This window comes from Talpa occidentalis, unplaced genomic scaffold (assembly GCF_014898055.3).
Source record: "Talpa occidentalis isolate TD23 unplaced genomic scaffold, MPIMG_talOcc4v2.1 talOcc4.17, whole genome shotgun sequence".
In the NCBI taxonomy this organism is placed as follows: domain Eukaryota; kingdom Metazoa; phylum Chordata; class Mammalia; order Eulipotyphla; family Talpidae; genus Talpa; species Talpa occidentalis.
Window position 1 is genome coordinate 22,018,305 of NW_023601754.1, and position 60,948 is coordinate 22,079,252.

Below are 60,948 nucleotides of genomic sequence, written 5' to 3' on the forward strand. Positions count from 1 at the left end.
CTGCCAAGAGAGAAAGACCTTCCTTCTGCTCTGTGTCCTGCAACCCTGGGAGGTGGACAGAGGTGTGTGTGTCTCTTGTCCTAGAAATTTCTAGGTCAAGAAAGCCCAGTTATTGGTCCTGGGCAGTCACCGAAATAACATGGTACAAATTTCAGTGTGAACAGACAAAGGGGACAGAAGACATGGCCCCCTCCCCCCATCCAGGTTCTGTGGGGAAGTCTTCTTACCGTAGGATAAGGAGAGACTAGCTAGACTAGTCCCAGCTCTACTCTTTCCTAGTGGTGGGGATTTCAGACAAGTCACTTAAGCTCCCTAAGTTTCAATCTCCTCATCTGTAAAATGGGTGTTTTTACAGATGCCTCTGCATAGAGCTGTTTCTAAGGATTAAATAAAATCATTCGTGCAGTCAGTCAATCAATAATTTGCAGAACACCTAATGTTCTAAGCACTAGGTGCACGGCCTAGTCGGTGGCATAAGGTATGCGTGCAAGGAGTGTTTGGAAAGCAATAATATAATACATAATATATGTGTGTACATTTATATAGCTTCCATGCTACAGCAATTCCATCTAATCCCCTTCTTATGTGTGGTCTCAGCATCTTCTGACAGCCCCTTATCTCTTGATTATAGCCCCTTGTGGTGGTAATAGCACTTGATCTTCTGTGATGGAGACATAGACCACCTAAGTCATCCGTGCCCCGCCCTCCTACCCCGACTCACCTCTATAGGCTGTAAAAACAGTCATGTTTGCTGTCGGCACTCCCAGTGCCCAGCTGGCTCAGACCAGATCCCACCAGGTGGATGCTTTTTGTTTGGCCATTTTGTTCTGAAAGCATCTGTAAGCATTCTGGGATTGGACCTCACTGCAGTACAGGTAGCAGATCACCTGGAGCCTCGTGGCCTGTTTGGAGGCCTCACCACTTACAGGCACCCTGCAGCCCCTTCACTCTGGTTCATGCATGCTTCCCACAAACAGGAAGCTGAGGCCCTTGCAGCTCTGTGATTTGGTGAATCTATTAATCAAAGAGCATCCATCACTTCGAATGACTTTCTATCACATGTAAAATAAAGCCCAACATCCCTCACAGGCCTCCAAGGCCCCCAAGTGTGGGACACTGCTCACATCTCAACCTTAGTCCTTCTCCTCCTGTCCTTGTTCACCCACCTTAAGGCAGGCAGGCTTCCTTGCTGCTCTGCCGACAACCAGGCCTTTTTCCTAACTGCTCTGACTAATAACCCTTGTCAGGATATCCCCATGGCTCCTAACTCCTTCCAGATTCCTGTCCAGATGTCAACTTTTTAGATTTCAGCTCCTCAAATGACAGCCTTCCCTGTCTTACCTATGCAAAGTAGCTTGCACCTTCCCCATTTCAGAATCCCTGTCACTGTTGGGGAATACTTTTTCCTCATTCTTCATATAGAGGAGCCAGGTCGGACCATCTCCTTGGACGCTCCACCATCACTCCCTCTCCCCTATGGCTCCACTAAGTTGTCAGGTTGACGATTTCAGGAGAATTGGGGAGCCAGCCTGCCCAGAAGAGTGTGTTCCTGTCCATGTCTGCTGTCTGTCTCACAGGAAGGGGCCTCCCCACCTGCGGGTGGGGGAAGAGGGAAATAGAAGGCCTGAGGGTGTCTGGCTGTGCCAGTCACTGGAATCTGTCTTGTACATGAGTAAAGCAATTAACTAACCACATCCTCCAAACAACTCAATCACGTATAAGTTCAAATATCTGTCTGGCTCCTATGGTTGACTGCCAATTGGCTATGAATTTAGATGTGCTTTTTTTTTTTTAATCTATCACTGCATAACAATTCACCCAGAATTGTGCAATGTTCTAAATTAATAATTTACTATTTCTTGTGAGTCTGTGGTTGACCAGATGGTTCTATTGCTTGTCATTTGGAATGCTTGGTAGCTGGAAGTCCCAAGCTGGACTCATTTACATTTGGTGTTGGTCACTAGCTGGGGTTGGGGGAAGAATTGGTTCTCCTCCACAGAGCTACTTGGGCTTCCTCCTGGTATGGCAGCTAGGTTCCAAATTGGACTATCCCACAAAAAATCAATCCAAGAAGAAGAAAGTAGAAGCTAAGAGTCTTAAGAATTTATCTTGGAAGTCCTGGAATAATGCTTCTACTGAATTCTATTGGTCAATGCAGTCAGAGTCGGCCCAGATTCCTGATGTAAAGAACAATATGGGGGATACAGTAGGGAAAGACTGTTGAAGGCTATCTTTAGAGACTGTCTATGACAAAAAGGGATTAGAAAATTGAGCCCTCTTAATTCCTGCAGTCATTTTCTGACACTATATCATGCATTCATTCATTTGTTCATTCATTGTCCTCTCCCTCTGGTGAATTCATAAGAACGGATACTTTGCTTTGTAAATTGTTATATCCCAACACTCAGAACAATGCTTGACACATGGTAAATATCTGCTGAATGAATGAATTCACATTCATTTGCCCTTAACAGTCACAGGAAGTTGAACGGGCCAACAAGATCTCATGGGAAAAAAAAAACTTAAGCTGAGCTTTAAAGACAGGAAGGTCTGGCAAGAATGTGTTTATAGACAAGCAGATGGAAGCAGTGATGGGTAATGAGTGGTGAGCTGCTGTCACTTACTTGGTGAACACACTATTGATCAGGACCCTCTCACACTGTCCACACGAGAGACTCAGGGGCTTCCACTACATTTGATATGAGTGCAGCTCACAGGAGCATGAGAAGGGAGGAGGAGACTGAATTCCCACTTGCTCAGTTCCAGAATCAGGGCTTTCTTTGAATTTGTGTAGACCAATGGTTCTGCGTGTGTGTGTGTGCGCGCGCGCACACGCGCGCGAGCGCGCGCACGTGTGTGTGCAATTTTGCCCTCCAGGGGACATTCGACACTATCCGGAGACATTTTTGCTGCCCTCCCCAGTAAAGTGTGAGGGTACTACTGAGGAAAGCCCAGAGATTCAGTCAAACATCCCATAACTCACAGGTCAGGCTGCACAAACAGAGAAAATTTTCTGGCTCAGTATGTCAATGTATTGTTGAGATGCTATGAATTCAGGTCACAGGCGCTGGCAGGAGCAATTTTCGTGGTAGTGCTTGGCCCTCTGTGCTCCCACCTGAGATGACTGAGTTTCATAAATAGCTCTTTTTAACACTGTAGCACTGGTAGCCCTTTGAGTTATTGTTAGAGCAGTTTCAATACCATGGATGCTACAATTGCAAAGGAGTGATAATGGGAGAAAAGGGGGACTAGCAGCATCAGAAGTACCCAGGCTTTCCTGCAGCCAAGGGAATAGACACCCCCTGCACTTCCAGGTGGAGACTCTCCCTGAAAATATTCTTGACTTCTTCTCTGTCCCCACTCCGGCCTCCCAGGACATTATCTCTCCTGGACCAACTTCTCCCAAGTGTTCTTCCTAGGCACACCCTGGCCCTTTTAGGCTTCTTCCCCTGGGGAGGAAGAGAGATCTCAGAGCACAGATTAAATGCTGCCCTTGCTGCTTTCAGACCTGGGGAAGGGCCTCCCTGGTGGTGCAAGGGTTAAAAACACAGCACTATGAAGCTATTGCCAGCCACTGCAGCACGGAGTTCAATCCCCTGTCAGGAAGCTGACCCACATGGTGCAGCAGACCTCTCCTGAATCGCCCACTGCTCCCCTCAGCAGTGTATTTCAGTAGATCTGCTTGTTCTGCTTCCCATTCTGTCTCTGGTGAATCCTCTCACTCCCCATACCTTCACTTTATACCCCAGTTCTTGTCTGCATAAATAAATAAATCTTAAAAAAAAAGGGGGGGGGAACCTCCTGGTGGCACAGGGGGTTGAGTCTCAGCCCTATCAAGCTATCAGCAGCCACTGCAGCATGAGTTCCATCCCTGGCCAGAGAGTTGACCCACATGGCACATCACCCTCTGCTCACCCTCTGTTCCCCTCAGCAGTGTATTTCAATGGATCTGCCTGTTCTGCTCCCCACTCTGTCTCTGGTGAACTCTCTCACCCTCTGCACCTCTGGCCTACACCAAAGTTCTTGTGTGCATAAATAAATAAATCTTAAAAAAAAAAAAAAAAAAAAAAAACCTGGGAGGTTTCTGTGAAAAGAGAGACCACAAGTCCAAAATGGAGTCACTGGTGCTAATGGAGTCATTTGTTAAATAGCTGCGACTTATGACCTCATTTAATCACAGTCTCAGCCTCTCCTAGGAATGTAATCTTAACCAGTTAGTCTGGAATTTCCTGGTCAACTTGAGCATGGTAATCTGACAGATTGGCCCCTTCTATCACCTGCCCCCCCCCCAAGGACCTGGCCTGAAACAATTCCCTCTTTCCTCATCTCACCCCACTCCCCTTCTGCCTATAAAAATCTTACACTGGTGTGATTCTTCAGAGCACCTTTCTATTTGTTAGAGGGAATGCTGACTGATTTGTGAAATTTGAATAAAACCACTAAGATCTTTAAATTTACCCAGATGGGGCCTCCCTGGTGGCACAAGGGGTTAAGCACAGCTCTATGAAGCTATCCACAGCCTCTGCAGCAGTTCGATCCCCGGCCAGGGAGCTGCCCACATGGCACAGCAGACCTCTCCTGTCTCCCCACTGTTCCCCTCAGAAGTGCATTTCAGTCAGTCTGCCTGTTCTGTTCCCCACTCTTTCTCTGGTGAATCCTCCAGCCCCCACACCTCTGGCCTGTACCCCAGTTCTTGTATGCATAAATAAATAACTCTTAAAAAAATAAAATAAATTTACTCAGCTGAATTTTGTTTAACACTTCCCTCTGCACATAAGATAAAATACAAAATCTGTAACTGGCTCACTAGGTTCTGGAGACTCCAGTCTCCTGCCACCTTGGGGTGCTGTCCCCCCTTAACATACCCAATTATGAAAGGCTGCAAGCTAGCCAGCTCCCCCATTCCTGGAATACAAAGCTCCATCCAGCCTCATGCCATGGTCCTCAAAGAGCTGATGGGCTGATAACATCTGGAAAGGTACTGGATCAGTGTTATCACACCAGCACACATAAGACCAGCCCTGCTGTGCATGAAAGGTGCTGGTATCCCCACCAGCCTGTCACAAGGGGACTTGAGTCACCAGTGGCCAGTGAATGAAGTCCTGAACAAGTTGCTCTTGAACTCAGATCTGCTTGTTGAGCTGGATTTAACTAAATGAAACGAAGGCAAGGAGGAACAGCACATGCAAATGCCCTGAGGCAAGCAAGCTAAACCTGGTGAACAAAGTCTTATAGCCAGAGTAGGCAGGAAACAGATCTTTGCAAGAGCTGCAACTCTAAGTTAGGAGTTTATGTGATATTTGTAAATAATTTCTCCCAATCTTATAGCAGTTACTCCTGACATTTAAAGAGAGGCCAGGGAAAATGTATGAGACCCCACAAGTGTGCAAGGAAGAGATGGTGGCTTGAACTAGTGACAAGCAAGATAAGAGAAACAAACAGCTTGCAAATTTATTTAAACTTGTGTGCAGCTGAAACACAATTGGATTCCTAGCTCTCATGTGAAAGCCCTAGATATTATTACACCAATGAAAGCCCTAGATGTTATGACCCCAAAACCAAAGAATCCAGGAAGACACACTAACCTACAGACTGCAGGCAATGCCAGGGACACCTGGTGTCTATCAGCCTGGCTCGGTGTGCCTAAGGTCCTTGACAGAACCTTAGGCAAGCAGGGGCCATTTATCAGGGGTTGCTCAGAGGATGTATTCTCCGCTTTTGCTTACTTTTGCACAAGGCCAGGAGGGGGTGGAGGCAGATACAGCTTTGTTGTCTTAAAGGCATAACATATGAGATCAGCAGCAGAGAATCATATTGCCTAAATTCAAATCCCTATTCCTAACACTTCATTTTCCAGCTCTGTGGAAGATTCCAGAACCTAGCTAAGCTTCTATTTCCTCATCTTTGAATAGGAATGATAACAATAGCAACCACAACTGGAGTTTGAGGAGGCCAATACACACTGGTTCTGCCCCTCCTGCGTTCAGAACTGAGAAATAAAAGCAGGCATCACACAGGTAAAGATCAAAATGTCATCTTTATTACCGCCAAACCTGGTCTAGAGGATGTGGCTGAGGTGAAAATAATTCACTCAGTCACTGACATAGTGGGCAACCTCAGAGAGCAGATATGGGGGCAGGGCAGTGCAACCCAGGGCTCAGGCTTCCTAAAAGTTAAAAAAGTGTTCAACACAGTGGCTGCTGGGGTTAGTCTGGCGAATGGGGACTAAGGACAGCGTGGGGAATGCACTCTGCAGGTCCCACCCTCGCATAAACTGTTCTGGGCTGGCAGGCAAGGCTGGACAGCTAAGGGAAGTTGTGGTTCAAAAGTGCAGGCAGCAAGGGAGTTTCTTAAAAGGGGATTTCTCTCTCCTTGTTCCCTACACTCAGGAAACCTTGAGAGTTCCCTAAAGGGAAATGGTGACCAGATTTGAACTGGCAAGACTTTTAAAAAGGGTGAAAAACCCAAAAGCTGTATCTCTGATTCACCAACCCAGTGACATCTGAGTAAAGTATAATAGTCCAACTTTCTTTTCTGGGGGTGAGAATGTGCTGCTTGGGTTGTTCAAGGACAGGGTTTTTGTGGGGAGGAGCAGGGGCTGTTGTGTGCTTTTCCTGCAGCCTCTCCTCATTGCTTATAATTAAGCAATGAAGACTCTCTGGCCAGGAAGTCACTGGGAGCAAACAGGAACCATCCAGGAGGAAGCTCTGTCCGATCACTGAACAATAGCAATTCCATGCAAGATGAGTGCAAGGAAAAGGCAGGAAATAACATGGGCTAACACCAGCTCCAGGTGCAATCTATCAGCAAGGCCACGCTCACCACCTGACTCATCCCAAGTCATCTACCTGAAGCTTGCTGATTGTGTGGATACCAAGGGAAAAGCCCAGGGGGAGCAGGAAGTTGACGGTCTGTGTGGTTCTTTTCCCTGTGCTGAGTCATCTCTTGGTGGGACCACACCTGCTGAGTGTCTTCAGCACATGGAAAACCCCCCCACAGCTGGGATCCCAGGCAGGTTTTACCTTGGGCAATCCCTCTTACCAAGCCCATTCCCTCACGTCATTTCCAAGAGCAAATATCCTTAGATTCCCCTTCTTTCTCCTCAGGGGGAAATTGACACAGATGGAGGGGGCTCCTGGGCTTACAAGTTCACTATGGCTGCAGAATTCACACTTTTTCCATGAAAATGGAGTTTTAATTATATCCCTAATTTAGCGATAATAGCTAATTTTTAGTGATCACTTACTGTGTCCAGGTAGTGTATTAGTTTTCACAATAGGAAGTACTATTGTTAGCTTTTTATAGATGAGGAATTTAAGACCTAGAAAGGTTAAGTAATATCCTTGCAGTCCCTATTGGCTATATCCAAAACATTTAGCCCAGAGGAAGGAAATAACACTTTTCGCCCACAATCTGTTTTCAAGGACTCAGGACTTAGATATGGGAAAGACCTTAGACACACTTGAGAGCAAACTTTGTTTTTACCGTTAGGAAAACAGACTTGGAGAGGGGTTAAGGGTGTGTATTCGCCCATGCCCCACAGTTAAGATCACAGGTGAGACTTTAATTCCCCACGTTTTGTAACTTTCCTATAGCAACTGTCCTCCTATCGTCCCTGAAGAAATCATTCTCTTCGTTTGTTCTTCATGGCTTTTTTGCTTTTCAATTTTACATAATTATTATCTCCATTTTCTTCCTGATGCCATTTTCACAGAGAGATCAAGGGGGTAAAGACTGGGAAGAGAAAGGAAAGGAAGGAAGAGAGGTGGTGAAGGGTACGAGGGGAGAGAAAAAGTTGGGGGAGAGGAGGAGGGAGAAAATAGGGAGGAGGGAGAGAAAAAGGGAAGCAGGGAGGGAGAAGAGGAGAGAGCAAGCCGGACGGAGACCTATTTGCCAATCGATGAATTGCTGGAGCCCGAGTTTGGACTTGAAGATCTGTAAAGTCAAATCCCTCGCGTGACAAGGGATCGGCTTCGCCTCCTGGCTCTGAGCCTCAGTTTCCTTCTCCGTCACGCCAGAAATTCACGCGTTTATCCGTCACACGAAAGCCCTGTGCCCTCACCAAAGAAGGCCACCCAGGCGCCTCCGGATCCGTCGCTTTGCCCACAACAAACATGGCGATCGCACGTGACGTCAACTTCTGGCGCCCCGCCCTTCCAGGGGGGCGGTGAGTAGCAACGACGGCGACGAGTAGGCGCATGCGCGGCGGCGGGGCCCGGCCCGCGGCGGCGGCGGCGCGAGCACCGAGGGGTTCTCAGCCCGCAGTTGCCAAGCTGCGGCGGCCGCGGCGGGATGGTGTAACGGGCCTGCGGGCGGGCGGCGGGGCGGCGCGGGTCGGGGCAGGGCGGCCGGAAGGGCCGGCGACGCGTGACGGGCCTGACGGGCGCGGGTGGCGGCCGCACGCTGAGGGGGCGTCGCCGCCTTCGGCCCCCGGCGCCGCCGCGGGAGGCCGCGCCCGCCATGGCGGCCCTGGCGGTGCTGGACGAGTTCACGGCGCCCGCCGAGAAGGCGGCGCTGCTGGAGCGGAACCGGGGCCGCATCGAAGGCCTGTTCGGTGTGAACCTGGCGGTGCTGGGCGCGCTCGGCGCCGAGGAGCCGCTGCCCGCCCGCATCTGGCTGCAGCTCCACGGGGCGCAGGAGGCGGTGCACAGCGCCAAGGTGAGTCCGGCCGCCGCCCCCGCGCGCCTGCCCTCCCCGGCCCGCGCCCGGCGCTCGGTTGTGGTCCTGGGGCGCCCCCCGCTCCCTCCTTCCTGCCCTGGGAGCGGGCCGAGAGCGCAGCCTCGGGAGCCACTGGACCTGCGTTCTCGGCGGGCGAGCCATGTGACCTTGGCTAGCGGTTCGCTCTGCGGCGCCTCAGTTTCCCCGTTTGTAAAGTGGCGCTGACGAAAGCACCCAGGTCGGCGTGCTGTGGTGAAGGTTCGCGTGGGGGATGTGATGGGTGCCAGGCGCGGGGCCCGGGGGCTGGCCGGGAGTGTGCGCGCAGCGAGGGTTGCCTGTTGTCGTGCCCCCTGCACCCCCGAGATGGTGCGCGGGGCCAGACGCCTGGCCGGGCGCGCAGCCTCCTCGCCCACCCCCTCAGCCGCGTTTCTCTCCCCAGGTCTCGGCTGCAGGCGTTCTCAACCTTTTGGGGATGTCCGTCCCCTTCGAAAATGTGATCAAGCCGTAATAGTAAAATAGTGAGGGGCTGTCATGGAGATAGGGGGTTTAGGAATAGTGTTGAAAATGGCATCATTGCTTGTGTTGACGTGAACAACTAAAACTGTTGGTGGCCATATACCATCGGATGTTGTTATACTCAATACGTCAGAAGGATTGTCAAATGGAGTCCTACAATCCAATGAGATCGATTTCATTATCCTCTTTCTCCTCTCTCCCTCCCTCTCCCTCCCTCCCTTCCTCCCTCCCTCCCTCTCCCTCTCTGTCTCTTTATCTCTCTCTCTTTGTCTCTGTCTCTCTGTCTCTCTCTCAACAGCTGGGGAAACTGAAACTGAAAAAAGGTGATGCGCTTTCTGTCTAAATCAGCATTTCAGGCTTACACCCATTCTACACCTTCAACTACTCTCCTGCCCCAAGCCAAAAAGGCAGCAATTGAGGTACCCCCCCCCCAATCTAAGTTTCACCTTGAGTTGGTGGGTGTGGGGTGGGAGAGGAGCCAGGCTTCAAACACAGGAAACTTGTTTCCAGAGCCCAAATTCTTGATACCTGCCTCGGGAATGATGAACGTTCTTGGAGTTCAACTTTGGGAGGGTGCATATTTGGCATCCTACTTCAGATATTTCTGTGCCCTTGAATCTGATTCGCCTGAATTCCTAACTTTCTTAGATAACAAAGAAGCCTGGATGCTTGCTCTTCACTTATTTAGAGGCGATTGGACACTTAACTGTATGTTTTTTCCTCCACACCTTAAATTAAAATAGTGTAGTTGTTGAATCAAATTTACTTTCCTGCTCTTAATTTTTAAAATCAGCTGTCTGATTTTGGACAACTTCTTCTGGGGCTCCTTCTTTTTTTCCTCCCCAGCTAGGCAATTTCTTCCCACTCACCAGGGCTAAAAAGCTTGTTGTGACAGTGACTAAGTCCTGTTATTTCTTCAGAAAGTCTCTTAGATGCATTCATTCCTCTCCATTATCTTCGTTGCTATTAAGACCTTCATTCTTGGTGTGTGTCCGTCCCTTCATTACCTGCACTGTACTCCTTCCTCCTCTTATTAGACTAATCCTCCCCTCAAAAAGTTGTTCTGCTCTTAGACCTACTGGGCTTCCTGTTGGCCTACCTCAGACTAAACTAAATCATGAGTTCTGTGATTTACAAAATGTTGATTAGTTCAACCCCACCTTATTTTCCCAATTCTGTTTCTTAGTATCTCTCAGCTTAAACCTTTGCTGTCATCTTTAACTAATCTCACTGAACCTTGCTGTGTGCTCTGTCTGCTCCCTGTTCAGCTTTCCTCTAGTCTCATTCCAAGCATGAAAGTTCTCCCTTTGCAATACAGAACGTCACTGCTCATTCTGCCAGACCCTCCCAGCTCCACTTCTCTTGCCAGTGCCTGCTGCAGAGTTTAGCATAAGCTACTTGGAAAAGGTGTGGCTTACAGTATCTTGGTGGTATGTGTCACCTGCCCATTGATCTGTGTGATATGTGTTACTCATAATCCAACCCTCCCACCTCTAAGAGATCTAAGAGATCCTTCTCACCTCCCCACCCCCCTTGAGACTCATCGGTAGAAGTGATACACACTTAAGGTCTCTTTAAGTTCTTGTTAATTCATTTTGGAGTTTGTTTTATATTTTTTTGAGGAAAAGAAAACTATTAAGAACAGGAATGCAGACTTTAACATCTACAGTTTTAAGTTAAGCTGTAAAGGCGGGAAGGGAAGGTTTGGGAGAAGGAAAGTTTAAAGAGTTTTTCAGTAACTGGTAGAATCTGACTAGAATAAGATGAGTTCAGCTCTTCTAAGTCCCATTTAGTAGTTTATTTTGGTTTCCTCCTATAAAAATGTTTCACCGCCCTTTAGCAAATGCTAGAGTAAGGAGAATGTACAGAGTTTGTTAAATCTCCATTGGCTAGAAAGAGATGAGATGGGGCTGCTTGGTAGACAGTGATAATGTCCTGTGGTTAAAAAAAGGTCACACGCTCTGTAAGAGTGGTCTGCAAGTTTGTCAAAGGGAACATTTGTTGAAAGCAGCAGCACGTAAGTTGGACTTTGAAAAGCTAGGAGAAGAGTTCCAGGTGGAGGTCGTCGTGAAAAAAAGAACTGAAGCTAGAAAACATGAAGTAACTTAGTGGGAAGTGTCACAGTCCCTTGTGAGAGATGATTCCTCCAGGGACCCAAATGCCTTATAAGAAAAAGTCAGTGAGGAATTTTGAGAAGGGAAGGGTTTGTTTGAAGCTCTTCATGGAGGCCGGAAGACCCAACTGTAGCAGGGACTTTGTATCATGTTAGAACTGGACGTGGTGGAGTGACCAGGTTTTTACTGGGACTTGGCAGCTGAGCAGATGCAGGAATGATGGAGAGGTTTTAAGCCCTGCTGGCAGAAAGGGTGGTGGGTATATCGCACGTGCTATTGGTTGATAGGGCCAGGTAGCCTACATTTAAAGAAAACTTGTCAGGAAGTAAACTAGTTGTTGCTTCTTGACCTCAAGAATGCCAGGCCTAGTAGAGGAGACAGATTGGGAAACAATAGGGTATGATACATTTAGTATTTTTTTGAAGTATGTGTACAGTGTGCAGATGTTTAAAAAAAAAAACAGGTGAACATGACTTTAAAGATTATACTGCTTTTACTCAAGCTTTATGAATGAACAACATCCCATCCAGTAGGTAGGAAGGAGCCATAAGGAGCTATGCACACTGAAGACTTTCATGGGCAGAGGGATCTGAGACAAGAAAGTTTAGTTAGTAAACAGTGGTTGTGGCAAGGTTACTTTCCTCTAGGGGATTATAGAAGTCTTTCAGGCCAGTGCTGATGAGGTTATTCCCAAATGACTGGTTTTTGGTTCCATTTCTGGAACAGCGGAAACTAACTTTCAGTTTGGTGATGTGGGGCTTAGCATAAGTGATTCCATTTGGGGGCCTGCTTCTTTTTAACACAATAATACAGGAATGGAAGGGTTGCCCACTGGCAACCACTGGGTGCTAGTGGATGAATAAGAGATTCCCAGAGGAAAGCACATTTGCAGAATCAGAGGGATATGAAATCATACCATTTTATTACAGACTCCTCACGTGTAGGAAGGGAATGGAGGAAATGGACAGAGGTAGAAAGTGGCCTGGTCACAGAGCCCTTGAGGCCTATTGAAGAACATGGATTTACCAGGAAGGCAAGCAGTGGGCAGTTATGGAAGGGGTATAACAACTTGAGTGATGCCGTCAGATTTACGTGTCTAAGAAGTGCCTCCATTGTCGGCATTTACACCTCCAGACTTGAGCTACTCAGAGTGGCTCATTGCTGGTTTGTAAAGATAGAAGTAAAGAAATTGGGGGTGAGTGTTTAGCAGCTGTTACCATGATGTGACATTACTTCAGGGCTAGAGAGGCAATGTCTGAAAATGCAAGGGAAGCCAGAAGAAGGCACTGTGTACTATCTGTAGCCTGGAGAAACCCACAGCATAGCAGAGGAGACAAACTTGGAAACTGTATCTCACTATATACTTAACTATCAGAGTTGGTGCAAGGTGTTACAAATGTAACCAGGATGGGACTGGGCCACTGGTGGATGACTTAAGGAAACAAGGGGGTTGAGGGTTGAATTTCAGAGAGGAAGGGGTGATACTGAATATATGTTGCCTTATACACACAGAGAAAAAAGGTACAAAGCAGGGGTGATATTCTTGGAGTCTGGCAGTGGTGGGAAAGAAAGAGATTAAAAAGATCTCGCCCTGGGGAGTGAGGAGAATTAGGAGGCTTCCTTTGGATCAAAAAACCACGAATTCAAAATGCTCCCTGGGACCAGGTAGGCAGACTGCACAGGGAATGGCTGGTTGGTAGGGGAGGAGCTGGTGGACTACCGGCCTGTGCCATCTCAGGACAATGCCTGTGCCCAGCCAGACAGTCCAGTGATGTCTGACCTTCTCATCCACAAGAAACCAGTCGCCTGGGCTTCATAATGTAAAATCTGTCTTTTTTAAAAAAACAGGCAACTAATTTATGTTTTAACAAACGTGTGCTGTGAATTATATCTTAATAATTTTCCATTAATGTATTCTTTAAAATATATATGTTCAAAAAAACAAATAAAAAGCTACCAAGGATGCACAACAAAACTTGTCAGATTGAGGTTCTGAATTGCCTGTTCAGGACCTCTGCTTCCATAGTAAGAGACAGGATGAGTGGAGATGCCAATTTCTCAGTTTGGAGAAGGCAGTGAAAAACCTCGGTGGCTTACAGTACTGTCTGAGTAAAATAAGATGCCAGTTCATTTAGGGGAGGGATGAGAACTTGAAGATGGGGATGTGCATGGACTGTTGGAAATACACTGGAAAAGATAACCAAAAAAAAAAAAAAAAAAAAAAACAGCAAAAAACTATTGAACTAAAAAGGGCCAGGGAAGGTGTTAATTTATCACGATCCAGAAATTCTCTAGCAGGTGATGATTTCCCCCCAGAATGGAGATTGGTGGAGCCAACACACAAGGACTGAGGGAACTAAGCTGCCCTTGAGCACGGTAAAGTGAGACCCAGGAAATGGCTAGTACAAACAAAATATACACAAAACTGACTTTCTGTTTTCAGGGAACTAACATCCTGGAGGGGTTTTGACTGGGGAGGCGGCAGATGAAAGCAGAAGGGGCTTACTGAACTGTGAGAAAAGTGAAGGGACGAGACCTCAGTAGACTCTGGCAATCCTGCAGACAGAGGACAAGTTCACTAACATTTGGAGAATTCTAGAGTTTGTGAGAAAAGATTTGCAGAAATCATAATGTTGGGTATAGAGGAATCCTGAGGATGACTCTGAGAATGACTCTGAGGACTAAAGGGTCACAGCGGTGGGAGGGTAAAGTGGAAGTATTTCTTTCAACTTAGGGAAGTGAGAAGATAGACAAGATGAAAGTGTGAGGCATCTGGAGATGATGCACTGCTGAGGCCACCAAGGTCACCATAGGAAATTGGGTGCTGCAGTTAGTTGTGAGCCAGGAGCTTGTCTCGGGAGGTTAACCAATGAAAGAGCAGAAACTGGCATGGCTGCTTGTTATACACTTTCTTCTTTCGGGTGAGGAATTTGGGAGCCCCAGCTGTTCATCAGTTGTCGTTTTATTCAGGCATCATCTCACAGCAGTGAGCAACCGCCATGAGGCACAGCCAGTCACCTCCAGGAACACCAGACTGAAGGGCTTATAGGGAAGTTAATTGGAGGACTAATGAATCCTCCATATTGAAATTATAGTACACCAGAGAAAACGCTACTGTAGGCTAACATCCAGTCCATTTTTCATTTGTGATCTATTACCGCACTGACTTCAGAGGGGTAAGATAAAGCCTGTGTTGTTTCATTTCCTTTTGTCAGACCCCAGTATACCATGTTTCGTGAATGAGCTCTTGGACAGTAGATTGCTTGTGAAGGAAATCATTCGTCAATGTAATACTAGGTAGTGACATGGAGTTTTTGTTTTGATTTTACCAGAAAGGAGGTTGGTGGCCTTCCTGCATTTCCTAGAATTTTTAACTCATTATGGTTATGAACATCTTCTTAAGAAACAATGGTTCAGTCTTTTCTCATTGTTGATATTTTTTGGGGGTATACCAGAATGTTGAAATAAGGGGTAATTGACACGGATGATGCTGGGGTCAGATTGCCCACAGCTTAGTTTTGCTTCCCTGTCTGTCTCCAGCCAGTGCGGTTGTGTTTTAATGAAATCAAGCACACCATCTTGTTCTGTGGCATTTTACTAAATTAATTATTTAAAGTTAGCAGTCATGCATTTCAAAAACAAAGTGGGGGGAATCTTTACAGTATAAAAAAGTTACGTCATACGGTAACAACATAGGAAAGTCCTTTTGTTCAAGGAAACAATTACTTATTTTAATTGTTACTCTTTTAAGAGGTTCTTTTCGACTTGGAGGCTTTGTTCAGTCTTAGCGCTGACCAAATTAGTAATTTTATATTAGTTGATGAATAAAGCTGTGTGAATTTACATGTGAATTTTCTATATGAGTTGGTTGTGATTTTGGCATATTTTGGTAGAAACTCCTTATCTGCTAATCTGCTCCCTATGTACTAATCACTTACATCTTTATCAATTCTTTAAAAAAAATTTTTTTAATCGTGTTTATTATACTACAATACTTGTGTTTTAGGATATCAGCCCACAGCTCTACAGATGTATGTTATCACACCACACCCACCACCAGAGCACCAATTTCTCTTCCACTATAGTCCCTACTTTGCTGCCATTCCCACCCCCTCACCCTGCCCCCTCCCACAGCCTTAGTTCTGCAGTCAGATATCAAGTGTTTATTTTTGCATGGTCCTTTACTTTGTTTCTTTATATTCCACATGAGTAAAATCATCTGGTACTTGTCTTCCTCCTAATTCTCTTCCAGTTCCATCTGTGTTATTGCAAAGGGTAAGAGTTCATTTTTTTATTGCTGAATAGTATTCCATTGTTTTGTTGTACACACACAGACACACACACACACACACACACGCATACACAGAGCGTATCTTTATCCACTCATCTGTTGTTTGTTCCTATAGCTTGGCTGTTTAAATAGTGCTGTAGTGAACATAGGAGTGCATATATCCCTTCAAATTAGTGTTTTTGTATTCTTTGAGTAAATAACTAGGAGGAGGGTTGCTGGATGGTAAATGTATTTTTAATGTTTTGAGAACTCACCATAATGTTTTCCTTAGAGACTGGACTAGTCTACATCCCCACCAAAGCATACCGTGGTGCCTTTTCCTCCACCCCCTTGCCAATACTTGTTTCCAGTCTTTTTCCGGCCATTCTCTCTGGTTTGGGGTGGTAGCTCATTGTGGTTTTGATTTACCATTTTGTCTGTGTCCATCTTGAACCAACACGGTTAATTCACAGTGTTATTATTATTTTTTAAATGAAAATAATGAAGTTATTGCTTTGGTGTAATCTAATGAGGCATCAGTTAGGTAATGGATTTGGCTGCAGTAACAGAAGCCTGTACAAAACGGGAGTTTCGTTTTCTTTCTGAAGAAGGCTAAAGAAACAACAGTCCAGGACTCAGTAGTGGTTGGGGTTGTTGGAGTGAAAGTCTGCAGTTCTCTCAGCCTTCTCTTCATAGTCACAAGAGAACTTAGAGCTCCAGCTCTGATTTGGAAAGGAGGAAAAGGGGGAATAACTCATTAATGAGGCATGAGCTGGGTAGGAAAAGTAGTTCGGGAGCATTAGAGGAAATAAATGTAATGTTAAGGAATTTTGAAGTAAGATTGCTAGTTTGGGTATAAAACTGGTTCATGTCCTGCAAGGTAATGAAACTGTAGTGTTTGGGTTTATCTTTTGTTTTAGACAAAAAACATCTGTGTACTGGACAAAAAATCTGCAAATAACTGTAATTTTCACAGATACTGGCACTTAATATATGTTAATATAAACAGTATGTCAAACAAAAAGCACCATACCTTAGAACATACACTGGCAAACTTTTTCTATAAAGAGCCAGGTAATAAATACTTTAAACTTTGTGGATCGCACAAGGTCGTTTTCTCAGAATTTTTTTCATAATCCTTTAAAATGTGAATACTGTTCTTTCCTAGGGTTTGTATGAAAATACTCTGAAGACTGAATTAGCACTGTCCAGAAATAGTCATTGCCACAGATGGCTGTTTAACTTAAATAAAATAGAATGAAATTAAATACTCAGCTCCATGATTACAAATGCTCAATGCCCTGGTGTAACTAGTGACTACTGATGTGAACAGTGTAAATAATAGACCGTTTCTGTCACTGAAGAACGTTCTTTTGGACAGATAATAAATAATTGTTGGTTTGGCCTTCTGATCAGTTCTCCAGTATGACATTGAAAGAATGTATAGCCATTCCTTTACTTCCAAAGTTTCTGTAATTTTTGTTAATTGTGACCCTTTTTGATCATCTCCAAGGATCACTGTTGATCATATACATGCATACAGATGAGCCTCATTGTATTTGGAGGTACTTTAACTAGTAAGACTGGAGAATTAGTCTCTCTGGAAATTTCATAAGGAACTTTAGGTTGCATTTTCAATAACTAATTGGTTTATTGATTTTATTTTTAATTATCTTTTTTTTTTTTTACTTTTCTGGGCTTTTTTATTTTTTTATTTTATTTTTTAAGATTTATTTATTTATACAAGCATTGGGTACAGTCAGAAGCACTGGAGGGTGAGAGAATTCACCAGAGCGGGGAACAGAACAGGCAGACTGACGAAATACACTGCTGAGGGGAGCAGCAGGCGGCAGGAGAGGTCTGCTGCGCCATGTGGGACCCTCACCCGGAGGCCAGGAATCGAACTGGCGCTGCAGAGGCTGCGGGCAGCTTTGCAACCCAGCGCTCAACCACTGCACCACCCCGGGGAGGTCCTTACTTTTCTGTTTTTAAGCTAGGAAATCTCCAAAACAAAAAAATCAAGAAAATCATCTTTACATATTTCACCTGTAGTATTTATACTTGTCGATGTTTCTGCCTCTCCTCAGGGTTCCCAAAATCTGATAAAATTTCCAACCTGACAGAAAGTGACTTGATATATCATTTAAGTCTGGGGACCCTCAAGGCCGCAGACCAGGCACCAAACTAGTACCCTAGTCTTTGTTCCTATGTGAACTACAGATCTTGATTTGTCATGGTGACTTTGCCATGCCTTCTTAAATGAGATTTGTTCTTAAATATGAAGTTACAGTTATGGCCTGTATTGCACTATGAATTTGTTTAATTTTATAAAGGGAGGATGGATTCTTAATGAACCATGACTCTGTCATGAAGAGTAAAGAGACTCAATAAAAGTAGATCCACTTTCCCTTTCAATTTGATACAGCTTAATGTTGTTAATATTCTTAATAATATTCTTAATATTGTTAAAATTCTATTTAATAGAATATACTCCAGAGGAATTAATCAGTTTTAGAATTCTCATTTTAAGGTGACTGATTGCCCATGGACCTTTGGGAAACCCCCAAATGGTTTAGGTGTAAAAGACTTTCAGAAGTATACTACTCAGAAATAGAGAACAGATTACCGATAAATGCAGTAACATGGGTGAATCTCAAAAAAATGTGTTGAGTGAAAGAAGCTTTACACAGAAGAGCATAATCTGTATGAGACTGTGTATGTGATGAATTAGACTAGGAAACTTAACTGTGTAATTATGGTGAAAAGAAAATCAGAATAGTTAAAACAGTTGGAAAAAGACATATAGAGACTGGGTTATCCAATGATACTAAGGAAATTGTTGTTGATTTTGTTGGATGCAGCATCACATTGTGGTTACATAAGAAAGAAAATATGTCTCTGTGTGTTTATGCTTGGTGTCTCTCTCACTTGGGAATTTACCATGTATCCAAAGAGTATCCATTTATCAGCCATTTACTGTTAGTACTACCAAGGTCTTAAAGTTAAGTAAAAATATTGGAAATTGTGTTTCAGCTGACAACTCTGAGCAACATAGAACTTCTGATAGCAAAAAAATTGTCAGCATTATATTTCAACTTGATTTACTTTAATTTTGTATTTTTCATAATCATAAATACTGTTTATGATTCATATTAGTTTATCTGACCAGTAATCCCACAAGATTTGGGAAATTCAGATTACTGTTTTTGTGAAAAAACATCTTATGTATGTGTTGTACTCTATACTGATAAATTCAGGTTAAGAATTTTTAAACAGAATTTAGTATTAAGTGGTCATATTTGTCTAAGGATTATTTTTGTTATATGAATTTGGATTCTGAAAAATGCTTTTGAAATCAGTTTCTGTAGTTTGGGTTTTGTGGTTTTTTGTTCTTACCAGGCTATCACATTATAGATTTATATAAAAGCTTATTATTTGCTGCAAACCAGTTAGAACAGAGATTAGTTGTAAAACTTTATGCACATGGTCTCTGGCTTAACAATTTTGATTACAAAATTGATAGTGCAGAAGTGCCGCGTACCTGGTGGGACCAATGTACTGTGTGATTCCTTTGGGATGCTGGCTGTCGGCTGCGAAGTGCAGCTCCCAGTAAGCACCGTGATCATGAGAGTAGACAGCCTTCTGCCTGTTACTTCCACCCCCCCTTTTTTTTTTAAAAGATTTATTTATTCATGCATGCATGCATAGAAGAACTGGGGTGTAGGCCAGAGGTGGAGTCGGGGTGAGAGGATTCACCACAGACAGAGTGGGGAGCAGAACAGGTGAATCTACTGAAACACACTGCTGAGGGGAGCAGCGGGTGAGACAGGAGAAGTCTGCTGCACCACGTGGGTTAGCTCCCTGGCCGGGAATCCAACTCAGGCCCAGGCCACAGTAGTGGTAGCACTGAGACTTATCCCCTAGGCCACCAGGGAGGTCCCTTCCTGTTGTTCTTGAGTTGCATCAGAAGAAAGAGAAATTAATGACCTTATCACTGAAACATCCCCAGTTTTTTAATTCAATACCTGAAACATTCTTCAGGCCCAGGTATTTTCAGCTGTGTACATTAATGGAGAGAACCCAGACACTACAGTACAGTATTCAATAAATTACATGCGACATTCAGCATTTAATGAACTGCATGCTAGTGTAAACATTAAACCCATTTTTAAATGACAGTATTTTCAACTTCGAAAGGATTCATTGGAAATTTGGAAGCGAAGGAAGTTTGTAATCTAATTTATTCACACTCCTGGAAGTAGAAGTATATTACATATTCATATCATACAAAATACCAGCTTTTCTGATTTACCGACACAAATAGCACAAAGCTTTCAACTTTGGACTACACTGTTAGCCACAAGTCAAAGGTAATTAAAAAACAAACAACTGTCCAGATTTTAAAAAGACTGCTCTCGTTTCAGTGGTCCTGAAACATGCTCTTGCACAGACATAATAGACTAAAACCAGATTTTTTTGTAATCTCTTATCCAGCAGAAAACAGATCACTGTTGTCTACTGACGCATCACCACATGGCTAGACCATAAAACCAGATTCCTGTGGTCTAGATTCATGCAAGTAAAGTATACAGCTGACACTGACCTGGTGGCTTGTAACTACTGATCCCTGAACCATTGTGGAAAGGGACCAGTGGCCAAGAATCATTAAAGCAAAAACACACAATCAGGGGCCTTCCCGGTGGCGCAGCGGTTGAGCGCTGGGTTGCGAAGCTGCCCGCAGCCTCAGTGGCACCGGTTCAATCCCCGGCTGCTCCCCGGCCACCGGAGGAGGGTCCCACATGGTGCGCAGACCTCTCCTGCCACCCGCTGCTCCCCTCAGCAGTGTACTTCGGTCCTTCTGCCTGCTCTGTTCTCCGCTCTGGCTCTGGTGAATTCTCTCACCCTCCCGTGCTTCTGACTGTACCCAGTGCATGTATAAACAAAACAAACAAACAAATAAATAAACATGCCTCTATAAAAAAAAAAAAAAAAAACACAATCAGAATGAAAGAGATGGCGCAGGTAAAATTCTCTCCTTGCTGATATTCACTCTGGAACTGAAATGAGCTTGGAGTTACACAGCCCTTTTTGGTTACTCAGCTTGATAACTCCAAGCAGGTGCCCCTGCACATCTCCGTGGGTCCTACAAAACTGCTGAAGTTAATTTTTTTTAAGTTATAAATCTGATTTTAAGATAGGTAACTCATGAGTGTGGCAACCAGCAAGAATGTGAAAGTTGTTTAAAGAGCATTGAGGATCTGCATATTTGTCAGCACTAAAAAAGAATGTTGGAATAAAATTGCTTCATTAGAAACAAATTGGTTAATTTCATAGAGTATTGAAATCATGATTTTTAAGGATATCTTTTTGACCAGACTGAGATAGATCTCTCTGAAGACAAACATCTTCATTTTAAAGAGAGGATTCCATTATGATTGGAAGTACATATTTTTGCCTTATTCAGAAGTGTTTGGCAAATTTAATTAATGTTATATAAAATATTAAAATGGAATAATACCTCCCCCTGCCCCTTTTGTCATTTTAGCCACTTTCTTGCACTGTTATTCATGCTACTGATACCAGACTGGATGTCAATCTGTGTTCACAAACTTCCCACTCCTGGTTTGACATGTTATTTATTAGGCATTTATGGATTGGTGCAGGGTTTCTCAACAGTTGAACTATTGACATTTTAGACCAGTTTGTTGTGAATGGCTTTAATGTGCATTGTAGGATGTTCAGTGGCATCCCTGGCCTCTCCTTCAATATGCCAGGAACATACCTTCAGTTATAACAGAAAAATCTCTTGACTTTGCCAGTGCCTGCAGCAAGAGCAAAGTCACCCCTGGTTGAGAACATCTGTGCTAAATGACTAAGCCCAGTCTCTGTATTGGCCAGTAGAGTTGTTAAAAACGATAGCGTTTAAAATAGTAAAAAAGCTGTTGCGTGTAGAGAACAAATTAATGTGTGCCTGCCCACCCTCCCACCCCCATTCTTGGGAGACGTTTTTGGGTAAGATGTTTTTGGGAAGGGAAGGTTAAAATTAGGCTTCAAAAATAAGAAAACATGCTAAAGTCCAAACCACAGTGGACTTTTGAATATGATTCTGTGGCTTTGGACGTGAATCCTGTGATGAGAAGCTTTAGGAAGTTTTTGAGTAAGGAAGTGAAATGGGTATACTTCCAGACACAACTTTGATACTGTTGACAAGGCAAATGTGCAGGACTGGCAGCAGAAAGAAGAGTTTAGAATTGGTTGCAGTGTTCACTTGAGAAGAGCTTGTGAAGAATTGCGTGCGGTGAGAAGGAGGAAAGCAGAAGCTTGGAATCTGGGTTACTGTTTCCTTGAAAGAGAACTGGGACCATAGAGGGAGTGAAGGAAAGCTTTGAGCTGACTCAGGCCTGTTAAGTTTGAGCTACTTGTGGGATAGTGGGGTGGAAATGCCCAGGGGAGAGTCTGCAGCCTGACTGTAGTAACAGTTAGAAGTTGAGACTTGGTGTTATCCCCATAGAAGGAGAAGTTAAGCTTGGAACTTGAAGAGTCTGTGGGGATACAGTTGAGAGAGAGACCAGTACGAAACCCTGGGCAATATCTGCAGTCAGCGTCTGGTGGGAAAGATGGCATAGGACTTTGGAGACATTAGAACGGCTGGAAGTGAAGACTGCTTGCGGTATCTCAGAAATGTGAAGAGAAGGGATCTTCTCAAGAAGTTGATCAATAGTAGCATGCTGCAGAGAAGCCAAGTAGGAAATACAGGGGAGACCCTTAGGCTTGTTTGGTGGTAGTTGTCTTTGTTGGCATTCAAGAAGTGGTTTTGGTTTGATAGATGGCAGAATCTAGATTTCAGGAGGTAAGAGTGAAATGGAGTTTTAGGCTGTTTTTTAAAAAAGTGAAGATGAAAAAAGAAGGAATGGTCATCCCACATATGGACAGAGGGGCTGAAGGAAATGTTCTCTAGCACCCAGGAAACCCACACATGTGCAGGGATGGACAAAAGTGAAATGATGACTCGAGACCTGGGAAAAGAGTGACTGAAACAGAAGCAAGGAGAAAGAATTTATGGCAGGTAGAATTTTTAAATGAAAAGGGAGAGACAGTTGAAGGGATTCATGTGTGTTGACCTCTGGACTCTCCTAAAATGTGGATGAGATGAGAATGACAGTGGATGAGAACAGTGACAGAAGTGGAACCTGAAAATTGTATTTGGGTAAGAATGGAGAATAAAATCATTGAGAGCTGTAGAGGCTATAGAATTGAAGAGCTTTCCAGGTGAAGTCGATGGTAGATAGTGAATGTAGGCCCTGATCCTGTTTCAGGAATCATACTCAGCTATCTATTGCAGGAAAGTCCTTTCCTGTGGGGCAGTTACCACATCACGCTCTTGGGAAAGAACTTGAGAGGCATTTTAGAAATGAGATTGAAGAAAAAGAGGGAGCAGGAAGCAAATGTTTGAATTGAATTGTTTTGGAGAAATTGGCTAATCTAGTTATTATTAATTGCATAGGAGTACAGATGGTCAGATAGAGGCCTAAAATGGAGTTGATGTAGATTTGTAGATTAAGGTACAGTTATGCTCCTCGCAGCCTCCCAGCTATGAGCTGCATTCTGATCATGAACCTCCAGCCTCCTGTACTGTATTACCTATACTTTCCTTTGGCTCCACTTTTGCTTTTTCTTGGATTTATTTGCCCTGTTTTCATCTACTTGCAAAATTTGCTTTATACATATCCCCAGTATTTTCCAAGCATTCCTTTGTATCATCTATTCATTGAGCCTTCTTTCCTTGGAGAACCCCTTTGGACAAGTCTTTCCTTCAATCAGGTGGTTATTTAGCTTGTCTGATGCACAGGTAAAATCCTTGTACTTCAACTTTCCAGTCTTGGAGTGAATGTACCAAATATTTTATCTCCCGGTGTTTGGTGACCTTCATCATCAAATAGTTTCTCAGAAGTCCATGGGAGTAATTTTCTAAAGTGTTAATGTATCTTCAAATGTCTTTATCTTCCCTTATTTTTTTTAAGATTTATTTATTTATATAAGAACTGGGGTGCAGGCCAGATGTGTGGGAGGGGACGGTGAGAGGATTCACCAGAGACAGAGCAGGGAACAGAACAGGCAGACCGAAGAAATACACTGCTGAGGGGAGCAGCGGGCGAGATAGGAGAGGTCTTGCCGCGCCATGTGGGATTCTCCCCGGCCAGCTGGGATCAAACCCGTGCTGCAGAGGCTGCAGACAGCTTCACAGCACTGAACTCAACTGCCTGTGCCACCAGGGAGTTCCCTGTCTTCCCTTATTTTGATATGTAATATGAATAGTGTAGAATTATAGTTTGAAAATCATTTTCCCTTAGAACTCTGAATGCACTGCTCTTCCATATTCACTTGTCCAGCATTGCTGTTGAGATTTCTATTATTCTATTGTTAATTCTTTATACCAAGGTCCCACCCTACCCCCAGCAGTTTTTCTTGTGGATTTTTAAAAAGTAACCATGCTTAGGACCGTTTCAAATTGGGATCTTAGTGCTTTAGTTCCCAGGCAGAATTCAATTTCTTCACTAATTATGCATGGGATCGTGTGTAGTTTAGATCCCAGGAAATGATTTGTGTTATTTTTAATTGCCTTTCTATTTGGAATGCCACTTACCTGGATTTGGGATACCTTACATGGTCACTTAAAATCTTTGTTTCCCCCTCATTTTCTTGTTTCCTTGTTTTTGTGGTACTTTTGGAGAGTTTCTTTTAATGGTGAAAAAATTGTATTTAGAATTAGCCAGCTGGACTCAGTCTAAATGATCCTAGTGTTTCTTTGGCAATATCTAAAGCGCCATAGCCAGTGAGTTGAACATAGGCCTTCTCTCCATCAGGTCTGATCAGGGTGCTTGTCTGCCTTGGATATAAGTATGTTGTTGTCCTCTCTCTTCTTCTTGACTGACTAGGAGGTCAGGAGGCACATGATGATGTAGTGGTCAAGCTTTTTTCTCCTGGGTGTGATTTTTCAAGGATTTGGGCTGCCTTTGGAACAGCAGTGTCTTGGACTGCTGGGAAGGTGGGTGATGGTGCAGATCTTAGTTTTTTTTTCTAAAGATTTATTTATTTATGCATACAAGAACTGGGGTACAGGCCAGAGGTAGATGGGGGGTGAGCAGATTCACCAGAGACAGATTGGGGAGCAGAACAGGCAGACTGACTGAAATACACTGCTGAGGGGAGCAGCAGGCGAGACAGGAGGGGTCTGCTGCTCCATCTGGGTTTCTCCCTGCCCAGCTGGGGCCCGGGGATCGAACTCATGCAGCAGATAGCTTCACAGTGCTGTGCTTAACCCCTTGTGCCACCAGGGAGGCCCAGATCTTAATTTTTTTGTGACTGTGAACTCTTTACAGCACAGCTTTCTTGCCCTTCAAAGCTTTGGCTATGGTTTTGGGAGGTGCAGGCACTTCCTTCCTTACCCTGGGCACCATCATTGTGAAGGGTTTTCCATGGAGAGGTTTCTTCTACTTTGTCTTTGGCTCTTCTGTTGAGTCTTACTTTGGCCATCATTTTCTTAATTTACTCGTAGTGTTTTTCTTCTTTTGATCATTTTTCTTTTTAACTTTTTTGTTCTTCTCTTTGGAATCATTTTATATCTTCTGTCTGTTTGAAAGCACTAACTAAAATTTTGTTGAAGTTTTTGTACCCTGCCTGCATTACCTTGTTTCCGGCCATTTTGTCTTTTGCCTCATTGGTTTCTGGCTTTACATTTGAGCCTTTGTTTTGACATGGGGTTTTTGTTTTTATGTTTCATACTAAATCTGAAAAGTCAGCTGGAAGTTTTATGTCTGGGCATCATTGTTGATAGGTGAGTTTTACGTTGGATCAATTAGAGACTTAGCACTTGTGTTTTGAAGATCTTGCATTTGTAGAGGGATATCTATCTCTCCAGGTTAGCTAATTGTTGATGGCCATTCAGTAAGTAGTTGTAATCAGCTTTTCCTTGAACAGTGGCTGCATAGTAGTTGACCTGTGTGAATTCAACCATATGCTTACGTTAAACAGGAAGCATCACTTAATTATTAGCAGGCAACAAAGAGATTCCAGTTCTTGGTAATATAAGCGTAAACACATTTCACTCTGTTAGTCTCTCTAAATACAGTTGTAAAACCTGGGTAGAATGCATTGGAGCAGCTATTTGGGAACTTGGAAAAAAAAATAATTGCAGGCAGATTGGGAAAGAAGACCAGAGTTCAAAGTACTACTAAACCAATGGTAAATTTATCATTTGTTTCCCTGTTACTCCCTTGCCTGAACTCAAAACAACATAAACTGGGAGTAGGCACCAATACACAGAGCACAAGGAGAAGCCTCTAGTTCTGACTCAAGGGAAAATATTTGATGAAAAACTTTCTGCCAGAAAATTTCCTTTTGAGCAGAGAAGGGAGCACCTAGTAGTTTGAAAATCCATTTTTTTCCCATTCCATTGCATCCCAACTTCCAAACAAAACCACGGTGGGTGGTGGAATTGGAACTCTTGAGGGAGGAGCCAGAACTCTTGAGGGAGGAGAACCTTCCTCTCTGTGGGAGTTGTGATCCTAAGATTGGGTGGGACCACGCTGGTTGGTTTTACTCTCTCTGAATCCTTGGGATGAACCCAGGCACAGTTGAGAAATGCAAGGCAATGTGGGATAACAAGAGCACCAGCTTTCTAACTAAAGGACTGAAATGAAGAATGCCAGTGAAGCATTAGAAAGATGGGGGTGGTGGGGAGAGTGTGGGGAGAGAGAGAGCACTTAGGAAAGTGACTGGATTTCAGACTAGCCACTGGTTACCACACATGTGGACAGATAAAAATACCGTTGCAGAGACTTTAAGAACTATTGATAAATTGCTGTTGAAATCACAGCAGTTTCTAAGAGGGTAGGTTGCATCTTGCAGCCTGAACCTAACTAGGTCAATGACGTGCTAGGAAAAAAGTGTCGACATTCATCATGGGATTTAAACAAAACCCGGAGTCTCAAAATAGTCAAAATTTCTTGGCATGTAAGAGCTAGGAAAATGATCAACTCATGAAAAAAGAAAGTGAATATCAATGTGAAGATATGCAAATGTTGGAATTATCTAATCAAGACTTTAAAACATTTATTATAAAAATGTACCAGTGGACGATCACATATACTTTTCTTTTAATAAAGATTTATTTATTTTTTCATACGAGAGCTGGGGTGTAGAACAGAGGTGTGGGGTGGTGAGTTGATTCACCAGAGAGAGTGGGAAGCAGAACAGGCAGATCGACTAAAACACACTGCTGAGGGGAGCAGCAGGCGAGACTGGAGAGGTCTGCTGCACCATGTGGGTAGCTCCCTGGCCAGGGATTGAACCACGCTGCAGTGGCTGCCAATAGCTTCATAGTGCTGACACTTAACCCCTTGCGCCACCAGGGAGCCCCTCCATATACTCTTTAATAGAAAAGAAATAGACGATAATAAAGAAGGACCAGAGGGACAGTTGGAATTAAGAAATAGAATAACCTAAGTAAAAACAAATTGGGTGGGCTTGATTTTAAATTGGAGATGACAGGAATGAGTCAATGAGTTTTGAAGGTAGAGCAATAGAAGTTACATACTCTGAACAATGGGAGAGGTAAAGGGGAATGAGTGTGGTGCTAAAAAAAAATTAAATAATGACTGAGGACTCCCCAAATTTGGCAGAAGGTATGATTCAAAAAGCTGGGAAGGTGGGTGATGGTGCAGATCTTTATTTTTTTTCTAAAGATTTATTTATTTATGCATACAAGAACTGCATACAAGGCCAGAGGTGTGGGCGGGGGTGAGAGGATTCACCAGAGACAGAGTGGGGAATGGGACAAGCAGATCAACTGAAATACACTGCTGAGGGGAGCAGAGGGAGAGTCAGGAGAGGTCTGCTGCGCCATGTGGGTCACTTCCCTAGCCAGGGATTGAACTTCCTGCAGTGGCTGAGGACAGCTTCATAGGTTGCGTCCCAACCCCTTGCACCACCAGGAAGCCCCATTTAAATCAGTTTTAAGTGGTCTGCTAAGTATGTGTATTGTAATAGAGAACATGACGGATTTAAACACTATATAGTAAAAAATTAACATAAATTTTAATACGAGAAAATACTTGCATGACACAAAAGAGGGTTGGATAGGTAAAAAGAATTAAAAATAAGGAATAAGCAGAAAACAAGTGAAATTGTTGTCTTAAATCCAGACTTGACAATAATTTCATTAAATAGTCAAAAATACACCAATTACATTAAAAGATTGTCAGAGTGGATTTTAAAAGCATAACTAAATTATATGATGTCTTCAAGAAACTGATTTCCAGTATAATGGTATAGGTAGTTTTAAAGTGAAAGGAGGGAAAATGTATTTATGTGAATTAAAGAAAGCTGAAGTGATGAAATTACTGTCAGGTAAAGTAGTCTCTGAAGGATATTACATAAAAAAAGGATCAACTCACCAAGAGGGCACATAATAGTATTAAGTGTGTATATTCCTAGCAATAGAGATGTAAAACAGAAGCAAAAACTGATAGCACTGAAAGGAGCAATTGACAGAGCCATAATTATAGTTGTCATCTTCTCTCTGTCAACAATTGATGGAACCATTAGACAGAAAATCAAGGATATTAAAAAAAAAAATCAGTTATACCATCAGCTAACCAGGTATTTATAGAACACTGCCCAACAACAGGAGAATATACATGATTTGCAAGTGCCTACACATCATATATTAAGGTATGACATATTCTGGGCCATAAAATATCTCAGCAAATTTTAAAAAATCATATAGAGTGAGTTCTATGACCACAAAGGAACCAAACTAGAAAGAGAAGAGGGAAATCTCCAAATACTTAGAAACTAAACAACATGCTTTTGAATATTGAATAACTTTCAGGGAAATTTTAAAAATCATTGAACTGAATGGAAACAAAAATACAATGTATCAAAATTTATGGTGTTTAGGTAAAACAGTGCTGAAAAGGAAATTATAACATGTAGTACATTAAAAAAGAAGAAGAGTTTCAATCAATAATCTGTTTCTACCTCTAGAAACTAGGAAAAGACGAGCAAAGTAGTCTCAAAGCGAGCTGGAAGGAAATAGAGTAGAAGTTGTTGAAGTTGGAAACAGAAACTGGTGAAAATCAATGAAAAAACAAACTGGTTCTTTGGGGGGAAATCAATAAAATTGACAACTCTTAGCAACACTGAAGTGAAAAGATACAAATTAATGTTAGGAATGGAGAAGATATTAGCTGCAGACCTTGAAGACATCAAAAAAAAAAAAAATAGGGAAATACTATAAACAACTGTACACATAAAATTGACAATTTATATGAAATCAGAAAGAACAGGCAACCATAACTCCCTATGAAAGTGGTAATTTGAACAGACTTATAGTTACTAAGAAAATTGAATTAACAAGTTGAAATTCTCATAAATGAAATTCAAAATTGTTTCACTGGAGAAGTCTACAAAATGCTTAGAAAAGAACTAATGCCAATTCTACATGATCTCCTCTAGAACAATGTATGAGAACACTTCCTTTTGCCCTTATTTCATAAATGAATTATCCTTATAGGATAATAGTATTATCCTAATGCTAAAACCAGACAAAAAGAATACAGAAATGGAAAACTACAGACACAAAACTTCTTCAAGAACATAGATACAAAATATGCAGAAATGTCCTAACAAAATATTAACAAATAGACGTCACGAATATATAAAATAATTAAACATCTTGACCAAATGGCAACTATTCCAGGGATATAGGCTAATTTCACTATTTAAAAATCAGTCCATGTAACCTACCATATCAACAGACTGTCATAGTATATTAATTGGTATAACAAGTTTCAGTGCTCATTCATGTTCGTGTTCCTAGAAAAATAATAATATAGCATAACTTCCTCAATATGATAAAGGACATTTACCAAAAATCTAATATACTGAATGTGAAAGACTTTATTCACTGTTAAATTGTGAATAAAGCAGGCACACCAACTCTCCTCCTGCTCTTCAGTGCAGAGCTCACATATTAAGGCAAGAAATAAAAGCCATATTTGTCAGAGGGAGAAAAGCTATATTTGTAGATGACATAATTGTTTGCATAGAAAATGAGGACTTGACAGAAAGCATTCATAGAGCTAAATATGACTTCATTGTGATAACAGGATAAATGATCAATATCCAAAAGTGAATTGTATTTCTATATACAATGAACACAAACCAAAGTTAAAATACAGTGCCATATATGATAATCACTTAAAAAATGAAATACTTGGGTGTAAATTTAATAAAACATATGCAGAACTGATATGCTCAGAACTGTAAATACTTTTGAAAGAAAAAAAAGCAAAGATCTAGAGAACTGGAGAGACATACCGTGTTCGTGCATCAGAACTCAGCAGATGTCAGTTATCCTCAAATCAATATGCAAGGTTAACACCATGGCTAAAAGTAGATAGTTCTAAAATTTATATGGAAAAAGGCAAAGGAACTAACTAGAATAGCTTAAAAAAAATTTTAAACAGTGTGGGGAGTAATCACTATCCAATTTTAACATATAATTACTGTAATCAAGACTGTATGGTACAGGTAAAGGAACAGATCATTGATGGAATATAGCAAACCCAGAAACAAGCTCAACATAATTTTCCCAACATTAAAAAATTTAGATGTATTTTTGATAAAAATTGAATATACATGAAGTATGCAATTTTAATATACCAGCTGACTTTTTACAACAACACGAAAGCAATGCAGTAAAGAGGGTCTTTTAAGAAATGGTAATAGAGCAATTGGAGAGCCCTAAGCAAAAACATAAGCCAGAGCTTAAACCTCACATCTTTTTTAAAAACTAACTCAAAATGGATCCATAGATTTCAATGTGAAACTTTTAGAAGATACCATAGAAGAAAACTTTGGGACTTGCGACTTAATGAGAGGGGGAAATCAACGAATGGACTTCATTAAAATTAAAAACTTTTCTTGTCACAAAGACCCTGCTAAAGGTTGTAAAGACAAATAGACTAGGAGAAAATACTCTCAAGTCACACATCTGACAAAGTATTCATATCTAGAATATATTCTTTTTTTTTAAAGATTTATTTATTTATACAAGCACTGGGTACAATCAGAAGCACGGGAGGGTGAGAGAATTCACCAGAGCGGGGAGCAGAGCAGGCAGACTGACGAGGGGAGCAGCGGGCGGCAGGTGAGGCTTGTGTGCCATGTGGGACCCTTGCCCAGCGGCCAGGGATCGAACCGGCGCTGCAGAGGCTGCGGGCAGCTTCGCAACCCAGCACTTAACCGCGGTGCCACCGGGGAGGCCCTAGAATATATTCTTTATATATAAAGAACTCTTAAAATGCCACAGTAAAAACCAAGTAATCTTTTTAGAAATGGAGTCCAAAAACTAGGCAGACCTTTCACTAAAAAGGAAATATAGATGGAAAACAGCAAAAGGTGCTCAGTATCACTTCCATCCAGGAAATGTAAATGAAAGCCATGATGAGATATACTACATTCTTAATAGAACAGCCAAAAAAAAAGTGGCTGTATCAAATGCTGATGCAAGGCATTGGATTTTACATTGCTAGTAAAATATAAGTGTAAAATGGCATAGCCATTCTGAAGTCCTTGAAAAGCTAAACATGCATACCACATGATCCAGCATTTATCTCAGAGAAATTAAAACCTAGGTCCACACGGAAATCTGTACATGGTTGTTCATAACGACTTTATTTGTAATAGCCCCAAATAGTAACAACCGGAGTGTCTGTCCCTCAGTAGATCATGGAATAGTACTCAGTGGTAACAAGGAATGAACTGTTGATAGACGCAGCACCTCAAGCCCTGCCCAAGTTACTAGTTTCATTATTTGTGTGTGTGCACACAGGTATTTGCTTGATTCACACTCTGCCTTCAGTAGTAACCTAATTGCTAAGAGCCTAGTTCCCTTTCTACCTCATTCAGGCCTCCTTTAATACCATGTGTCACTAGAAACCCACCTTAGCTTTATATCTGAGAAAGGTAGTACTGTCTAGCTCTCTGATTTTTTTATGTTTAGGTCTGCAGTTAAATAGTCTGGTCTTTCTTGAAAACTAGCCGTAAAATTATAGGATATACACTTTCAGCCAGCTAGGAAATTTTTTGTTGAATTAATATTGTCGGGGTTTTTTTTTAAGATTTATTTATACAAGAACTGGGTGGGGTATAGTCAGAGGTGCGGGAGGGTGAGAGAATTCACCAGAGACAGAGTGGGGAACAGAACAGGCAGAAGGACCGAAGACACTGCTGAGGGTAGCAGTGGGCGAGGCAGCAGAGGTCTGCCACGCCATGTGGGTTTCTCCCTGGCCAACCGGAATCAAACCCACACTGCAGAGGCTGCAGACAGCTTCACAGCGCGCGGCGCTCAACCCGCTGCGCCACCAGGGAGGCCCTGAATTAATATTGTTATATTTGAGTGCCTCTAAGTGACCAATTTATTTTATCTGGGAGCCAAAGATAATAGTAGCAAATCAAAGTCAAGGTTTGTTTTCAAGTACTTTGACTTAATTATCTTACTTTTTTACTGTGTCACAGTAGTACACAAGCAAAGATATGTCTTTATTGATGTAAATAAATCCAATGTTGTCATTATCCACTGTGCGTCTGGGAAACCCCCTGAGATTGCATTGCAAGATACACTATTGGAAATGTTACAAATACCTGCACTTTAGATCTATATGCAAAGCTTTTGATTTCTCTGAAGATGATTAAGCAAGGTATATGTTATTTTAAATCTTTTATTTAAAACATAGCATTTTTCCCCCAGTTATTCTCATGCTTTTGATTTTTTGTACAGCTTGAACATTTAGTTACATGTGTAACATAATATGTGCTGTAAGGAGCTTTCATAAATTCATCTAATTTCTGTCTTCTTTACAGGAATACATTAAAGGGATCTGTGAGCCTGAACTGGAAGAAAGAGAATGTTACCCCAAGGCCATGCACTGCATTTTTGTTGGGGCAAAGAACCTATTTCTGAAAAGCTTGATTCAGGACACCTGTGCTGATCTCTGCATTCTAGACATTGGTCTTCTTGGCATCAGAGGAAGTGCTGAAGCTGTGGTTATGGCTAGAAGTCATATTCAACAGTTTGTAAAGCTCTTTGAGAATAATGAGAATCTCCCCAGCAGTCAGAAAGAATCAGAGGTGAAAAGGGAATTTAAACAGTTTGTTGAAGCTCGTGCAGACAATTATACAATGGACTTGTTGCTTTTGCCTACTTCCTTGAAAAAAGAACTTTTGACACTTACACAAGGTGAGGAGAATTTATGTGAAACAGGAGATGATGATGTTATTGAAATTGGAGATTCAAAACAAACAGAGTTTACACAGAACACTGTCACAGGACTGAATATTTCCAGAGATGAAACTGTTTTGCAAGAAGATGCAAGAAATAAAGCTGGGACTCCTGTTTCTGAGCTTACAAAACAAATGGACACAATCTTTTCTAGTTCACAAGATGTACTTTTTGTTCCAATAAATGGTCTAACCCCAGATGAAGAGGCGTTTTCCAAAGATAGAGTTTGTCACAAAAGGAGATTTTCTGATTCTGAAGAAAGGCATACAAAGAAACAATTTTCTTTGGAAAATGTTCAAGAGGGGGAGCTTTTACATGATGGTAATAAGACATCAGCTGGAAATGAAATCATTGACTTATCTGATTCTTCTCCTGATCCTGAAAATTTGAGTCCAGATGTAAAAGACACTACTGAGGAAATGGAATACAACATCCTCGTCAACTTTTTTAAAACCATGGGCTATTCCCAAGAAATTGTTGAAAAGGTCATTAGGGAGTATGGGCCGTCTACTGAACCATTACTGCTCTTAGAGGAAATTGAAAAAGAAAATAAAAGATTCCAAGAAGACAGAGAATTTTCACCTGGTACTCTATATCCAGAGACCAACAAAACCAAAAATAAAGGTGTTTGTAGCAACATGAATGAGCTTACAACTGATTCTACTCCAAAGAAAACACAAACTCACACACAGCAAAATATGATGGAGAAATTTTCTCAGTTGCCATTCAAAGTAGAGTCAAAACCATGTACCTCAAATTGCAAAATTAATAATTTCAGAACAGTGCCAAGAGAACAGAAACAAGAAAGTTGGGGTTCAAATCCAAACTACGTTTGTAACATAGACCTTGAAACTGATGGCCTTTCACCCTCTGTTGCTCCTTCAAGTCCCAAAGAAGTTGTCAGTTTTGTTTCAAGAGGAGCTTCAAGTCACCAGCCCAGAATTACAATTTTTCCTGAAAATGGTTTGCAGCAGCAAGCAGAACCCTTGCTTGCACCAAATAATATGAAGTCTGTATGTGAAAACCGTTCGGGATGTTGTAGCTCTCCTCATTCTAAGCCAAATTGTTCACCCCTTTCTCCACCAGTTCCCCAGCTGTTACCTTCAGTTGCTGATGCAAGGTTGGCAGGACCTTCTGATCACATTGATTCTTCAGTTACTGGGGTTCAAAGGTTTCGAGATACTCTGAAAGTACCCTACAAGTTGGAATTAAAAAACGAACCAGGGAGAACGGATTTGAAGCACATCGTTATAGATGGGAGCAATGTTGCAATTACGTAAGTCCACTCTCCACAGATTTCATTATTGCTTTTAAGTAGATCTTTAAGCAAATGTGTTAATAATTACATGTATTTATAGGCCTTTTCCTGTGTATCTGTGTAGTTGATCTGTAGCCTTATTTGGAAAAAACAGCAATTTGTTCATAAAAGTTGTGTCATCCCACCTTCTCGGGTTGTACAGCGCTTTTCCCTGATGAAGTTATATTTCTTATTGTAAGATACCATAGAAAAATTGGCTTTTCACGTTGCATTGCCCAGTGATTATTTAGCAATGTGGAGACTATTTAAATTATTGGATTTTTAATACCATAAATACCAGTAGGTACTGAATAAGAGGATGGTACTATGATATGACAAGTCTCTAATCAAGTGTGCAGTGATAATAAGTGTGATGTAGCTCTGTTTTGTTTTCGTTGACAGCAGATAGCAGTTTCCTTCTTAAGGACATTCACCAGTTTGAACTTCTTTATGGGCTTGCTTCTGCTTTTACTAAAAGTTTGTATAATTGTTTTAATAAAAAGTGTTAAATGATTTTTTTTTTCTATTTAACATGTTTTGGAATCCTTAGAATTCTGACTTTCTACCTCTGTGAGACTGGGTTTCTTCTCTAAGGGATAGTTTAATATAGTGGCTAAGAAGAGTGTGAGGGTGAAGTCAGTGTCTCTACCCCACTGGGCACCAGCCGTTTGATCGTGGACAAATTCCTGCCTACCGAGTTTCATTTGCTGCAGTCTATTGCCTTTGCCCAGTCCTAGAGGACATGTTTATCATGCTGTGTCAGCAACTGCTAGGTAAAATCTCTCCCGTTTTCAAAATAAGTCACTCTGTTGATTTTGAAGAAGTCTTCAAAGTCTAGCAAAGCTGCATTTCAAGAAAAGGGGCACCTGAACATGGAATGAAGAAGTTGAAATACTTTTCAGAATTGCTGAATGTAATTTATGCCCTGAATTTTAGAGATATTTGATGAGATTGAAAAGAAATTTTATTATTTGACTATATGTGCTTATTTTATATTTGTTATTTTATTAGAATTTTCAAACAAAGGCAATGGATGATGACTTTAATGTAATGAAGCCAATGTTGGAATCATTTGGGATTCCCTTGTGCTCGTCACCCCGTTCAGTGGTTGTCACCTCGTGACCAGTGTTGTTTCATCATTTCAAACATTGTTTCCTTTGTACCCGACCAACTACCTCTTACCTGCATTTTTTAAAAGGGAACTTCACATATATTATTTTTCCTTAAACATAAAGTACCAAATTTTTCAAAGTACATGGAATCTTTTGTTTTTTATTTTTTGAGTTATTGAAGCTGTACTGTGCTGTCAAAAATCCAGCATTTGAAATATTATGGCTTGAAGATAGTAAAACTATGCAATATGCTTCCCTTCACTTCATTTCTCTTTATTTTTTTGGCAGTTCTTTGGGGGAAACCCAGATCTAAGTAAAAATATAAAGTGCAATTTCAGTCACCCACAGTCTTAAGTCCATTACAAGTTCCTCATTGTTAAAATTTCTTGAGCCAAATCATATAAAATTTAAGTCATGATTGTGAGTAATACTATTCATTTTTTAAATGTTTCTGTATGTAGAAAGATTTCCAGGATTAGTGTTCAAAGAATAAGAAATGCAAATGAACATAAATGAACAGTGATAATGACACTTTCAAAAATTCTTTTTGAGTAGTAACTAGGATATTTCTCAGAGGGATCAGTATTGGAATTTAAAGTGGTGCTGTCTGACCATGACAGGATGTTTTGCATATTTAGTCCCTCACACTTTGCCCATAGTGGTCCCCTTCCCTCCCCCACTATGCCCCAGTCATTGTGACATCTCAATACACTGCTGCTTATTTCCTAACATCCTTGAGTACAGTGTCACCTCTTTTGAAAACCAGTGAGTTAATCAGTAAGGGAAACCACAAGCTAACTCTCTGTTAATTTTTTTTTGAACACTCGGTGCTTTTGGAGGATTTCAATTTTCTTCAAATTCACAAAAGTTTCATTTTAAATGCAACACTTTTATTAAGGCTATGTTATCCTAAAAGGATGGTGTAGATTGATCTGAAAATACAAGCAATTAAAATTAACTTATTCTGGGGGGTAACCTTTTAATGAATACAGGGTTTTATTTTGGAGTGAGAAAAATGTTTTGGAACAAGATCTAAGTATTGGTTGTAGATCATTGTGAATCTATGAAATGCCACTGATTTGTTCACTTTGATTAATTGATATTAAGTGAATTTCATCTCAAATTTTTAAATGTCAGGGTAAAATTAAGTCATATTCTAAATAAATTATTTGAATATTAAATGTGAATTAACTAAATTCCATGAGGACAGTGATTCATTTCCATTCACTGAACTGCCCCTAGGGTTCACGTGCCTGGCTTGTGGTAACCAGTCAGTAACAATTTAGTGAATGAATTAAAGACTTAAGAAAGGTTAGGAGTTTAGAAATTGTGGTATACTCAGTGGGGTACTACTCAGCTATGAAAAAGGTGAAATAGTGCCCCCTTACACAGTATGGATGGATCTGGAGGTGATTGTGCTAGGTGAAATAGGAAAATGAAAGGGTTTTCAAGTGGAAGTTAGGAATTTTGTGGAATGTAAGTAACCAAAAAAATGAACAAAAATAACTCTTAAACTCTGAAAACTGGTGATTATCAGTGGAGCTGTTGAACAGGGCATAGAGTGGGCATGGTGATAGGGTATTGGCACCAGAACTTTGGTAGAGGGCAAGTGAATCGTGTACACATGTTGAGGTGTAAAGTTGTGTTTCCAAATTCACATATTTTTGTAAATGAATGGGAAATTAATAAAATTTTGATGGAAGAAAAGATTAGGATTTTTTTTTAAGATTTATTTATTCATGCATACAAGAACTGAGGTACAGGCCAGATGTGCAGGAGGGTGAGAGGATTCACCAGAGACAGAGCAGGGAACAGAACAGGCAGAATGAGGAAACACACTGCTGAGGGGAGCAGCGGGCGAGACAAGAGAGGTCTGCTGTGCAATGTGGGAATCTCCCCGGCCAGCCGGGATGGAACTGGTGGTGCAGAGGCTGCGGACAGCTTCGCAGCATGGTGCTCAACTGCTTGCGCCACCAGGGGAGGCCCAAGATTAGGATTTTTAAAGTCACTTTTCATTACACATTTATCACGTGCTGTTTCAACCACTATTCCAATGATAATTTTGATTAAATTTCAATTGAGGTCATATGTTTAATTCAACAAAAAAGTGGTTAAGCCTTTTTTTTCTTTTTAAAACTGAATGTCCTCATCTATTTTGAGGTAAAAATTACCTATAATTTACATGACATGAAATTATTTCAGAATCTTATTCAAGATTATATACATTTGTGTCCATATTACTTTTCACCCCATCTCTTTCCACAGAAGTTGAGTGAAGTTTTTAGGCCATGGCAGCATTTGGATGTTTAAGTCTTGGGTTGCTTAAGTACCACTGAATAAACCCCATTCCTTTTACCTAACTAATTGAGGAAGAAGTTAAAAAGGAAATTTAAGTCCTTAAGCAGTAGCTCTGTTGGTTGGAGCCCCATTTGTCCCTGGAGCCCACCTGTCCCAGGGTTTTCGCAAAGACTTTGTTTATATGCCTCTTCAGCATGATGTCTATAGTTTGTAAACACCGTGAGAAATTTCAAAATACCCTATTTAATGCTGCTGATTATGCATATCTGTACTTGGTTTTTCCCCCTTGTCACCATGAGTGAGTCAATTGATGAGTAAATGGAAATTGTTTGCGGTACATGGCTAGACATCACAGTGGCCCGATAACACTCGGCTCTGTCAGTCTGAAACTTCAGCATAAGAGCCCCTGACTTCTCTGGGTAGATGATTTTCCATGTAGATGATGTTTACCCCCTGAGGTACCAGTACTATGTGTTTTAACCATGTTTCACACTTTTCGTGTTCATCTTTCTCTATAAAGGTCCCTTGGCTGTTTTATTAAGTGGAAGCTATAGAATGGAGCTCTTCTCTAAGTAACTCAGAGAGGGTATTTCACTGTTCCCCACAACTGCCCCATCTGGTTTTTGACTGCCAGGGATTTTTATTAAGTTATCTGTCCCTCATCTGCTCGTTTCTTTGGACACTCTTCCTTCTTCTTGACTTCCGGGTATGGGCAACCAAGTGATAAAACTTGGTTACATTTTTATGGAAACAAATTTAAACCTTCTTCCTCTTAAGCCTGTACACCTGATCTCACAGGTCCAGTATATCTGTTCATTTTGCATTTGAAACTAGGAACCCCAGAGCTTTGGCCTTCTCAAATGTAGACGAGGTTTGTTGTTGTGTATACACTTAGTCAAAATACTGTTGGTCTCCAAGCTTCTCTGGTTTGGTTGCAGAGAGTCTAGGAGACAGTGATGACAGCACATTTATTTCTGGTCAGGATGTGGGGTTGAAGTGGGAAGGGTCAGGGACCCTCTACTATTTTTAAGACAGTCTGAACTCTATTTGATTTTCTTTTTTTTTTTTTTCCCTTTTCTTTTCTTTTTTTTTGTAGTTGTATTTTCTGGGTAAATCTGTATTTTGAACTGCTCTAGAGATATTTTTGGGATATCAAAGGTGACTTGATCTCGTAACTGTACACTACTTTGGAAATTAGTTTGGAGCTAGTTTCTGGGGTCTAGAGCAACAGTTTTCTTTTACTTTATATTCCACCCCCTCCTCCCCCTTGCACTGTGACCCAATAGATAGGACCCAAAAGCCACCTGGCTTTTACTGTTGCCATCCACAGAATTTAAGGAAGCCTAAAGAGGACACATCTGTATCTGTTGAATAAGCCAAGGAGGCACTTGACAAGCTTTTTAGTGCATTGCTTTTCAGCACATACTGTACCTTCCTTTTTCTAAGCACTGAAGGCTCTTGTATTTTGGATGTTCATGTTTAGTCTGTGGTTGACATTAACTCTAGGCCTGTCTTTGCTGTTAAGCAATTAGAATGATTCATTGTTTTTAAAGATTAGAAAAAAGATTCCTTCTAGAAAAACTACCAGCCTATGTTTTCAGAAATAAATGCCATATTGCTACATTCTTGCCATATTTTAAAACTTTTAGATAATAAACATTTAGTGATTGGTTCATGAAGAATAAGGTTATTCACTTTCTTGTTTTCTGAGGTCTAAAGCTTATACAGTATCTTATTTATGGTTCCCTGAAGAATAAAATGGGCATTAGCCTCTAAAAGGAAAAGTTTTTGAGCACCTCTTCTGGATGTTAGACGCTAGTTGCATGTCCAGGCCATTCTTGCTCTGTGAGAATTAGATTTTGCTGGGGGCAGTACCACTGGTGGTAAGTAGGAAGGGCTCTCACTGCCCAGGAGTCAGGAAGCCGCTGTCTACACCAGCTTCCTCACCTCTGGCAAGGTAACCTGGGTGGGTTTCTCTCTTGTCTGTGAAGTATTTTTATTTGTAATAGGAGTCTTTTTTAATTTTAATTTTTTTGCATGGATTCTGTCTTTCTTCTTCCATATGTGTACATGTTCCACTCACCCTCTACCAGATCACTCATGCCAATACCCCATTTGTCTGCCTTCCTCCTCCCTTCATCCCTCTGTCTCCTCTTTCCTGTGATTCTGCTGCACAGTGGAAAATAACAGTTTGGAGGAAAGAAGGGATTGTGGAGGGTCTGTGTCTGCAGGCAGCATCATAGATGAGTTCTGAGGACATTTGAGGAAGGAGGGGATAAGGGCCAAGAGATTGAGCTTTTCCTTATGCTGCTTCCTTTGTGAGCCTGGAAGAGTGCAATGGTAAGATCATCTGGCTAAAACCAGGAGAATACGTGGTGGTGGAAGTAGAAGGTTGGGTTGGCTAATTTCCCTCTGATAAGTCAAGTGTGGAGGAGACCTTGAAGCCATGCTTATTGGATTTGTCTCTAAGGAGAGTGCTGTTGCAGGCCTTAAGAGGCCTCCTAGCTGCACTTCACGGTCAGTCTAACTGGGGTTTGCAGGGTTGACGTAGGGCACATTGTGCGTGAGGTAGCAGGACTTTCAAGGGATGGAAATACCTACTTAGCAAGGAGACATTGGACATGTGGAGAAAGCAGTCCTGTATCAGCAAAATTTACTGTCATTGGAAAACAAATTATTTTTTATTAATTTTTTTTTAAGATTTATTTATTTATACAAGCACTGGGTACAGTCAGAAGCACGGGAGGGTGAGAGAATTCACCAGAGCCAGAGCGGGGAGCAGAACAGGCAGAAGGACCGAAGTACACTGCTGAGGGGAGCAGCGGGCAGCAGGGGAGGTCTTGCACACCATGTGGGACCCTCGCCGGCAGTTGGGGATCGAACCTGCGCTGCAGAGGCTGCAGGCAGCTTCTCAACGTAGCGCTCAACCACTGCGCCACTGGGGAGGCCCTGGAAAATAAATTGTTGTTGAAGCTGTGAAGATAGATTATGTATTCTCATCAGTGGTGGCATCACAGTGTGGAATTGTAGGCTTATTTTCTTTCTAATACCCATGTGTAGACAAATGAATTACCACCTACAAAATTTCCAGACTTTCAAAGATGCCTTTTATTTTTTTTTAAAAGATTTACTTATTTATGCATACAAGAACTGGAGTTTAGGCCAGTGGTACGGCGGTGGGGGGCGGTGGTGGTGAGAGGATTCACCAGAGAGAGTGGGGAGCAGAACAGACAGATCTAATGAAATACACTGCTGAAGGGAGCAGCAGGCAAGTCAAAGAGGTCTGCTGTGCCATGTGGGTCAGCTCCCTGGCAGAGGATTGAACTCATGCCACAGTGGCTGGTCATAGCTTCATAGCTCTGAGACTTTAAACCCCTGCATCATCAGGGAGGCCAACAGATACATTTTTTAAAAAAATTCTCCATTTAACTGCTCGAGAATGTTTTAAGTAGTCCCTCCTCTCTTTTGAGAATAGACATTAGATTTTTAGGTGGGGCCCCTTTTTCAATCTGCACCAGGAGTTATAAACTGGGCCAAATCTGGCCACCATCTGATTTTGTTAATATGGAACACAGCCACACTCACTCATGTACAGTTGGCAAGTTCAGTGGTGCAGCAGAGACTGGGTGGCCTGGATAGCTCATCTGGGCCTTTACAGCAGAAGCATGCTGCCTTGTATTCTGTGCTGTTGCTTGTCTGTATGCTCCCAACCCTCCTTTGTGCTTCCTTAAGCAAAATCACCTATCATGGCTCCCAGCAGTTTCATTTGAGTCTTGCCCTCATCTTGTTTCCTGGAAGCTAAGAACTGAGTAGGTTTCTCAGTTTGCCAGGAAAGGGGTGAGCCCTCTTGGAGCCAGATGCCTTAAGGTTGTGGTGTGAGGACCATGTGATGGGGTAGCCAGGAGCACAGCGCTTCTACCTCAGCAACAAACTTCGTTCTGAGAGGCTTGCGACCAAGAAGGGTTCTTTAGAATAGACTTTTCAGGTATGAAAACAGCAATGAAAAATGTGATAAACAAACATTAACTGGAAGCTCTAAGTGCCTTCTACTGTAGCTGCAATCAAGTTAGCAAACGATACGAGAAAAGTCGTCAAGCTATTAAGAATCACGTCTACAAGGGGTTCTGTTTTGGCTTTGCAAAGTAGCAAACTGTGTGACTTAATGTCAAAAAATGTAGAATATGAAAGGGAATTTTGATGTTTTGTCGTATATGGAGTTTATACCTTTGTACCTTTTCATGGTTAAACTTGCTTCCACATGCTTTAAACTGAAATAAATTGTACCTTTTTTTTGATAGACATGGTCTGAAAAAGTTCTTTTCTTGTCGTGGAATTGCAATTGCGGTTGAATATTTTTGGAAGCTTGGCAACAGAAACATCACTGTATTTGTCCCACAGTGGAGAACAAGACGTGATCCTAATGTCACAGGTGAGGCAAACTGATTGTTTTTGGATTTCTAATAAGATGTTTAATTGCAAAGTAATTGCAATTAATTGCAAAATGCACTTAGAATAGGCCATATGCCATAGACAGCAGTTTCAAAAACAAGACTAAATCCTTTACTCCCAGTAAAATATTAATTGAAAAGAGTGTTGCAGCCTAATAAACCATTTGGGGCATATGAAAGTTATGTTAGAATTCATTAGATATCATAAAAATTTTCTTTGCTTTTCTAAAAAGTAAACTACGTATGTCTTTCTATTGGCCTAGGTTTCTGCCTTTTAAGTATTATTTTTGGAAATGGTTCCTTGATAAACTTGTAATCCTAAATAGAGTATCACTGGATGGACTTTTGAATAACTTAATGTAAGTCCTTTCTGTTCATCATACGGCCTTGCAGGCCACACATGAATAATAAAGTATGCCAGAGAAACTTAAGGTTTGTTTCCTGGGTCATGACAGGAAGAGAAGTGAAAGGGCTATTCCAGGCTGCTTAACGTACCAGTGAGATCTAGAAATAAAGGGGAAAGGGAGAGGAAGGGCAAGCACAGCACCCACCCCGCACACTAAAGGGGAAATAAAACTTAATCACTTCAGAGGTGGAAATGGTATCACACAATTCCCGGTATCTCAGCCGCCCTCAATTTTGGACAGCGTATTTGTCCCAAGAGCAGTTCTCAAGGAGTGAGGTAGATGCCCCAATTTTGTAGTTGTTTTGGCTATTGGATCATGTTGGCTAATGTGTTGTGACCTCGAGGACAGTAAAGCACCGTTTGAGCTTAGGTCAGCGGTGGGTACTGTGGGGGATCTAAAGTGGAGCTCGTTACTTTTTGCATATTACTGGTTTACTAAGATGTGCCTTTGGTCCTCCTTTCTCCTTTGTCATGACCCACCCCATGAAAATTAATAAATATGTCCACAGCTAAGTGACAGAGGTTAAATAGCATGCCAACCAGATTTTTTTTTTAAAGATTTTTTTTATTTATACAAGAGCTGGGGTATAGGGCAGAGGCGCAGGAGGGTGAGAGGATTCTCCAGAGACAGAGTGGGGAGCAGAACAGGCAGACAGACCGAAAGCACTGCTGAGGGGAGCAGCGGGCGTGGCAGGAGAGAGACGTCTGCCGCACCATGTGGGTATCTCTCTGGCCTTCCGGGAATCAAACCCATGCTGCAGAGGCTGCGGACAGCTCCACAGCGCTGCACTTAACCCGCTGCGCCACCAGGGAGGCCAGAGGGAGATTTTTACAGACTTACAGACTTTTACAGGAATCGGGCAGAGCAGACCCTTCTTGGGATCAGGGCAGCATGGCTTGTCCCCCCACTGCACTACTGCTACCATTGTGCCCTGCTCCCACCTCTGCCTTGGGACTCTTTTTTTTTTTAAGATTTATTTATTTATACAAGAACTGGGGTACAGGCCAGATGTATGGGAGGGTGAGAGGATCCACCAGAGACAGAGCGGGGAACAGAACAGGCAGACTGACGACATACACTGCTGAGGGGAGCAGCGGGTGAGGCAGGAGAGGTCTGCTCACCATGTGGGACCCTCGCTGGCAGCGGGGATCGAACCCGCGCTGCAGAGGCTGCGGACAGCTTCACATCGCGGCACTTAACTGCCTGTGCCAACAGGGGAGGCCCCTTGGGACTCTTTTTTAAAAAAATATTTTATTTGTTTATGCATACAAGAACTGGGGTACAGGCCAGAGGTGCAGGGTGGTGAGAGGATTCATCAGAGACAGAGTGGGGAGCAGAAGAGGCAGATCTACTGAAATACACTGCTGAGGGGAGCAGCGGGTAAGACAGGAGAGGTCTGCTGTGCCATGTGGGTCACCTCCCTGGCCAGGGATTGAACTCGTGCTGCAGTGATTGCTGACAGCTTCATAGTGCTGAGGCTTAATCTCTTGCGCCACCAGGGTGGCCCCTGTCTTGGGACTCTGTCATCACTCTCTTTGTCCTCTACTGCTTGTAGATGTGACTGGTTTATAGCAGGGTTCATTAAATGTAGATTTATGGCTGCTCTTATTAATTTAAGAAGCAAATGAGTTGAACTTTATTATCTTAAAAAAATAAGCTGAAGTCAGTTTTTGCATTGCATTTGCCTTAGTATGTGCCTTGATTTTTTTTTTTTTTTTTTTTTTCCATCCCACTGAGTTAGTAAAATTGAGTCTGGTTGAGTCAATACAGCAGTAGAGCTTTCCACAACTCTCCCAGTGAAACAATTGGGAATACATTTATTTACTTTATTTAAGATGACCTTTTTCTGAATGTGTATTCAACTTATTCCACAAACAGAACAGCACTTCTTAACTCAGCTCCAGGAACTTGGAATATTATCTTTAACTCCTGCACGCATGGTCTTTGGAGAGAGAATTGCTTCTCATGATGACAGGTATGAAAGGCCATTTTCCTTTCTAAGGTGGGTGCGGGGTGTTGAGAGGCCAACCACCTGCTCAGTGTGTAGTTGATCTGTGCCTCTAGATCACAATCTTAAAGGACCCACTCGATTAAGGGGTAAAGATTTTGATATTTATGGTCATTGAAGTTATATACTCTGGTCTTTGCTGGATGGGTTTAGGAATGTTGCAAACAAAGCTATTGGATTAGAATTTAGTAGTTTGTTTTGTTTTAATGAATGATAATCTTTAAGTAAAAGCAGAGACTGCATTGTAGTCTTTTGGGGTACCTATGAGTGATTTTGTTGTTTTGTTTTGTTTTACAAACATTTAACAGATTAGGAAAGCAAACACTATAAAATTTCCTACCCTTTATATTCCCCCCCATCATTCCTTGTGCCCCCTCCCTCATTTCCTTCCTTCCCCCCTTAACCTCAGAGCCCTCAGGATATTTATTAATGTCCACTAGTTGTACATTATCCATATGAATGTCCAGTATTTGTTTTATTGTTCTGGCTTACTTTGCTATATATAATTCTCTTAAATTTCCTGCATTTTATGTTCAAAATGGCAGTATTTCATTTCTTATGGAAATATAACACTTCATGGTGTGTATCCATCACATCTTCTTGATCCAGTTGTCCATTGATGGGTATTTAGGCTACTTCCATGTCCTAGCTCTTGTAAATAATGCTGCTATGAACATTGTAGAACATGGGAGGTTTTTTGTTGATGGTTTCATATTCTTTGGTATATGCCCAAGAGAAGGGTTGCCAGGTCTTACAATATTTCCAGTTATAGTTTTTTAAGGTAAATCCAGATTACTTTCTGTAATGGTTGTACCAATTCACCTCCCCATCATGAGTGATTTTTAAACATCTCCTGGTTATTTTTGACCAATGACTTGTTTGTCATTGTAATGTCTGAGCCCTCAGTATTTCTTCCACATAATAGCAGATGGTCTCAATTGACCCTAGGATGATAGGAATAAGCTTCATTTTTTAGTTGCTGGTGCATCTACAGCAACAGGCTTTAATCTGCACCTTTTACAAGGCCTTACTCAGTATCAGTTGACTCTAATGCCCAGAGCCAGGTTCTGGGGATACACATGATCTGCCACACTTGCCCTGAGGAGATCCAGAGAAGGCATACAAATAGGTAACATAAAGGAATTTTGCTGTAGTTAAATAAGAAGGTTCCAGACTTGACCAATTGCTGGAGAACAAGTTTTCAAAATCCACCTATTAATGATGTGAATGTTGGCCAGTCTCTTACTATGGGGGGACTAAAGTGGTGGCTGCTGCTCCTTTCCTGTCCTGTAGTCCCCTCCTTATTTTGTTCTGACTGACAGCCCAACATTCCACCAGAATACTTCCCCACATCGAAGACAGTATTTTTTTAGCCTGTAATGCAAGCTTGTGACCGATAGTCAGATGTGTGAGCGAGAAAGGTGCTGGCTGGAGGGATGGTCTTGGGATGAATGAATGATAGTAAACAACCACCCAACAAAAGGTCCAGAGTGCTTTTTCTTTGACAACCCCTTCCCCTTCCCCAGGTTGGTGGGAGAGTCCCCATCAGTGGAAAAAAGGTAATGCATGAGGGCTAGATCTGAAGAAGCAGCTTGGGCTGGGGCATGGGTGGGAAAGTGCTGGGAGACTGAGGTGGTGGGCATCACCTGCCCCAGCCCTGTGGTCATGGGGTAGGGACCCTGGAGTATGTAGGGAGAAAGGTCACTTGGGCCACTGGACTCATGAAGAACCTTCAGATCCATTAACACTACAGTTCTGTTCTCCAGCAGAATTTGAACCCATGTACCGGTATGAAGACTAAGCTTTTGCTAAATTCTCTGGGTTTTAGCAGACAGAAATATATGTCCTTATTCATTGTACATGCACTCAGAAGCTTTACACCTGTTTTTGTTTATACCTCTGGGCAACAATACTACTAACAATTCATGCCAGTTAGACATAATTTATAAAGTATCATTAATAAATTAAAAGAGCTAAATCATTCTTACTCTCCGAGGTTTTCTAAGATCTCTGAAATTAATAAGGCATGGTTTTTTGATCCCCTTTCAGTACTAATTACTACTAATAAAGGTAGTTGTTTGCAGCTTAATTCCAGTCATTCTCTTAATTTATTATTTCATTATCTTTGTCTGCATTGCCTTAGATGAAAGTGGTCATCCTGACTCAGAGATGTGTTTCATGTTTTCCCCACAAATCTCTCTTTATAAGAGGGTTCAAATGTGAATAATCTCCAGCAATGAAATAAAAATCTTCTTAATGTTTAATCTGTGTCCTTTAACTTGGGTAGACAATGACAGTTCTAGACTGCTGTTAAGTCAGAATAGAAAATGTGAACCTATGAATTTTTTGGAAACAATTGCAAAGTTGACTGTACCAAGCAGCTAATCATAGACCTAAAGCCCAGCAGCTTAGCAGCTGAACTGCATGATGATTCCTGGGCTTGTCATCTTGAATCCCTTCTCTGCTCTAGTCCTCATACATTATCTTATTACCACTGATCATGGTATATTCTTTTAGAAAAGTGGTTGAGAGTGCTTTAAAAAGAGAGAGAGAGAGATAATTAGATTTTTTGAAAACCAGGCTTCATTTATAGCCACTCTAATAATTTCAGTATTTCAGATTAATCTTCACTGATAGGCCCTGACTTTTCTGCTCCCCAGCCTTGGTTAAATTCTTTGTGATTTTCCTGTCAAGGGGAAGTCCTTTTGTTTTCTTACAACACAGCTGCTTTAAGCCAAGCATATCTGCTTGCCCATTTTAACCTTTCTTATATTACTGTAGGTTTCTGCTACACTTAGCGGACAAAACTGGTGGCATCATTGTAACAAATGATAACTTCAGAGAATTTGTGACTGAGTCAGTCTCTTGGAGAGAAATTATTACGAAAAGGTAATATTTTCTTTGTCTTTGGTCAGAATTTTTTTGTTGTTTATTCTTCAGTTTTGCTTGCACTGCACTTGTTTTGTGTTTACATCATTTGGCCCCACAGAAAGCAATATAGGGGACCATATAGTGTGCTGCCAGATTATCGGATAGCTGGCTCCTCTAGGTAAGTGCGAGAACCCAGCACAAAACAGCAAGGCCCCAGTGAGTGATGTGTGGGTGTGCTGGGGTGTCTGTGGTGCTTCTAAGGGATCAGTGTTCCTCAGTAGGAGGCAGGGGGCACATCTTTATGCCATGGTTAGCACTCCATTAACTGTGATGCAGCAGAAGTGGCCTTCTTTCTAACTTAGCCTTTACCCTGATGCCCAGGGAGACTTTGGCAGATCATCCAGCCTCCCTACTTCGCTCAACTATGAGCGATGAAGGTTCTGTTTAATGACAACTGATTCCAGCAAGATGCCATTGGACTTTTTTACTTCTTGAGAGAAGGGAAAGTATTTCTATGTTTTCAGTAATATGTATGTTTTCATTGAGCAGTTTTGTCATGATATAATTATATTGAAAACCTTTGAATATCACCCAAATCAGCAAAGTCTAGTTTAGCATTCACTGTTTTAAGTTTTTTATTTGTAATGATCCTCTAATATGTCCCAACTACTGAAAACTGCCTTAAAATCAGTGAACACTGGCTTTTTGGACTTTTTTTTTTAACAGGTATCATCTGACCAATTAAAGCTTAAAACAAAAGGCAGTCATCTATGGTAGTGCCAGGGGTGAGGCGTGTGTGTCACAAATCATAAATGAACATATAACAGCCTGCATGTAGCTAGATATTGACCTCTATTGAGCTTCACAGCTACCCTGTGTGTGATATTTATATCTTTCTTTTTTTAAAAAAAAGATTTATTTATTTTTATACAAGAACTGGGGTACAGGCCAGAGGCATGGGAGGGTGAGAGGATTCACCAGAGACAGAGTGGGGAGCAGAACAGGTAGACTGACTGAATACACTGCTGAGGGGAGCAGTGGGTGAGACAGAAGAGGTCTGCCACACCATGTGGGTATCTCCCTGGCCAGCTGGCAATAGAACCCTCACTGCAGAGGCTGCAGACAGCTTTACAGCACTGAGCTCAACCCACTGCGCCACCGGGGAGTCCCTATATTTAGATTTTTCAAAATCACTGGAGGATTTTAGAAACTGATTATTTGCTGTAAATGCCCAGGTGAGAGTTAATTACTAGGTACATTTTGACCCATATGCTATTTAAAAGACTATTATTAATAGCTGAATTGAGATCTGGTCTTTGACCTGCTGGGCACAGTTAAAAAGCCATTAATATTCTAGGGCACATTTCTGTTGGCTCTTTGCCCTGAGCTCATTGTATTTAGAAGCTAGTATCTGTGTACACAGGGAAGGTGTAAATGCATTCAAGGCTCATGTTCACACACCAGCCTGGTGCTTTCAGAATTCACAAAGTAAGACAGAAACCAAAGTCTGCACACCAAATGCAGGGGTGTGGACATTTTTTGTTCATTTTTCCCAGACTTTCCCAGTCACTTGATCAGTCCAAGTGACCGCAGATGTTCTTTCTTCATTGCTTTCCTTTTTTATTTTTTAAAGTTATCTTCAATGGGTTTAACTGTATACACATTTATTCAGAAATAAACCTTTGTTGAACACTTGTTAAAACCGAAGCTGACAGTCTTTAAATCTTACTTTTCAGAGTACATTGAGAGTTATATTAAGAGAAACTGCTTCCCAAGCCCAGATTAAATCTCTGAAAGTCTTGCTAAGAAATATGAGGCCAACTGATAAAAGTTTCTGGTACTAGCTACTACAGATACTAGCTACTAAATACAATGAGCTCAGGGCAAAGAGCCAACAGAAATGTGCCTTATACTCTGTTGTATTTGTATTCAAAAGAGAAGTTTAAATGGTATAATTTGGGTACGTTTCTTTTTTTCTTCAGGTAACTAAATAGTCTTATTAGGCGACTACTGATTGGAATTGGGTGGCGACTTTGAGACCCACTCTTATTTCCTGCAGCAAGAAAAGTGTAGTGTTTTCTCCAGCATTGTTAATTATTCTTTATTGTAGATTGCTTCAGTATACCTTCGTGGGGGACATATTTATGGTTCCTGATGATCCTCTGGGAAGAAGTGGTCCTCGACTAGAAGAATTCCTTCGGAAGGAAGGCTTCCTTAGGTATTTCCTTTCTCAGATTGTCTTGTATTTACAAGTTCACTTCAATAAAGTTCTTTGGGTTTTAGTGCAAGTACTGTCTCTGAAGACTAGAAATGACATTTTTTAAAATTGCCTTAGGTTAGTCCTGGTGTAATATATGCAGAAACTAAGAATGCAGACACCCCCCTCCCCCAAAAACCAGAGGTCCTGCTTCTTACGCATAGCAAGAGAATTGCAGCCACTTTTAACACCTGCTGGCTGTCAGTAAATCTCTTTTACCCAAGCATCTTAATTTGGAAATCCTTTGTCGAGCTTTTAATTCCTGAGGCCTGTGTGCAAGCATCAAGGCCCGACCCCCAGGCCGCCACTTCATAGAAGGTGTGTTCTTTGGCTCCTTTCACAGCCTCTGCAGCCTGGCCGTGGGGTCGATCCTGCCTATTTTTTCCCTTCACCGAGTGCTCTTTACAAAGGTGCTAACTAGTTGACTACGAAGTTAGTAGTAACTCCCCTCATAAGGGACTAACTTTTCAGTTGAAGTGGGAAAGTGTTCAGTCAGTCCCGTTTCTCAACTGTAAGCCAGAAATCAGGTGGGAGGCTTTTTAATGAACAGATGCCCTATACACGTGCGTGCGCACGCTTGCACACACACAGACACACACACACACACACACACACACACGAGCATACAAGTTGTGGGTGCCAATACCTCACTCAGACCTGGCAGGAAGGAAGAATCCATGAGTTGGACCTCTGCTCAGAGGAGGTCCCTTTTTCCAAGTGCTATCAAGCCCACACAGAATCGCTATCTCCAGAAGAGAGCCCTGCTATCTATATCTTTTGAAAGCTCCCAAGCGATTCTGGTGCCACCTGATTTAGAGCCAAACGACTGAACGAACTCCTAGCACAGGTCTGGGTGGGTAGACTAGCTCACAAAGAGCTATCACCCCTGCCACCGCCAGCCTGGAGATGTATCAGTGTCATCCTACTCGAACTGGAGTCCTCGCTCTTGCCTTCAGAAGCCAGGCAGCAGCGTCTTGAGCCTCAAAGTCAGCAGCAGATATTTCAGAAGGGTTTCAAGTTTACCTTATAAGCCAACTCACCAGGTTTTGCTTACATCCACAGAGATATGCAGCCGCTGCTCAATGCCCTGCCAAGTGTGGGCATGTTTGACCCCAGCTTTAGAGTCCCTGGTGCCCAGGCAGCCGGCACCAGCCACCAGCCTCCCGCCCGTGTTCAGGGCACCCCACCCAGCCACTGGCTTCCTCAGCCGCCCCACTTCCCTCTTCTGTCGAGCCTTCCCAGTATCCAGCAGAATCTGCCCATGCCAGCACAAAGGTCTTCTGCGGAAACCAGCGAGCTGAGGGATGCCCTTCTGAAGATCTTCCCTGACTCTGAGCAAAGACTGAAAATCGACCAGATCTTGGTGGCCCATCCATACATGAAAGACCTGAACGCACTCTCCGCCATGGTGTTGGATTGAAGGCTGTCGGGAGCGGAGTTCAGGGCTGGAGGTCACGCTTGAGCTGGTATCTGTGTGTGACAGCAAGAAGTAACATAATGTGAAGAAACGGATTTCCCAGTGGAAATGCTGTTGTGTATAGGGGAAAAAATGTTTTTGTGTATTAAAAAATCTGGGTTTTCAAAACCAGCTTTTTTCTATATATAAATTATGCTGCTATTACAGATTTAACATTTTCTGTAAAAGGAAAGTCTACATTTTCTGCCTGTTCAGAACTGTTTAATAGCAGTTACTCTTGAGTGTATTTACATTTTTATGTTTTTTAAACTATTTTCCTTAAATCTGAAATATTGACAAATGGCTCTGATTAGCCTTTCTAAATAAAAAAAAAAAAAAAGAGTCGCTTTCTTAGGGAAAGCAAGACCTCTTAAAGTATATTTTCTTGAGATGACTATGTCATGTCCACTAACATGAAGTGTGCTCACCCTACCAGCCTCCTCTGCCCTCACCCTTGGAGTTAAGAGTCTTTAAGGAATTGGTTTTTGCTCCTGGAGATCTTTCCCTGGAGCCATTTGTGAGAGTGGACAAGTGGTGCCACTAGATGGCATCGTGTGCCCGGCCACTGTTAAGGACCAGGGCAAAGTAGGACTCAGAGCGTCAGGGTCAGGAGAAACTTCAGAGCTGATATAATACAACCCTTCTTCCCTGTCACCTGCAGGAGGGGGAACTGAGGCTCAGTGTTAACACTCAGCCATGCCCACATCCAGGCTGTGGCATGAGCACACAGGGCCAGACCCTTGCCCAGTGTTCTGACACCCTCACTGAGGCCTCGATATTTTGACCTGACTCTAGAAGTCCTGACTTAGCTTCTGGAGATAATAATGGGGTATGAGGGAGTGTAATGAAGAGCCCCATTATTGTGAAAATCCCCATGTGAAGTTTGTGCAGCTTTGCCAAAAAAAAGGTTTTCTATTCTCAAGAATGACCCAAGCCAATAAATAGCATTAGTAGCTTCCATGGGGGCCCCAAGCCCTTGTATTTATTTTTTCCTGTTTATCTCTTTAGTATCCTCCTAAGCAGCTCTCTGTGAGTCTCAGAATTGATATCTTAATATTGTCTGTTTTCAGTGTTGCCCAATTTTTGTGTCAGTGACGTTCTTTTTCAAAGTAATTCTTAACTTCTTTACTATTCTCTGGACCTTCAAAGGGCTTTGCATTTTCTACCTGTTCTCTCCCCAGGATGCTCACGGTCACTCTCACATCCGCCCTGTGGATTGTGTCTCCTGGCCCCAGGACCAGCTGCTGAGGACTCAGTGCTGGCTTGTTCTTGGTGGTGAGGGGACTTTGCTGGCCACAAGCATAGCTGAGTAGCTCTCCCTGCCACTCCCTCCAGGTATGTTAGAGTCCTGAGGTCATCAGGGTGAATCCAGAGTCCTCCGGGTGGTCAGGCTTGTAGTTGAGTCATGTTTTCTTTTGGACACCTTTAAGATGCGTCCTGATGTGGAACTGGTTGTCAGCTCTTGGTTTGGGGCAGGTTGCCCGTGTCATCCAGCTGTGGATTGGAGGTGGAAGACTTGAGGTGGGCCAGGAAGTGACTCAGTCGCAGCCCCTTGTGCTTCAGCTTCGGAAGAGGTGGTTTTGAAAAACAGCAGAGACGCGATGGCTGGGCCATCGGACCTTCCAGGTCAGGGATTGGCCCGGCAGCCTTGCCAATCCGCTATTTCTCCTGTTTCAGAGAAGGACCTTGACTGCCAAGGGTTAGCCCCAGGACTTCCTGTAGGAGCTGAGCCTTTGCTGATGCCAGAGGGAGCTGCTGGCCCAGGGTCAGGAGTTTCTTAGGCTACCTGGAAGTGACCTGACCTTTGACCATTGAGTTAGGTAAGCCTCTGTTTTTAGTATTGTTTCTGAGCTCCCTGCCCCCCCCGTCCTTTCTCAGGTGTGGGAAGGAAGGATACAGGAGACTGAGGGGGCGGGGATATACAGAAAAGCATTAGTTAGTTACCTTGAGAAACATAATGAAGCAAACATGAAATATAATTCACCATTCTTTCTGAAATCCATCAAGTTTTGTTAATATTTAGAAACAAAATTTTCAAACCAGTAGAAAAAGGTCATTACCTGTTCTCAGCCTCTTAAAAGTTGGCTCAGTGTCGATGCTACATAGGAATGTCTTGGTGGTGGTAGAACATCTCTGTTGACTTTTGATGGAGGTAGAGATGTCTCTGCCTCCCGTGGTAGATTTCTGAAGTGCTGCTTTGGGCGTGTCAGCAGCAACGCCATCTCATTTTGTGACACCTTCAGGCTTTGGTGTAGAGTGGCTCTGTGTCCTTCGTTTCGTGGCGTTGCTGTGGAAGGACAGAGGACGCCATCCTCAGTCAGTAGACTGGCCTCAGGTCTCAGAGAGGCCTCCCAGGCTTTAAGGATAGGTCAGGTGGTGGTGCCACGTGGTTCCTGGGCCTACGTGATTCCCCAGCCCTGTTGGACCTTTCTGTCAGGCAGCCTGTGTTTGAGGCCCTGCAGTTTGCACGCTAGACTTCATCTCAGGCATTTGGGGTCAGCATTTCCTGTCAGGCTTGACCATGTTGCCAGGGACTCGGGCCTGTTGCAGCCTTGGTGTCAGTGAGAGGAGGATGGGGTCTTGCTTGCTTAGTCATCTTGTGGCACTTGTGGAACAGGATCCACATATAGAAGCCTTGCTCTCCGTGATGCCCTTAGCACCCTACCTCTGCCCCTCCCCCGCCCTGGGATATGACCCCAGGCACTGGGCCCACTGAGGATGGGCTTGGCACCATTCTCCCAACCTGCCTCCCACATACCTCCACACTGTGGCCTTCCTTTGGGAATTCATGTTCCGTGTCCACTGCCAGCACCTCCATGTCCTCAGCTGTCCTCCTTTTGTCCTGAGTCTCTTTCATCTTCTCATGTAGTTGTCAGTTGTTCTGACTCACTCGAATTCATTATCTACCTCCCCACCACCCCTCACATATTTCAGATCCTTTATATTAAGATAAAATAACCTGATTTCCCTTAAGAATCATCTCTGTCCATTGCTACTTCCCCTTACCTCTCCAGCCTTCACTTCTCAGCTTGCAAATTTGACCTTGATGCCACCACATAGAAATGGTCTGGGAGAAGTGGTCGGGGCCACTGACTGAATTCAGAGGCCTCTTCTCAACCTGTCAGAGTGGCATCCACACTCATTGAGCATAGCATTTGACATCATTGACCATATTTTCCAGGATTTCCCTTACTCCTAAATGGCCTTGCTCTATTTTCTTAGACTTGTCCTTGGCAGACTTTCTCCACAGGTGGTTCTCAAACTGTACCAGCTCTGGGACTCAATGGTGGGGCAGCTGTTATGGAAAATGCAGCTTACTGGGCACTACCCCCAGAGGCATCTATTCAGTAGCTCTGAAGTAAAGCGTGGAAATCTGTAAGTTCAGCATGCTCCCTGGGTGCGTCCCTTGCAGGTGGCTGTTCACCCTTAGGGATCACTCTAAGTCCTACTGTTCCTTCTTTGCAGTGATTATGATGCCCACCTCTGGCCCTGCCCTTCAGGGGTGTGTATCCAGCTCTATCCAGACAACCTGTGACATCCTTAAACCACTCCCCAGACCCATAATATGCATCTGTTCCTCGATCTCCTTCCCCACCCTGCCATGCCATGCGTCCCTTCATCACCCTATCCTTGTCTTAATGTCACCCACTTGTCATGTTCTCATGGCCTTCATGCGGGTGTCAGCTCCTGACCAGTCATCGCACCACTCAGCTCTCCTCCCTTCCAGACCACACGGCACTGCTAGATTTATCTACCAAAAGCGCGTTGCTGGTCACCCTTCTTCCCCATCCAGTGATGTCCAGTGGCCAGAGTATCAAGTTCAGACTCCCTGAGTTTAGTATTGGCTCTTCACCTCCCGGCCATACTTACTAGTCCACTTTGTATAGCTCTCCCTAGGCACTCACTGCAACCTCACAATTCCCACAGTTACCTGTGGGTTCCTGCCTCCAAATGCCCCTCCTCTCTGCTAGAAATGTCCTTCTCCCAAATGGCTTCCCCTTCAGAGGCCCATCCCTGAATCTTCTTTGTACCGATGCTTCTGACCAGAAGCAACCCCCGTAGTATTCTGTGCCCCCACAGCACTTGTGTCTTGCTTTTGGCACCTACCACGCTGGCTGGTGTCACTGCAGCTGAACGTGTACTGTGTCTTACCTCCCTTTCTAGACTGTGAGCTCCTCGCGGGCAGGGACCGTCTGTGTTCACTCTTTGTATTTTCCATGGCACCTAGCACAGTGCCTTGCACTTAATAGGTGCTCAATAAACGTCTGCTTAATTGAACTAGAAGACAGTGCCTTTTTGACTGCGGTGTCTGATGGCCAACAAGACCTTTAGAATCCAGTTTCAGGGCCTCCCCGGTGGTGCAGTGGTTGAGAGCTGGGCTGCGAAGCTTCCTGCAGCCTCTGCAGCGCCAGTTTGATCCCCAGCTCCTGGCGAGGGTCCCACATGGCACACAGACCTCTCCTGCCGCCTGCTGCTCCCCTCAGCCGTGTATTTCGTCAGTCTGCCTGTTCTGTTCCCCGCTCTGGCTCTGGTGAATTCTCTCACCCTCCCATGCTTCTGACTGTACCCAGTGCTTGTATAAATAAATCTTAAAAAACAATCAGTTTTCAACAGATGAGCTCAGGAACCCACTGCTCTGCTGTGCTGGACCTCAGATGAGGCATTGGCCTGGCTCCATTTTTTTCTTCAAGGTTGCAGCACATCAGGGAGGCACACCTGACACAGACTGAGCCAAACAGCATGCTTGAACTTCCTGACCACAGGTTGACCAGGAAACGATACCTGGCCCAAACTAATCCAACCAGAGCTGCTCCATGGATTTTCTACTCTGGTGGTGGGGGCCAAGAAATGTCATGTTCAGATCTGTTAAGAGGTAGTTTCCTGCCTGATGATATCTGGGAGAAGCAGAAATACGACAAATTCCTGGGAACATGAGATTTAAGAGTTCTTGTCCTCATGGAAGCGTGATCACACGCAGGCCCTTAGATGCCCCGTTCTAGTGCTTTCTCTTCTACATGAGCAGGGTCAGCTTGGATTTACATCCCTGAAGGTCAAGAGTCTTGTGTGGAATATGTATTACTCTCCTTGGACTTGGCAGATTAAGCTGGGGAGACTATCCTCAGAAAGATCCCAGACACTGGTGCCAACAGAACTTCAGTACCATTCAGAAAATGGTGTCAGAGCCAGGGCAGTTTCTGAGTAACTTGAAACCTCTCTCCCACCCTCAAGCAGGCTATTTCCTGTAGCTGCTTTCCCTTCCCAGCACCCCCACTTCCTCTTGAGGTTGTGTCTCAAAAATTCCCTGATGTGAATCCCCTAGCTGGGCAGAGACCAGGTTTGTTTGTTTGGACTTAGGACTGTCTGTACTGTTCCAGATCTGCATCTGGAAAATAATGGAGTGGTACTTCCTTCTCCACAGGCGTGGTGAGAAATTGGTGTGTTCAGACCTGAAATAGAGCCCATCTGGGTGACTGTTTCTCCTGTGGCCTGAGACTGCATTAACATTCTACCCCTACAAATCATCCTCGTCTCTCCTGACAAAAGTCAGAGGTTTGTTTCCAAATCCTCAGAGGTCTCCCAGATTCAGAATGCCCCCATCTGTCCCTGCTGACTCACTAAGCATAGACCAGGCCGAGGCACTTTGGTTACTGCTGACACCTTCCTCAGAGCCTCAAGTGGGTCCCCAGAAGTCCAGGTGTGAGACCTACGTACCATTCCTTAACACTTGGCCTCTTGAGTGTCATCACCAAAGGGAACTGGAGGGAAGCCTGCACAGCCACTGCCTGGCTATGGGATGGGGGGCAAAGCCAGTCCTGAGGGCCCACACAGCATGCACCAGGCCTTGTCTGTCTTGCTGAATCCTCACAACTCTGAGGTCTCTGTTTTATTGGAGTTGAAAGACACAAGGATGCAAAGATACTTGCAATTCTCAAAACTAAGGTGTCTAGGATTCAGGGTTTGGATTCCAACCAGCCATTCCACCTCCTTAAATTGCAACGCTCCCCCAGAGATGACTTGGGAGCCAGAATGACACCTAAGATGGACTCCTCTCCCCACCTAGTAAACAGAATAGAGGGCCCTTGGTCATAGTTGTTCTGCCTGGGCAAAGGAGATGTTGGAAGGAAGCTGCCTTCCATAGTGGGGCCCGTGTCTACACTCGATGCCAAGAGCACATTTTAAAGCTAAAATTTGACCAGGATTGCATCTCTGTTCAGGGTGAGCCCCTGTGTACATCATACCCACCTTCCACTTTATTTCTTGGTTCTTGGGTCAGAGAGCCACAGAGCAGGGTCTCCTGGCTTTAATCCAAGGCTCCCAGCATAGAACAACTATTAACATGAATTGGGTCAGAGCACCTGGACTTCTTATAGAAGAGACTACTACTAAAGTCCAGGCAGAGATATCTGACACATCTGCTGCTGAAATACTCAGAAACACTTGCCATCCCCTACAAAGAAATGTTGACAACAAGGAATATCAAATTCCTGGGTGTAGCGGTGATCCCTTGATGCCTATTGCCCCAGTCCTCTTTCATACCTCTACCTCTTGGCTGGTACCATTCCCCCAACTACTCCCAACAGGTACAAAAATAACAGTTGAAAATTTATCCATATTAAAACCCATACAAAATTGAAAATGAGGAGATAGAAGAACCCAGTATAGATGCAAGAACAACAACAACAAAACTCTGAAAGGAGCCACCCACTCTGGCATTGTGGAACATGACAAGAGGAATTCAGGGCAACAGTCTAGTAGATGCTGATGGAACTTAAAAAACCACAGAAGATACAAAACAAAGTAAAACTGAAAATATGAGGCCACTATATTCAGAAATAATGGAGTTAAGAAATAACTATAGCTGATTTAAAAGATACAGTTGAGGACCTTAATAGCAGACAAACAGAAGCAATGGAGAGGATAAATTTGAATAGTGGAGAACACAATAATAGAATAAGGTACAGAAAAGAGAATTTTAAAATCAAGATAGTGTAAGCTCTTTGAGACAACCTAAAGGGAAATACATCCACATAAGAGAGCTAGGGACCACAGAAGAAAAAGAAAGGCATAGAAACCCTTTTTAATGAATAATCGCTGAAAACAGTCTCACTCTGGGAAATGAACTAGAAGTTTGTGGTCCAATAAACCCCAAGAGTTCCAAACAAAATAATACCAGATAGACATACACCAAGACACACAACCATAAAGTTGTTGAGAAACAAGGCAGAATATTGAAAACTTCAAGAGAAAAAAGGGTATCCTATAAGGGAAAATCAGACTATCAGCAGATTTTTTGAAAAGCATTATAAGCACACAGGGCTGGAAAGAGATATTCAACATACTTAAAGCTTGTAAGATTACTACGAACAACTAACTGTGCCAATAAATTCAGTAACCTTGAAGAAATGGATAAATTTCTATATCAACATCATCTGCCAAGACTAGTCCAGGATGAAACAAATGAGCTGAATAAACTCATCACAAACATGGAAATTGAAACAGTAATAAAATCTTCCACAAAACAAAGTCCCGGGACCAGATGACTGTACAAATGAATTTTATCAGACTTACAGAACTAATGCCCACCTTGCTCAATTTGTTTTTAAAAATACAAGAAAAGGAATCCTTTAATACCCTTTATGCCAACATTACCTTAATACCAAAACCAATGATAGCGCAAGAAAAGAATATCATAGACCAATATCTTTGATGAACATCGATACAAACATTCTCAAAAAAATAATGGTGAGGGCCTCCCCGGTGGCGCAGCGGTTGAGCGCTGGGTTGCGAAGCTGCCTGCAGCCTCTGCAGTGCCAGTTCGATCCCCGGCTGCTCCCCGACCACCAGAGGAGGGTCCCACATGGCGCGCAGACCTCTCCTGCCGCCCGCTGCTCCCCTCAGCAGTGTCCTTCGGTCCTTCTGCCTGTTCTGCTCCCCGCTCTGGCTCTGGTGAATTCTCTCACCCTCCTGTGCTTCTGACTGTACCCAGTGCTTGTATGCATGTATGTATAAATCAATCAATCAATAAAAATAAATAAATAAATTTAAAAAAAAAAATAATGGTGAATCAAATTCAACAGTGCATCACAAAGAGAGTACATCATGGTCGAGTGGGATTCATCCCAGGGATGCAATCTGATGTGTACATCAGTTACTGTAATACACCATATCATCAAAAAAAAAAAAATTACATCAATAGATGCAGAGAAAGCATTTTATTAGATTCAACACCCATTTATGATAAAAAAAAAACCAAAATGGAATAGAAGGAACCTACCTCAATATAAAAGAGGCCACATATCACAAAATAATAGCCAGTGGTGAAAACTGAAAACCTTCCCATAACATCCAGCACAAAATAAGGATATCTAGCGTAGTAGTAAAGATTTCAGCCAGAGCTATCAGACAAGGAAAGGAAACAAAGGGAATCCAAATAAGAAGTGAAACTATCACTATTTGCAGACGATACGAGATTACATATAGAAGATTTAAAGACTCCATCAAAAAGTTATTAGAAACAAGAAATGAATACAGCAAAGCTACAAAATCAACATCCAAAAATCCATAGAGTTTTTTATATACAGAGGGGAAAGAAATTAAAGCGGTAATTCCATTTAAAATTGCTTCAAAAAGAAATACCTTGGAATCATACTAACAAAAGAGGTATACACCATACACCATATGCTCAGTGACCATGAGCACTACAAGATGTTATTAAAGGACTTAGCGATGGAAGGAGATGGAAGAGGGGAGGAGAAACAATATAATCAAAATGACTGTGATGCCTCAAACAGACAAATTTAGCACAATCCTCATCAAAAACCCAGAAATATTTTTCAAAGAAATGGAGCAAAATATATTGAAACTTACATGGACTCACAAAAAAGGCCTTGAATTGCAAAAGCAACCCTGAGGGAAAGGAGAGAAATAGAGGTATCACATCACTTGCCTTCAAGCTTCTCTACCAAACAACAGTATTAAAAACAATATGGCGGGCCTCCCCGGTGGTGCAGTGTGGGTTCTATCCCGGCCGGCTGGTGAGAATCCCACATGGCGCAGCAGACCTCTCCTGTCTCGCCCGCTGCTCCCCTCAGCAGTGTATTTCAGTCAGTCTGCCTGTTCTGTTCCCCGCTCTGTCTCTGGTGAATCCTCTCATCCTCCCACACCTCTGGCCTGTGCCCCAGCTCTTGTATAAAAATAAATACATAAATCTTTAAAAATAAAAAAATAAATAAAGATAAAAACAATATGGCATTGGTATAATGATAGATACGTGGACCCCTGGAACAGAATTGAATGTCCAGAAATAATTTCACACATATATCTGCACATCATCTGTGATAAAACATCTGTGATCATAAAATGGGGGAAAAGAAAGTCTCTAATAATGGTGCTGGGAAAGTGGAAAACCATACATGAAAGAATGAAGTTGGATTACTCACTAACACCATACACAAAAGTACTTCCAAATGGATTGAAGATTTAGATCTAACACCTGCCACAATAAAATATATAGACGAAAACACTGGCAATATATTCTAAGAGATCAGCAATAAAGATATTTTTGGTGACTCAATCCCTATGACAAGGGAATTAAAAATAAATAACTGGGATTACCTCTCATTAAAAAGATTCCATACAGCGAGAGAAAAAATATTTACACACTATATCACTGGTAAGGGATTAATATCCAAGATATATTAAAAAAAAAACAAAAACTCATGCAATCCAACAACAAAATAACCCAGTGAACAAATGGGCAGCAAATATGAACAGACAATTCACTACTAAAGGACATCCAGAAGGCCAAAAGACATGAAAAAATGTTCATCATCACTCCTAATTAAGAGAGATGGAGATTAAAACTAAAATGAGATCTAAAAATCTCACA

The 60,948-nt window shown here is 42.5% G+C and overlaps 1 protein-coding gene across 2 annotated transcripts; it reads left to right on the forward strand.

Moving 5' to 3' along the window:
• Positions 1-8,212: 8,212 nt before the first annotated feature.
• Positions 8,213-51,439, forward strand: N4BP1 (NEDD4 binding protein 1). 2 transcript variants are annotated; one of them, XM_037516299.1, is made up of 7 exons: positions 8,213-8,658; positions 32,488-34,181; positions 41,911-42,041; positions 44,346-44,442; positions 47,257-47,364; positions 49,457-49,564; positions 50,666-51,439. In XM_037516299.1, exons 1-7 carry the CDS (start codon positions 8,461-8,463, stop codon positions 51,021-51,023), a joined length of 2,694 nt encoding a protein of 897 aa, XP_037372196.1. In that variant the 5' UTR covers positions 8,213-8,460; the 3' UTR covers positions 51,024-51,439. The 2 variants fall into 2 exon arrangements, with proteins under 2 accessions (XP_037372196.1, XP_054553024.1); XM_054697049.1 differs by lacking the exon at positions 8,213-8,658 and adding an exon at positions 9,408-9,593.
• Positions 51,440-60,948: the final 9,509 nt, after the last annotated feature.

Excerpts from the sequence above, each read along its gene's own strand:
- N4BP1 (XM_037516299.1), top strand. The coding sequence starts at position 8,461 with ATGGCGGCCCTGGCGGTGCTGGACGAGTTCACGGCGCCCGCCGAGAAG. Across the intron at positions 34,182-41,910 it reads GGGAGCAATGTTGCAATTAC|ACATGGTCTGAAAAAGTTCT; the intron begins GTAAGTCCACTC and ends TTTTTTTGATAG. Across the intron at positions 44,443-47,256 it reads ATTGCTTCTCATGATGACAG|GTTTCTGCTACACTTAGCGG; the intron begins GTATGAAAGGCC and ends ATATTACTGTAG.